The sequence below is a fragment of the Nelumbo nucifera genome, chromosome 1, assembly GCF_055504915.1.
Source record: "Nelumbo nucifera cultivar China Antique chromosome 1, China Antique-T2T, whole genome shotgun sequence".
Classification (NCBI taxonomy): Eukaryota; Viridiplantae; Streptophyta; class Magnoliopsida; order Proteales; family Nelumbonaceae; genus Nelumbo; species Nelumbo nucifera.
The window spans coordinates 85,253,241-85,324,033 of NC_142649.1; the positions used below are offsets into that span (position 1 = coordinate 85,253,241).

A 70,793-nucleotide genomic window follows, 5' to 3' on the forward strand; every position below is an offset into this window, starting at 1 on the left:
GAACTGGGTTAATTTTTTTTTTCTCTCTTTCCTGTTTTTTTGGGAAAAAGTACTTTCATTCATTCGAAGCAAGAAAATAACTATTTAGGGCCCTGTTTGGGTAGACTTTTATAAAGTAATTTCATTTTATATATATATTTTTTAAAGTATAAAAATATTATAAATGCCATATAAAATTTGTATTATATAAATTATACTTTTTGCTTTCATATTTTGAAAAAATTCAACATTTTTGTCTAAATGGGTGATTTCCATATAACTCTTAACTCTACCTCTACTCATTGTTGCTAGAGTTGGACCACCATCGTCAATCTCAAACTATGAAACCACCGGAAACCTTACAAATAGATGTATTTTTGTCAAACAGAAATTGATACTTTGTTTTGAAAATATTTTATATAATTAAATTTTAAAAGTACAAAAATAGAATTCTATCCAAAAAGGAACTGTTTGGAAGGGGTGCCGTGGACAAATATCAACCCCTTGCTGGTTTCTAGCCATGTTTGAAATCGTTGGGCTAGCTACTGTTCCATCAAGAAAGGTCAGCCCTTTATTATGCATGTGATCAAGAGAATAGTCAACTATTGTCTATTTTCAATTTTTAAATGCCATTCTTACAACCCATAGGAGTGATTTTCTCATTTTAATATTTTATATTGGAATAGAATATCTATCTAAAGAATGTTTGCATTAAAAAATTTAAGAATTTTCTACATATTATAATGAAATTATATACTAACTTTAAAATATTTACTAAAAATACAAAAAATAATTATAATAGATTTAATAATATTCATATTATTAATATTTTTTTTTACACAATTCATCACGAAATTATGTACAAGCAATATAAATTATAACTTTATGGATTAGTAAATTCAATAAATAATTATATTTAGAATTTTTAAATAATAATATTATTTAAATAACTAAATAATATTGTTAATAACTAATTCCACTTATATCAATTATAATTATAAAAATAACTTTCAAAATAAGTATTTATTGATAATAATTTTCAGTAATTATCTATTATATCTTTTTAATAAATATATTGTCAATAATTATGTATAAATCTACTTTTTTTATTCAATAGAAACTTTTCAATAATTATTGGAGATTAAACTACTATTATTTAACTTTTTAAGCTTAATTTGTTGTATTTATTATAATTTTGTTATAAATTTATTTTTAGTAATTATTTATTTTTGTTATAATTTATTGATTAATATTTATTAGAGATTAAACTATTATTTGAGATTAAACTATTATTTAAGATTACACTATTTATTGACTAATTTAATATATTTTCAATACTTATTGTACTTTTATTAGTTATTTATTGTATTTTTGTTATAAATTTATTTTCGATAATTGTGTATGTTTGCTATAAAATTTCAATAATTATTGAAGATTAAACTATTGCTATTTTTAGAAATTAGACTATTAATTTAGTTGAAATTAGTAGTGTTCACGGGTTGATTCAGTTCGATTGTAGGTTGTTTGCCCAACCAAACCAACCTAGTCAGGTTGGGGAGTTGGTCACCCAAAACCGACTAATTATTAATGAAAACCGGCACCTCGGGTTGTATCGGTTTAGCCGCTTGGTTCAAAAGATTTAAACTTAAAAAAATTCAATTCAAAATTTAAATTTAGGCTTAAAAAATTATAGTGGTATTATTAAAAAAATAAAATTAGAAAATTATATTTATAATATAAAATATTTTAAACTAAGAAATATGAGAATTTCCCCACTTTTCTTATTAAAAAGTTATATTTAAATAATATATATATATATGTATGTATATGTACCTAAAAATATTCCTATAATCTCTCCTAAGATATCTCCTCTAAGTCATTAGAAACGTTACTCCACTTCCCAATCAATCCCTAAAATCTCTTCCCCCAATCTTATCCACTCTCTCATTTAAAAGATTCATTCTAATTAATAAATGCAGTTAGTGTTATTACCAAAAGTTAATAAATGCAGTTAGTAAATTATCAAAAATTAAATATTCTTATTAGTACGATTAGTAAATTATCAAAAATTAATAAATACTGTTATTAATTAACTCATCATGACTTTTTAAAAATATTTTAGGTAAATACTGCTATATATATTCATGTTAATTAACAACATTTTATAGAAATTGAGGACTCTTTAACTAATTCCTATAAAATTGAGAATCATATTTAACAATTATTAAAAAGTATAAAATTTTAGTTATTGCTATTATTGAAGTTAATAACCGAATGCAGATGGGAGAATAAAATATTATAATGTTGGAAAATGAAATTATTAATTAATTTATATTGGAAAATAAAATATAAATTAGTATAATTTTGCTAGTAAACTACTTAATATAGGTACTCGAGTTGGTCAGTTTTCTAGTATTTCCAGCCGCCTTTGGTTTAGCATTTTTCCAATTTGACCAAGTTAGGTCACTTTCGATTTGGCGGTTTATAATCCGACCAAAATTGATATATATATATATATATATAATTTTTTTAATACAAGAAATTAAAATGGGAAAATTCTCATATTTCTTAGTATAAAATATTTTATATAATAAATTTATTTTTTAATAATAACACTGTAATTTATTAAATTTAAATTTAATTTTTGAGTTTAAATCATTTGAACAAACAAACCAAACCAAAAATAGACCCAAATTGATACAACCCGAGTTGGCAGGTTTAACTCGGGTTGGCAAAACAACGTGCAACCGGACTGAACCAATCCTTGAACACTCCTAATTTTAACTAAATTAATAGTCTAATCTTTAATAAATAATAATAGTTTAATCTCCAATAATTATTAAAAAATTATAGAAAAATACATAATTATTGAAAATAAATTTATAATGAAAATACAATAGATATCTAATAAAAATAAAATGATTAGAAAAATACAATAAATATTGAAAATATATTAAATTAATCAATAAATAATGTAATATCAAATAATAGTTTACTCTCTAATAAATATTAATCAATAAATTATAAAAGTACATAATTACTAAAAATAAATTTATAACAAAAATACAATAAATACGATAAATTAAATTTCAAAAGTTAAATAATAGTTGTTTAATCTCCAATAATTATTGGAGATTAAACTATTAATTTAGTTAAAATTAGGAGTGTTCATGCATTGGTTTAGTTCGGTTGCAGGTTGTTTTGCCTACCAAATCGACTTGGTCAGGTCGGGAGTTTGCCACCTAAAACTAATTGACCATAAGTGAAAACCCGCAAACTCGGTTTGTATCGGTATTGGTCTATTTTTGATTTGGTTTATTTGTTCAAAAGATTTAAGCTTAAATATTGAATTTAAATTTAATAAATTACAGTGGTATTATTAAAAAATAAATTAAAATGAATTAAATTTATTATATAAAATATTTAGACTATGAAATATGGAAACTTTTCCACTTTCCCGTATTAAGAAGATCATATTTAAAATAAAATATATTAATATATATCTATGATTGGGTCAGTTTGGTTTAGGCCGATTTACAAATGGCCAGACTGAAACTAACCTAACTTAATTGGATTGAAAAGTTATTGAACTAAAGAACAAAAAGTACTTAAAAATCGATTAACTCAGATTGAATTCCATCAAATTAATTATTAAAATTTAAAATATAAAACGATATATACTTTTATATATTTTTATTATTTAAGTTCCTATCGCAAGAATCCCTTACATCACCCGATAGCTTATCGTTATTTTGTAATGAGGGCCCAATAGCAGCTTTCTTGTATCACTTTTGCTGAAAGAAAATATAAGACGAAAGAGCAAGAGAAAGTGGATTAATTCTAGGAAATAATTAAAACTTGTAAAAGACGTCATTTATGCTGGTGTTTGGCTTACATATGCTGCATTAATCATCTAATTACTGTTTGCAATAAGCTCGCATTCAAAGTATGGATGTAACATTCCGTGTGTCCATGTACAGAGGAGATCAGGGCCACGTTGGATGGACTCCACATTGGATGATCTGAATCAGGGTGTGGTTGGGGAATTGGGTTCTGGCCCGGATATGACACAAATGATGGGAAGTGATCGGGTTTTGTCTCGGACTCAGTTCTGGGAATAGTGCATTCCTTCGCAAATATGGGCTTTCCTTTGATGTGTGATTTGGATTTGACTTTAGATGTGAATGGGAATTCAGATACCATTTATCAATCCATCTGTTTGGTTTAAATCGCAGGAATTGGGGTCTGGAATCCTAATTGATATCGGAATCAGAATTAAAATAGGCGTTTGGATTTTAACTGTTTGATTGGGTAGAATTAAAATTCCATTTGTGTAAGTAATTCTAAGATAAAATTATTTACAATTCATGAACAGTTTTTTGAACAGTTATAAATGGACAGTTTTTTAATCATTATAAGTTTGACAGTTTTTAAACGGTAATAAGTGGACAATTTTTGGAGTTAGAGTAAAGGACATATATGCTCTTTTTTGTGTCTGTTGTATGTTGTTTAGATAAGGAATAAAAATGTATGTTATTTAAACCATTCTGATTCCAAAGGATTTCAATTATAACCTCAACTGCAAACCAAACAGACTCAAATATTGTGTAATTAAGGTTTCATAATGGTATGCTACAGAATAGAAAGTTGGACACCTGGTTGTTGTATGGTCAAATACGTGGGAGATGAATTTATTGGCCAAGAAATATGCCATGTATTGAGGAATGCGCCAAGTTTGACACTTGGCAATGTGGTAACTTGAATAGGTCCTAGTTGGCTCAACTCATGATGTCTGATGTGTTCAGTTGTTCAAGTCATCATTCTCAAAAAAGAAAAAAACGAAAGAAGAAAATAGGAAACAAAAAGTGGCAAAATTTTAGGTCTGAGTCGTACTTCCATGATTCTAAGTTATTAGCAGTTGTTAATTGCACTCAGCTTCATGTTATAGTCACCATTTTGACATTTAGAATACCCATATGACTTTCTAGATTTTCACCAAACACAATTTCAGAGCAAGGGTTTCAAAACCGAATTTGACAATGAATCAGTCAGGGTCTGGTTCTCGGGTCAAATAGTCCGATCATTCAAACCAAACGAATGGCCCGTTTTGACAAAAAAGTAAAAAAAAAAAACATTAGAAAAGAAAACGGCCAGAACCGTTGGACGGTTCGAACAATTCGACCGCCCGGGTTAGCAGTTTACTGACCAAATCAACGGTTTTTGGCGAAATAATGATTATGGGATAAAACAAAACAAGTCACCTAGCCGATTCCTGATGACTATTCATATTTAATTAATAAATAGTTAAATACTATTAATATTTAATCCAACCCATATTCAATGACTATTAAATAGTGCTATTACTAAAAGTTAATAAATGTGGTTATTAAATTACCAAAAATTAAATATTCTTATTAGTACGGTTAGTAAATTATCAATAATTAATAAATACTGTTATTAATTAACTCATATGATTTTTTAAATATTTTGTGTAAATACTATTATATTCATCTTAATTAAAAACATTTTATAGAAATCGAAAACTCTTTAACTAATTTCTATAAAATTGAGAATTATATTTAACAATTCACAAAAAGTATAAAATTTTAGTTATTTCTATTATTATAGTTAATAACCGAATGCAGATGGGAGAAAAAAAATATTATAATGTTGGAATATGAAATTATTAATTAGTTTATATTGGAAAATAAAAGATAAATTATTGTAATTTTGTTAGTAAACTACTTAATAAAAATAAATATTTAAAATATTTTCAATAAATCTCCATAATCACATAAATGTAATTTTTTTTTTCAAAAAATTTCATAAAACTACATTTTCGTAAAATAACATTTTGGAAATTAAAAGATATAGTATTGTACTTTTGATAAAATTTTGAAAGTTTATTTAAAATGTATTAAATAATTATTGGAATGTTTTGGAAATTTTAGGAAAATTCATTACATATGACAGATTTGGAAAACTATTGAAAAATTATGTAATTTTCATTGTATATTATTGAAAATTATTAAAGATAAATGAGTATAGGAAATGAAAAATTGTAATTTGAACCAATAATTACACAAACTGTTAAGATAAATTAGTATAATATTGGAAAAAGAAAATTATTGATTAGTTAATATTAGAAAATATAAGATAAATTAGTGTAATTTTGTAAATAAACCATTTAAAAAATAAATTATTTAATAACAATTTAAAAATAAATTTTCAAAATTACACATATGTAATAAATTTTTCAAAATTTTTATAAAATTACATTTTTGAAAATTAAAGACAATTTAGTGTACTTTTAGAAATTTACAATGTAGCTGATACTAAGTATATCTTTTTGATCATTTTTGTCATCAAATTGAATATTGGGTTGACAGGGAGTGGGTGACTTGACTTGAACCCACCCAACACTGGGGACGGGGCATAGAAAATTCGAGAAATCCCCATTGCTGATGAGGAGTGGGTACCTTGCCCTAAACTCGCCTAACATTGAGGACGAAGTGAAGAAATTTGAGGATTCCCCGTTCCTAACGGGAAGTGAGAGCCTTGCCCTAAACCTGCCTGACATTGGGGACGGGGAAATGACAGGAATGGAGTGTCCAATCCCGTTGCCATTCCTATATAATTGTTAATTACTAGTAAAATTGATAAAAGTGTTAGCTTTTGTAATTATTTTTATTTATTTAAAGTCAATCAAAAATTTTTGTTTAAAAATAATGAAAATAATAATAGTTATTAAAATTATTACAAATGATTAATAAAATTAAATTTATTCATATTAAATTAACAATAATTATTTTATGTAAGTCAACATTAAATGAAAATTACAATTATTAAAATTTTAAATATTAACAATAAATTTGAATACTTTTAGTTAATTAACAGTAAATTTTAATTATTAATTTATTAATTAATTAAATAGTAAATAAAATTAATTAACTAACAGTAAATTTTATAATGAGGGCCCAATAGCAGCTTTCTTGTATCACTTTTGCTATAAGAAAACATATGACTGAAGAGCAAGAGAAAGTGGATTAAAGGCCTGTACATTTCCTCTTAACTCTTATATCTTAATAGGATTCTTTTAACTTTAAAAGAAAATTGGTTGTTCGTTTCCTCTTATCTCTTATCTCTTAAAGTGCAATCATACAATTTTTTATTTTCCAATGATACCCGCAAAAAGACAAACAAAAACTCTTATATATGGGGTAAAAATGAATATTTAAAAATTTTCAGAATTCAAAATTTAGAGTTCAGAGCAGCATTTTTATATTCAGAGTTCAGAGGAAAGAAAAATTCACTAATATCAATATACCTCTTAATGTAATTATTACACTTTTAGATGTCAGACTTCAAAACAAACGAAGAAACCCTAACTCTAAGAATTAATTAAAAGTTGTAAAAGACGTCATTTAGAAAAGAAATGAAGGTAAAGAAACCACGTGGCTCTATCACCGATTTTCCGCATGCCTCTCTTCTCATCCGATTACTGTATGCAATCAACATTCGAAGTATATATATAAAGAGGAGATCAGGGCCACGTTGGACGGACCCCACATTGGATGATCTGAATCAGGGTGTGGTTGGGGAGTTGGGTTCTGGCCCAGATATGACACAAATGGTGGGAAGTGATCGGGTTTGAAAACTGACAAAGACTTTTGATTATCACTAAATTCATACTCGTTGCCATTTGTAGGTGTTTATATTTTTGTCTCGGACTCATTTGTGGGAAACTGGGAATAGTGCCTTCGCAAATATAGGATTTCCTTTGATGTGTAATTTGGATTTGACTTTAGATGTGAATGGGAATTCAGATACCATTAATTCATCTATCGATCTGTTTGATTTAAATCGCAGGAATAAGAGTCTGGAATCTAATTGAAATCGGAATCAGAATTAAAATAGCCGTTCCGATTCCAACTGTTTGATTGGACAGAATTAAAATTCCATTTTCATTCTTAATAAAATGGCATTCCCCATTTAAAAGAAAGGTTATTCTTATGAAATCTCATTTCAACTGATTCTAATTCCCATTATAAAAATAGACCATCCTGATTTATAAGGATTTCAATTTCAAACCAAATAGACTCAAATTTTGTGTAATTAAGGTTTCATAGCAATGTGCAGAGAATAGAAAGTTGGACACTAATGGTTGTATGGTCAAATACGTGGGAGATGAATTTCTTGGCCAAGAAATATGCCATGTATTGAGGAATGCGCCAAGTTTGATACTTAGCAATGTGGTAACTTGAATAGGTCCTAGTTGGCTCAACTCATGATGTCTGATGTGTTCAGTTGTTCAAGTCATCATTCTCAAAAAAGAAAAAAACGAAAGAAGAAAATAGGAAACAAAAAGTGGCAAAATTTTAGGTCTGAGTCATACTTTCATGATTCTAAGTTATTAGCAGGTTGTCAATGAACGTTCTCTCTCTTCTCTCTTTCTCTCTCTCATATTATGGTTGGGTTTAAGTTGGCCTTAAACTCTGCCCAGCCCACCCGGCTGCGGCTAGCACCCCTTGAATTTTGACCGGCTTCACACATTCGTCGGCCAACCAACCATTAGTCGAACTATCCGAATTCTCTGTCTTCATTGAATGTCACACTTTTGAAAGCGAGTCGAGCTTGGAGAGGACAGCAAGTGAGGAAAGATTAAGGAAGTCGACCCTCCAGTTTTGAAGAGGCTTGAACAGTGTTTTAAATTTGCCTCCTAATTCTTGGATGATTCTGGGAATCCGTAGCTACGGGCCCAGTTTTATTGGGCCACATCTTTCCTATAAGTCAACATGAGACAGTGCAATGCATGGGCCATAAGCCCAATTATTAGACCACCGCAGTCGTTCGAACACCTGTATGGCTGTATCCAGCCGAGCTCCCATTCTGGAATCCGGGTCTACTGCATTTATTCTGATAAAGCTCGCCGTCTTCTCAGGTCTTGTATCCGAGTCAGACTCTTATTGGCGAGTCTGCTGCCCACAATAAACTCTGCCCAGTTCTACCCACGTAATATTGCTGTCACACATGAATAACATTTCATCCTCATATGCACAGGGAAATGTTCTCAGTTGAGATGTGGGCAGAGGTAGTATTGGCACATTAGGTGGCAAACTGGTTTACCAAAAACAGGAAACCCATTTGAAATCACTGGAAATGGAGGGAACAGATTGTGGGATTCTGTTCTGGGTGCCTGCTAATCATCATTTCTATTGGAAACAGATCTCCGTGAATAAGGGAAATCTGTTATGTTCCCAACTTTACTCTTTTCCCTATACAACTTCACATAAAATATTCCGGTATTAATTTCACTACAAACATCTTTAATCATCTCATGACTATGTGATTGTGCTTTCTGTTCCATCTAACTCAACACGATGCTCGACGGCCCTAACTACAGCGTTCAGTTCCTCACCTATCTTCTCCAACAGGCGGTGGCCATGACCATGAAGCTGCTTATACTGATGCAGTGGGTGAGAATTGCTGTCAACAATATGCAAGAGGATCACCAAAACCACCGACGAAGCAAACATTGGGATCGGACCAAAAATCCACAGCAACAAAGTAATGGCGAAGTAGAGCGCCCGAAGCCCGAGCGCCCAGTAATTGCTCCCCCTTATTACTGCCATCTGCACATACTTCACCGGCATATCGGTGTATGGCGTGCTTATCAGGAAGTTAGCATGGACGAAGTACCTCGCCGACTGCACAAACGATGCAAAGGCAACGAGGAAGAATGAAAGCAGACTGATGTACTTGATGGAGACTGTAGATTGGCTTGTGTCTCCATAGATCAGGTCGTTCAGGAAGACGTTATTATCTGAAGAGCTCCCAACCCAGGCTCCAATGAGGGAGCTCAGACTGATGGACACGGTACAAAGGAAGGTGGCTGCGGATGTATTGCTTGAGATCACTGTCAGAGCTAGCGCAAGGTTGCTTGATTCAACCTGCGGCGAATACCCAATAATCAAATAGCTGAGTCTAACAAGCCATTGAGCTAAATTAAGCAATCAAACCAAAGAAGAGAGAAGAATTCTTACCTTCATCATTCTCTCAACCCAGGCCATTCGGTTGTGGTTCTCGTAGCCGATCACAGTGGTCTCAGGACGTCTTATAATTCTGTAAAGGAGGTAGAGATGGTAACTAAACATGATCAGTAATCCGCTTGGGACCAGGATAACATCCAGCTCTTCTTTCTGAAAACCCATCTTCTTCTCTCTGCTACCTTAACAGGCTAAAGAGAAGATGCCTTACATATTATATACAGTATTTCCTATCTGGTTTTATTATTTATATATGTTTAAGTTGACAAGAAGATACCGATATCCCATTGTCATTCCAAGGATATCTCTGAGTCTGACTGGTCGCTAGTCATGTCTCATTAGAAATAAATTGGGATTACTTAGAAATGGCTTACCTTATTCATGGTGAATCAATATAGATTTATTAGTATAGATTTTCATCAGTATCCAACATTCAAACACAGGGGAAGACCCTAGAGAGGTGGGTGTGCGCACTAATTCTGTGAGGAGAATTCAAATCTTCTTCATGGTAAGAAAAGTCCTTCATGGGGCCCATGACATGGGCTGTAATACCATAGGGATATCCCATATGTGCAGCTATGATGATATTATAATCAAATGTGAAGGTGTCCATGGCATGAATAGGACATTTTCGTTGGTCAGGGTTGGTATGTGGGACCAACCGACTAATAGTTTATCGGCTGGATGGACCAATAATCTAGAATCGGGAAGATTGACGGGTTCAATTGCGGATGTCAATCCTAAATCCTTTGATATTTAACGAGTAGGTGTTTGGAAGTCATGAATGGGTCTTTGACCCGCTCCACCAATAAAGGTAAATAATGTGTAAATCTGCTCGTGGCCCTGCACGGCCCAATCCGATGGTTATGGGTCTTGTCACGACCCAACAAGATTGTATAGGCCTTGTTGGGTTTGGGGTTTTAGGTCCACGGGCTGGGGTAGTACAATTCACATTGTTGTGTCGTGCTGCCTGTGGCTCGTGGTCTAGTATGGCCCAGCCCGTAGGCCCACAACAAGCCGAGTGCGGTCCAAAGAATTAGTCGTTGGAGACCCCCCTTGACGGTTAGTTTTAACTTTTTGGGGTTTTTTTTACAGAAATACCCCCCAATAGCTATAAATAGATATATGGAGGGTATTTATGTATTTTGGCTTTGGGGGAGATAAAATAACAATAATACCCCCCAACAACTATATAATAACTAGTTTAAGTGGGTATTTAAAAAATGGATAGTTTTTAAGGTATTTGAGGAATTAAATTATTTTCAATTCCTATAAATAGCCTTATCCTCCACCATTCTCATCACACCAATTCTCATACTCTCTTATATTCTCTCAATCTCTCATACATCATACATAATCATACTCTCATACTCTCTCCACTCTCGAATTCTCAACTTAATTCAAGTTTCAACAAGAACGCTTACTCAGGTATCTCAAGTTAGTAATTTGGGAGACTTGGAGGCTTCAACCGTTGAAATTAAATTTAGATTCCAAAACAGCAACCCGAGTAAGTTCAATTAAATTAATTTTATAATTAAAAAAAATGGACGGCTCCCCCTCTTGCTCTTGACACCAATTCCCCAACATGGTTAATGTCGACGATGTTGGTGTTCAATCGCAATATGATAGTGTTAGCACCGATATGGATGCTATTGATATCGCCAACGTTTCCACCCTAGTACTACTACTATAGGTAGGGGAAAGAATAGGAGAACACTAGGTTGATTAGCCCGATTTAGACAATATTTAAAATAGAGGACATTAAGGGGAAGGGAAAGAGAGCCAGTTTTTAAAAATGTAAGAGTTACTTGAGCTACAGTAGTAGTGGTGGTACTGACCACTTGGGCAGACCATTGAGACACCATATGATGAAAAAAGAAAAAGAGAAAGAAACATCACAAGCACAAATAGGAGATAACATTTTTTGTACTTTTAAATATTCCTAAGAAAAAATGAAGTAAGAGTTAGCAAAACATATTATGCATGCCAAATATCCATTTTTATTAGCTGCAGATACTAAACTTGAAAAATTTTTACGTAGATCTGTAAATCCACAATTTAAAAAAAGTTTTTACAAATACTATTGGAACAGATGCTTTAAAAATTTTTTATTCATATAAATAAAATTTAATTTCTATGTTATCAAATTTTAATTCCAAAATTACAATTATTTCTAATTTTCGGACATCTAGACTTAATATAAGATATTTGTGTTACCATCCATTTTATTGATGAAAAATGGTTTTTACATAAAAGAATTTTAAGTTTTACTAGGCTTGAATGGCCACATACTGGTCCAATTATTGTTGCATGTATTTTAAATACTTTACATATTTATGGAATTGAAAATAATTTTTTTTATTAGTTTTGAACTTTTGATAATGCTAGTAATAATGATTCAACAGTAAATATTTTAGAATCTCAATTAAAACCATTTTTCGATGGTTAATTATTACATATTAGATGTGCATGTCACATCTTAAATTTATGTATTCGAGATGCTTTAAATATTATTTCTCATCATATTTCTAAAGTTAAAAATTGTATAATATATATTAAAAATTCTGGAGCAAGAAAACAAGAATTGAAATATTTATGTCATAATTATGGTTTAAAATATAAACATTTTGTATTAGATGCTCAACATAGATGGAATTTTACCTATTCTATCTTAGAAAATTGTATTGCTTATAAACAAATTCTTACTGATTTTTATAATGCAAAAGTGCAACATGATATGATACTTGAGGAAGATTGGGAAATGACAATTTGTATAAAAGATTTTTTACAAATTTTTTATAATGCAACTAATGAATTTTCGGGTGTTAATTACTCAACTAGTTGTATTTTAGTTAATCAATTATTTATAATTAATGAACATTTTGCAAAATATAGGAAAAATCCATAATTTGAAAGAATTATTAAAATAATAGAAAATAAATTTAAAAAATATTGGGAGAAAATTTATCCCCTTTATGCTTAGATACAATACTACATCCTAGGATTAGGAAGTTTGGTTTAGAAGTTTTAATTGAATCATATTGTGAAAATATGAATATTGAAATTAGAAATAAAAAAGAAGAAATTAATAGTTTATTGTTTGAAATGTATAGTTTATATGAATCTCAAGTGGTATGGCATAGGAAATATTGTACATGTGCAAATTCCACTTCTGAAACAGCTAGTTCCAATAGTGGAAAAAACAAAATTCAGTCTTTAATAAATAAGAGGTAGAAATCTACTACCTTTTCATCAACAAGTTCATATATTGAACTTAACTTTTATTTACAAGCAATTTTTTATACTTTAGCTGATTCATGCGACTTAGAGGAATGGGTTAGTTTTGACATTTTAGTCTAGTGGAGAAGATATGAAAAAAACTATCCAGTCTCGACGCAATGGCACGTGATTTACTAACCCCTCTGATGTCTACAATTCCATTAGAGTCTTGTTTTAATACATGTACTAGGGTACTGGACAACAAGAGGAGCTGCCTAAATGATGTCTGGAGATGTGCATCTACTTTAAAAATTGGTTGGATGCTGAGGATAGATTACAAGACAAAGGAGAGCATGACATTACACCTGATGTTTCACCTGAAGCAGATGATAAAGATGCTGGTGGAGGTGAAACTTGAAGAAAAATGAAGTCAATATTTTTTATTTTTTTGTATACTCAATAATTCAATTATTGTATTTTTTTAATTTTTAAATCTATTATAATTTTTTTTCAATTTTATTTAAATTAGTTGTTATTTTTTCAACAATGTAAGTTTTTATTTTCAATTTATAATTATATTATATATTTTATGTTTTATTCCATTTTCTATATTTCATTCATCCATTGACCATTGTATCGTTCAAATTCAAGAAATAAATTCCTTTTTTTTTTTCAATTTGTTGTTCATTTTGTATTTTTTACGCATTTAAATATTTTTTTCATTTCGTTGTTGGATTTTTTTATTTTTCCAATTTGTTCCCAAAGCTCAAAAGAATTAAGCAAAGTGAAATATTTTAGTTTTATTGTTTATTTAGCAAAAGAATAAAAAAAATCAAGATGTGAAAATAAACAAAAAAAAAAAACAATATGACCCAGTTCGGCCCAGGCCCAAGGCTCAGCTCATAGCCTAGCCTAACATGGGCCATGCCCACAACACGACTCGTACCCCACTCGGCCCAGGCCTGCATGGGCTCAGGCCATGGGCCATGCCAGGCTGTCCCCTCGAAATATCCTAGGTAAGGGAAACATGACATGGATCGGCCTACGGGCTGGCACGACACAGCCTGCACTTTGCATGGGCCACACGCAGGTCGTGCCATGCCGGCCCAGCAGGGCCCGATTTACACCCCTAGCTATCTGCATGTATGTGGCCATGAGGAAAGTGTTAGACAGTTGTATGCCCTTAGCTCCAATCAAAATGATGTACATTATGAATTTATTATAAATGAATAAAGTACATATTTGATTCATGTTCTTATGGTGTGTTTCTGTGTAATACCCTTAAACTGGACACTTATGAGACTCGTGTTAGTTTAGAATGTTCACAGCCGTTGGATAATTCTGTGGAGATTTATCATACCAAGGCTGACACTGGTGTGCTGCCAAATGTTGGGGTGGCCTGCCTCAGCCGCCAGGGTGAGACCCAAGGCACATGCAGTGTAAGATTAATTGAATCTTTGAACCGGACCAGATTTCCAGTATTGCCCTGGACCTTGGAGATTGATGGGCAAATCTGGAAAGTTACACCTGACCCCTAGACTCGATTATGATACTGCACTAGGTGTCGGATTGGGCTATTTTTGATATACCAATCAGTGAGATCCTTAGCGGGGGTCAAAACCTGGGTATGTTGGGACAATCCGAGAATTCATCTGAGTGGGTGATCATAGTGACAGGATCAGCCCCTTCATCGGACAAAGGTAATGATTGGGGATGCACTATCTCTGATGGAAACCAAGACTACCGGTAGCCGATTTCAATCGTTGAGATTTGTTTTGTAAAATATATTTTATATGAGATATAAAAGTATATATATTACGGTTTCTAAACGTTTGCAAAAGGTTTTAATTCCCGGGATCCATGTAAGCAGAGAGTGCAACACTGTTCCTTGTAGCCGAGGGAGAGGTCCTCTCTTGTCAGGTAGTGTTTGATCATTATGGGCTGAGAGGTTAAGTGTAAGACCATTGAGGGTAATACTTGATGGGATAATCTTGCATCTGCCGACAGTCCCTGAGTGTTACAAGGTGGCCTGGCCCAGGGACCTCTTAGGGTAAGTGTTGGGCCCATAGAGCCCATTTGATGGGTTTCAGAGGGTGCACTGTCCATAACAGTGTATTCGGCCAGGCCTTGTAACAAAGACTGGGCTGAACCCATGTGGCTGATGTGTAGATCAATGTTTGGGTCTCACGCCATACAAGGAAGCTTAATTGGGCAGCAGTTTGGAAGGCTAAGTGAGCACATATCCTTATTGGGCCTAAAGCCCATTTTGAACTGTACTGATTTGATCAGTTAAATAAGGGGTGAATTCTGATATTAGATTAGCAAATAGGATAGGGTCTTACCTTATCTACTCAGAGAGTCCAAATCTGAATACAGATTCAGATCTAGAAACCTTCTAATGGGATTAGGAAAGGGCTTATCTAATCTGCAGATAAGATAAGGGTTTACCCTTATCACTTAAAGGGAATTCTGATCCAAATATGATTTGGATCAACAACTCCTAATAGGATTAGGAGCTGGTCCCTTTAAGCTTATAAAAGGAGGAGGGGGCGACAACCTTTAGTAGATATTCATATTCATATTCTCTTCAGAGCTGAAATCACAGAAGAAAGAATTCAGCACCTCTACGAAAATTCTTTCTTACCGCCTCCTTCCTACCGCCGCCATATCTGCCAGTTCAATCTCCTATACTTAGTGGGAGTGATCAAGATTGGATCTTGATATCAGTCCTTTGTGAAAGGACTGATTGTAAGTAGTGTTCACGTGCCGTCCAACTGATTCTTGCAAAGGATCTAGTTCTTTTGAAGAACGTTGCAGATTCTGCTCCATCTTGCATTGTGCCATTTTCGGTGGGAGCAGTCTTTGGTTCCTTCCTTGGGCGTGAACACCTCCATTGGGAGATACTATTTCTCCGTATCAGGTATATCCCTCTCCTACCGTTTTTGTTAAGATCTTGTTCAGTTCTTGGTTCAAGATTAATCCTTGAAAAATATGATTTTTCTAAATTAGGGAATAGTTCTTGGTTTAAGATTAATCCTTAAAAAATATGATTTTTCTAAATTAGGGAATACGATTCCTAGTAGGATGGAGAGAAATTTTTTAAAATTTGCTCATCCTATTCCGCAAGATTCGGGCGTCCATACGATGGATCTCTCATCCCTTCAGAAAGTCCACAATGCAAACGCATAACACGACTTCTATTGCTCTAGTGTTGTTTTCTTTTTTTTTTTTTTTGGTAGACAAAAGAACATTGGCTACGAATCCTTTTGTTTGGGATTTAGATTATATTAATCTAAAAGAAGGGGAAAAGGGCAAATACCAGAGCTGTTAGTAGGCAACATTTATGATACATCTGCTGCACCGTTGAGGTAAAAGACGTGATTGGTTGAATGTGATGATAAGTACATCTTAGATGTGAAAGTATACTTTGTAAAAATATGAAACAATGAAAGTAAATAAACCTTAACAAGATTGGTTGAAATCTTGATTTAACATGTACCTAAACTCCTATCATTTGTGTTAAATAACAGTTTGGTTATCGATCATGACTGTGAGATCCAACCATTGTGTGTGAGAAGGGTAATCCCATGAAATTGTTCTTCCCAAGAAATTGTTCTTAGGACATCAAATTCAAAGCTCATTCCAATGTTTTCAAAATCAAAGAGGATCAGATGGTTGGACTAGAAAAACTGGGAACTAATCACTTGACCAGTTCTGTTTCACCCCAAAACCGCATTTGGCCAAAAACAATTGATTTGGTAAGTAAACCACTGACCCAAGTGGTTGAACCATTGATCCAAACAATTTTTGGCTATTTTTTTTTTTATTTTTTGTCAGAATGGGCCATTCATTCAGATAGGACGGTCAAACCATTTGCCAGGAACCAGTCCCCAAAACAGTTCCTGTCTAGTTCGGTTTTAAAAACCTTGATTTTATTGCATGAATCGACTTGCTTTCAATCTAATCAAATTCAGCTTCTTCTATAATCCTTCCACTATTCATGCAATTTGAGGTTGTGACAAGGATAACCCAACTCATTCAAATCACCCAATGAATGGCCTTTTACCCATTGCGTCGATTTAAAAGAGTTGGTTAATGCGGGATCGGATCTGCTACAACCAGCTAGGGCGAACAAGTTTCAATCTTTAAAACTTATCCTCTTTCCTCTTTTCACTACATATTAGCAATTAGAATAACAGTTGGATTAATCTCTTTGCCAAAGACCACTTTAACATTTATTTTAGTTGATAGATCAACTAACTTATTGTTGCAGCTTTTTTTTAAGGCAAAACATCATAAGAAACTTGTATGAAAATAGAGAAGTGGTAATAATACTAAGCAAGAATACAAGTCTCTAGAAATAATAAAATATTCACAGTGGATAAAGTAGAAAATGAAGAAACTTCTACAACGGACAAAAGGTGAGGCAAAATCACTAACATAAGAGATAAATGGACGCATCTCCAACCACCGAAAGAGAGGGATAAGTACAGTAGTGATTCATCATAACTTCAACTATCTGAAACCATAACTGTAGGAACTTTAACAAACATGAACTATCTAGAACTAACTAGAACTTTAAAAGTATAGAACCATAACCGCCAGTAGGGGTGGCCACGAGCCGAGCCTTTTACAAGCTATTCGACCTCGACCCATGAAAAGCTCAGCTCGACTTGGTTTAAACCGAGCTTCAAACCAAATTCGAGCCCAATATATACGTTTCTTTGCTTATCGAACCGAGCTCGAGCCCAGTGAAGCTTGACTTATGAGGCTCGAGAGCCTAGTATTAAATAAATAGTTTTTACTATATAATAAATTACTTTAATATATATATAATAATATTTGTGTTTTTTATGTATAATAGTAAATAATTTTTATATTTCTTAATTTTGTTTGAAAACTAAAAAAATAATTTTATACATAATTTTTATTTTTCAAAAAAACCTGGCTTATAGTCGAGTTCGAGCAAAGCCGAGCTCGAGCCTGATACTATTCTTGCGAGCCTAACTCGAATAGCCAAGTATTCGGCTCGAATCCACCCCTAACTATTGGAACTATTATCATCGAAACTGGAACCAATTGGAAGTTTAACCAACTGGTATAAGTAACTGTTGGAACTATTATCAGCGGAAGTGAAACCAACTGGAACTTTAATCTCCCAGAACTAAGACTACTAGAACTGTTATCTTCGGGAGTGGAATCAATTGGAACATTAACCACCCGAAACTGAAACTGTCGGAACTGTTGTCGCCTGAACTGAAACCAACTGGAGTGTTAACCACCCGGAATTGTAATCGCCGGATTTGTTATCATTGGAACTAGATCCACCCAAAATTTTAAGTGTTGGTGAAGTAAATAAGGAAACAATTACCAACGGTGAATCAAAGTAGTGATTAAGTCCACCGCCCAACTTTCTGCTTCCTGTACTAAAATCCTTGCAAAAAAGGACAAAGGAAAAAATAAAAAAGGAGAAGTAAAAGAGAGTGGAGGATTGGACCGAGTTAATCAAGAAGAAGAGAAAGGAGTGAGGGAAAGGGAGAAGGGAAGAAGAAAACGGAGAAGAAAAAGAGAGACAGAGAAGAAAAGAAACGATTGAAATGAAAAGAATATCAGAACCCGAGGACAACCCCAAGATGAAGACTCTAAAAAAAGAGAGGAAAACTCTAAAAACCCAAAGACCTTCGGGGAAGAGAATCTGTCCCATGTGTGACAGGGTTATTGTTGCATATAATGAAAATGCGAACCCAAGTTGAGGGCAGACGAATATACGTATTCTAAGGTTTGAAGATAAGCCCATTATCAATTCCAAATCCTAGTTTCTACATTCTCCTCTTTTGAACTAGTAATGGTAGCCTGAAATATCACCATTGTCAATTTCTATTCAAAGACCCACTCGTTTTAAAGAAACAAAAAGTCAGAATTATAAACCTATTCCTTTTAAAAATGACTAAGAACAAAAGTCCTACTTAGTAATTAACCCCTCCACCCGGCATTAATTGCATTAGTGAAATTCATGTCTAGTAGAGAAGAAAAGTTGTGCTGGGCTGGTTTCAGTTGAGGTCAGCCCAAACTCTAACTCAATCTTCAACTTGACCCAACCCTTTGTTTTCTCAAGTTGGGTTGGGTTTGGATTGACCCAACCCAAGTTGCAGTGCTACAGCATACGAGGATTGTTTGGATACGGAAGAAACGTTGGGCTAATTCTATCACACCAATAACAAACTAGCGAGAAACGGAAAACAAAGCTTTCAGGGTAGAAAGGTTAGAAGAGTATGGAAGAAAAACATTTAAATAGGCCTGACAAGAAGCTTTAATAGTTTTATTTACATTTCTTGCTACTTGTTTGGCTTGTATTTTATTCAGGAAGTGGAATTCCAGAGGAAACAGCCCTCCATTTTCAAACCCACAAACCACGCACTACGCCATACAGCCATGCCATGCCCTCTGTAGTTTGTCCCTTTTTCTGGAATTAGTTCGTTCCCTCGGACATCCTCATCCTAACCTGATGACTTGCATCAGGGACCAAAATAAAAGAAGTACGTTCTGATTTCTGAAACAGCCTCCTCTGCTGAGACGCAAGTTGGGTAGGAAACACGTGGGCAGCACAACCTCGGGCGCTGCAAATTAGAATTAATGTATGGGCTTTGGCCTGGACCCACGACCGTAGACGAACCCCGGCCTTGGCGGGCCAAAGTCTGGAGGATTTGTCAATGTCGAGCGCCAGGCGCCAGCGGAGCCAGACCCACTATCATTCCCTTTCCCTTTTGTTTTCTCCATCGTCATTCAACCCAAAAGCCTGTGCACAAACACAGACGCCCCGCATCCATATGTGATATGTTGATTGGGCCTTTGTCAACCTGTGATTGCAAGTTCTGTGTAATCATGGGCCGAAGCCGAACCATGGCTCCCACCCAAGCAACCAAAGGTTGTCGTCTGTCTCTGAAATTGATAATTCATCTCTATGAGAGTTGTTTAGAGGGAGAAAGGTGGCCCATAGGCCACCCAATAATTTCTTCCCTGCACATGGGTCATGTCAAATTCAACCCAAATAATGTGATATCTTCATTCAACTGCAGGACAATGCATACTAAAGGTGGGTGGGGGAGGAATAACCCATTCCCCCCCCCCCCCCCCCTAGTCCTTTCACTCTTCCTCCACTGGTACATCGTATGAAATGAAGGTTCAACAACCGAGAATGCAATACAGTAATCAAATTTCATTTTAAGAGTCCTCCGCTGTTTTAATCATCTGCCATTGATGAAACAACCTTCATTCCTTTTCTCTCAGTGGGACCGACCCGTCAGAAAGTTGCATTAATTAATTCTATGAGGATTAATCCATTCAGACAAACAACAGATGTCATTTCATAAAAAATATGCCATTTGCTTGCACTGTTGCTCACGAGCTTACTACAAACAAACTACGAGTCTACGAGCATAACCACCACAAAACACCCATTAATCCATGACGATCAGATGATGCGCATCTCTCTGATTCCCTTTATTAACTAACCTGATGGACGGCCAAGAAAACTCAATCGTCCGATTGCGTGCAGCTTTTGATTCAGTAACAGACTAATTGTGCAGACTCATAACCAACATGGACCGTCTAATCCCTGGGACCCATTTAAGACGGATCACTTTACACTTCTGACCTTCCCTCTCCAATATAGGCCAGGCCACTGCAGTGCAGTCTGATCCGTCCAGTAAGTGGGGCCACTTTTTCAGTTTGAGCAGAGAAGCCATCGAGAGACAAGTCACAACTCACAAGCACAACTGATTAATAATGGAATTATTTGTACCAAAAATTTAAAAATAAATAACATTAAGGGATTATATTATAATGTAATTAAATTAAAAATAAAAAAAAAAACAGGAAAGGACAGCCTGAAAGGATGTACACTGTGCACAAGAACACCAGGGAGGCGCCATTTCGCCGTACAGATGAGGTGAGACGTCAGACGGATCACATTAAAAGGTAGTAAATGGTCCGGGTTAACCCGGATCCGCCTACTTAGAAGCCGACACCCGCCGCGCCAACGCCGAGAGTAGTCGGGCGGTGAGGCTCCAGTTTTCGGTTCTTCCAGGAACAAGCCTCCTGCGCCAGCTGAGCTGCGGACTGCATTGGTTCGGACTTGCATCGCGTCAGCACGAAGGGTTCGTATGCCGTCGCGTTCACTAGTTTCTGCTCGATCATGCTGGCCATGGACGGTGCCGCCGGCGGACAGTTTGAACAAGATTTCCTCGCCGGCACAGTATCGGAACAAGATTTTCGGGACGGCACCGTATCGGAACAAGATTTCCGGGCTGGGACAATATTGGAACAGGATTTTCGTGCCGGCTGTGGTAGAAGCGGTGGCGGTGGCCGCTGCTTGTGCTGGTGCCTTTGTTGCTTCGGCTGCTGATGTTGCTCTTGCTGCTTCTCTCCAGGATTAGAGTCGGTGCTCACTCTCCTCTTGCACTCATCTACACCGTCCTTTGGGATGACTTGTTTTCCGGGGCGCCATCTGATGAAGTCCGTACTGCATACCCAGGTCTCCTTTGAGACCTCCATCGACAGCTTCGGCTCGCACATCATCAACAACAAGCAGTCAGGCAACACAGACTCTTCTCTCTCCTTTGACTTACCTTCTCCGCGTTCATCGATCTCTAGTTGTTGCTGCTGCTGCTGCTCCTCCATTGCAAATTTCTCGTGGGTCTCCATCTCATCTTCCTTTCCTTCTTCTGAATGTCTCTCCTCGGTCCCTTTCTCTTCCGGTGACCCTTCAACTCTCTGCTCCAAAGCAGCTACACCTTCTAATGCCAGCCCTGGTTCAGCTATGGATTCTTGTTCTTCTTCTGGCCGTACGGACACTAAAGAGGAAGAAGAGGATGAAGAAGAAGAAGAAACGCTTGTTCTCATCTCTTCTGCTTCTTCTACTGGATCTTTTGGGTTGGCTGCTTCCTTTTCTTCCTCTTCTTGGTTTTCTGGTAGTTGAAGAGCTTCAAGTGATGACCCATCATCCACCAAGATTTCTTCTTTCGTATATTCCATCTCTAGTTCTTGCTGCTGTGCTTGCTTTCTCGGGTCATCTTCTTGATCCTTCTCTGCATTTTCTTTCTCTTCTTCCCCTTCTCCTGGGGGGTCCTCTTCCATCTCTGAGCTCTCTTGCTTTGGCCGATGTTGGAGCTCTCCAATGTCTTCCGCTGAAACCCACTTATCAGGCGCTTCTTCTAGCTGGACAATTACTTCCTCGAATTCCTCCTCGTCTTCATCATCGTCTCCCTCGTCTCCTCCTTCACCTCCTTGCTGCTCATTAATACGATCATCTTCATTGTCTTCGTCTCCCTCTTCATCATCGTCTTCGTCGTCGTCGTCTTCGATTTCATTTGGGGCGGAGTCGTCCCAGAAGCGATTAGCAAGAGAAGCCATTCTCATAGGATCAGATCTGCACCTCATCAATAAAAGAGCATTTTTGGGTGGAACACAGATGCTTACCCTCCCCTCTTCCTCCTCATCAGCTTCCTCCTTCACTTCTCCTCTCTCCTCGATGTCGATCACACCCACCACCTCCCTTTCACTGCCTCTGTTCTCTTCATCTCCAATCACCAACTCCATATCTCTCCTCTTCTCCTCCTCGCCCTCCTGTAAAGCCAGCAACCATCGTGCGAAAACAGCGCCGCAGGAACTTGTAGGAGTCCTGCTTGGTGAAGTCCTCGCCTTTTCCGCCTTCTCTCTCTCGTTCGTTGAAGTACACGAAGACCGGCAAGGAAGGAAACAGTTAAACTCGGCCCCGAAGGCTCTCAGAGCTTCGCAGATCGTCAAAGGCAGATGAACCCATCTCTGATTCCTGTGCTGCAGGCAATCCTGATGCGGCTGCGGATGAATCCCGTCCTGTGTCGGGTCTGTTCTTCTGAAACTCCCGTTCCGACATCGCTTCGATCTAGTTCTCATCTTCTTCCCCTGTTTCTTCGTCTTGACACGAACCTGGCCAATGCAGGTGACTTTCGGGGACGAGGGCTCGGGAGTATCGAATGTAGAACCTCTCTTCTTGCTCCCTGTCGGGAACATGGGCGATGCTTGCCCACCCTTCATGCTGCCATTGCTTCTGAGCCTTCTGCTCAAAGACGACGAGAGAGACAAAGAGTGCTCCCGGAACTTATCCGTACGGCCCGGGCTGAGAATCGATTTCGAAGAGATCTTCATGGATGAGGAAGAAAGCCTGGAAGTGAAGCAGATGAAGAGCTCGCTACCCGCACTTCCGCTTCGATGGGGCCTCTCAGATTCCATCATTGTCTTCCCATTACCCACGAAATGAAAACCTGAGAAACAAAGGAAAATAAAAGAGAACTGTGAAGTATGAACTCGGCAATAAACAAAGCCCTCTGTCTTCCTTTCTGGGAAAGTATATTTACAGAGCTACAGTGAACAAGTGCAGATGCAGAGGCGGAGAAGAAAGACAGAGCGAGAGACAAGAACGATATAATAATTGGCGGGGTTGAGTGTTGAGACGACGAAAATGCCCTACTCTTGTTCTTTAGCCAGTCCAATTGTAACGAGAATGCTCAGCCTCCGAGTTCATAGCCGTTAAGGTGATCCAATTAAACTTAATATTACATAAATACCCTCATTATTTCCCAATATATTACTAGCACCCCCTTTCTCGTTGCCAGTTGCAATGACACGCAACACAGGTCCACGTGGCTGCCGTTTCCGGGTTCAACGAGGGAAATGATTGCATGTTATCGATGGAATCATCAAAAACGAAAAATGCCCACCCAACCCAAGAAGCCCTGCTCCACCACTATGAATAAATACAAGAATCTGGACCAGCAGCAGATTATGTTGGATACAAGTCTCCAGAGAATCTGTTGGATAGGATGCGATGCATGGTATCATTGCCAAGCTCATGCCTGAACTGAAGGTGGGCAGATTATGGAACCAAAAGAGACAGCCGGCCTTGGCTTGCTGTGCACTTCGCCTTGGAAATATCAACACCCGTGTGGGTTACTGCATGCCAAAGAAGAGTGGCATTCTCGATATTTTCGAGAAAAAGTAAGGGTGAGTTTGGGAGTAAGATCACATGGGTGGCCGTGGTAGTAGCCAAAGACTGAGAAGAGGGAGTGGCCGAGTGGGGGCAGAACAGAAGAATCCAAGAGGAAGAGATTAAAAATGAAAATGAAGGATTAGATCTGTGATTGGGAACACGCACATCGGCACATGGTGTGGAAATGGAATGGGTTCAAATGAGTGGGTCACTGGGATAGGGCTAGGCCCAAGGCCAAGCAGCCTCGACCTCGATGACGATGAGACTACTGTGCTAGTCTACTCCCACGTATACTGGCAGATGATCTTGACGTTTGTTCATGGGTCCCACATTTACTTTTCAATCGACGGTCTTCAAGTGATGGGCTCACGTGAGGCCCACAGGGGTGCTGACACTTTTGGGTTTTGGCCTATATAAATAGTTGCAAATTGGTTGATCACTATCAGCGCAGAAAAGAGACACTGTACCCCAACTTCGAAAAGTAGTAATTATAACATAAAAATTAAAAAGTGGGCCGTCAAAGCTTTTCGCAGGGAGAGTTTGACCGGCATTTATATCGCATGCGGACAAAACACGCCCAGCCCAATCCAACCAAAAAACACCCACTTAAAGCGAGACTTTTAAATAAGGGCGAGAGATTCGAGAGCAGAAGTTACCAAACGAAACCTACGAAAACCGCAACTAGTAGGGTTTGCGCTCGCTCGCAAGCTACAGTCACGACCACGTCACCCATCATCTAAAGCCCCAGCCGTAGGCCACGGCCCAGTGGGCTTAAGCCACGTGGGCTACTGTCCACCTTGACCAAACCCACCCAACCGGCCAAGCCCGAGTTAAGATTCCCAATTTATCAATTTTTTTAGGCTTTAATTGGTAAATGAAAAGTATGTCAAAATGTCAAATAATGAGTAAATCACATCAATTGTTACATTTCAATCGTATCATTCTTTTATATGCCGGCATTGAAAGTCCTCAATATAATGAATCTCTTCATTTAGATGCCGTGCCTTTGTGGTCTGAAATTTTTTAATCATTTTTAAATACAGAAAATAACAAAAGATTACGAAAATAATTGCTTCCAAAGTTTTGAATTTTGGTTGGAATTTCACGTCAGGTATGCTTATAATGTAAACAATATTTCTGAAATTTAAACTATAAAACATTCTTGATTGCTGTACAATAACAATTTTTTAAGTGGGCCCAGTAGTCCACTTAATACCGATCTTGTAACCTAATCTAATCTAAGACTTGATGTCAAAAGTTCAAATCCAGAAAGCTAGGAAATTTAGGATCGTACATGGTCTTGATCATTAATAAATGTAATTTTGTCTTGGTTTATCTTAATTATTTGATATAACAAAATAAAATGTTGAATTATTTAAATCAAACACGTAGATAAGCATTGTATATCGAAATAACAACTTTATTTAGAAGGCAATTAAGGCCCCGTTCCGTTCGCGGGAATAGGAGAGTCTGGAATCAGAATCGGAATGTAGTTTTTCGATTTTAATTGTTTGGTTGGACTGAATTGGAATCCTATTTCCATTTTTGCTAGAATGGCATTCCCCATTTGAGGGAATAGTCATTCCTTGCTTTTCTATTGGGAGTGAAATTTTATTTTTGGTAATTCTAATTATCATTTTGATTCCTGTTTGAACCAAACAGATTATGGGAATGGACTATTCCGATTCCGATTTCGGAGGATTTCGACTCTGATTCCAATTGCAAATCAAACGGACCCTAAATTTTATTTTTATTGTTATGGAATTTTAGTGTGTTTGGAGGATATGTGGAAATTTAGAGTCTGTTTGGTTTGCAGTCGGAATCGGAATTGGGATGACCCATTCCCATAGTCTGTTTGATTCATACATGAATGAAAATGGGAATTGAAATCAGTAAGAATGAGATTTCATTCCCAAGAGAGGGCCATTCCCTCAAATGGAAAAATGTCATTCCAATAAGAATGAGAATGGGGTTCCAATTCCATCCAACCAAACAATTGGAACCGGAATAGCCCATTCTGATTCCGATTCCCACAAACCAAACGGGGCCTTATTTTAATTATTAAAATCACAAGTATAATTTTGTAGAAGGTTAAAAATGTTGCAACCTATTATACAGTATCAAATAATATGTACTCAATTTTTGAACCCACTAAAATGGAGAGCGGATTTAATCAAAGAGATTTTTTCTATGCATGGCTGCAAAAGTATGTGAGGATAGTGTAAAGGTGATTCTATAAGGCTCAGTTTGGAAGGAGTAGAAATATAAATTTGTAGAGTGCAAAATCTTATATTTTGTATTATTTTTTATGTATTTGTATTTGTACTCCTTCCAAACTATGCCTAGGATCAAATCCAAATTCACTAAAATATTAAATAATGGGATTTGTGACATTTGATCACTTGGGAAGGTTAATACATTTCTGAAAGGTGTCATAATTCAAGAAACATGAAGCATTTTGTATCTAAGGCTGAGTTTGGAAGGAGTCCAAATGCAAATATGTAGAGTGCAAAACCTTTTATTTTGTATTATTTTGTATGTATTTACACTATACATATTTGCATTTGTACTGTTTCCAAACTAAGCCTAAGGCTCCATTTGGGAATGATACAAATGGAGTGTAAATTTGGTAAATATGTACTCTAGTTCAGTTTTGCCATTGTTTGGCAATAATACAATTATGCATTAACAAATGCAAGAAAATGCATATTTACATTCAAAATGAGATGTAAATGTACATCAATAAAAAAGAAGTAAAGTTGCATTCAATGTGGATTCCTGTTAAAAAATGTATATATTTTAATGGGATTCATGTTTGCATCCATTACAATTAAAAATCTGCTTGATAATAAGAAGATAAATTTGTCAATGCAAAACTAACCCAAATTTACATTTATATGAACCATTTTACACTCTGCATATTTGTATTCACACTTTATTTGCATCATTCCCAAGCGGAGCTTAAGAGTATCGCCTCTTTTGATCGCATGACTGTTTAGATATTTTGAACTTTTTTTTTATCCAAAATCTAAATAGTATGGATCACCGGAAAGAATGTTTTGACATTAAGGATTGAGGAATCAAATGATGAAAATTGGAACTAATGAATATAAGAAAAGAAATAAAATTTTACATTTTTTTTTTATTTTAAGGTAAATTACTGATTTAATCCGTTTTCCTATTTCCATTTTTATTTTTATACCTTCTTTTGTTTTTAACACTTATTTAATGGACATTTTTGTCCTATTAAATTTTAACATATAACTTACTCACTTGGGAGAGAGGAGTGAAACTTTTGATTAAGTTGTCAAAAAATTTACTGAGGGGAGAGCTATTTTATTCAACTTTCCCATTAATCAACCCCACCCTAGTAAATGGACATGCCTTATTATAACCTTATCGTCATTAGAAAGCATTTTTATATAATTACTTTCTTTCTTTCTTTTGATGAACACACAATCAGCTAGTAAGACTAGCTGATATATTTGCATTTGTAAAAGCGAAAATCCAGCACATCAAACCAAATTTTGGTCCCACATATCCAGAGGTTATCATCATGGGGGCTAGTAAGACTAGAAATTTCGGGTGTCTCCACTCTTCTGTCCTATTATTTTCATACTTTCCCATGAATTATTGAGAGGCTCATGGAATGTCGTCAACCACCTAAAATGGGACCTGATCTGATCATCAGATTTGGCGAATCAAAACAGCTACTTAGAATTCAATCAACATTCAAGAAATTAATAATGATATAAGAGTAGTAGTCAGCAGGTTCCCTTTTAATTCTTCAAAGGCACCCTTGGCAGTGGGGACAGTGGGGACCCTTTGATTCCAACGATCACGTGATTGGGCCCATTGATCCATCGCATATATAGCTTGATGGATCACTCCATAGTTGTCTGATGCTGATCGTCTAGCTACTTTGACAAGACCTTTGTTCCAATTCTCCATACCACCTTCCAACAGTTGAGTTCTGCTTATTCTCTCCTGAATCCTGAATCCCCTGATCAATGAATTGATTTTCACTTTCTCCATCCAATTTGCTCTAGCTATCTTTTTATGAGTAGATGATAGAAATGGTGGATCAGCTAGATTCGATAAGTAAACATTATCTTCACAACCACCGACCCACGTCCCATCAGACATAGCCATGACCACCTTGATCTTCACCACCACCACCAACTTCCCCCTTTTTTCCAGCATGCAAGGTTGCACCAATAATGCTAAGTTAGTGCAAGCAACATGCATGGAATGGAGTTGGCTTAAGGGCAAAACGTAACTTCAAATCCAAATTTGGGGTTGTTAATTTACTACTCAAACCTCTACGGAAGAAAATCCAACTTCTATCATTTAATTCTTGTTTCTTTCTCTTCCATTAACGGTAACTAAGCTTTTGTTATTTTGCACTCTACAAAATAATACAAAATATAAGGTTTTTCACTCTATGTATTTTTATTTGTATTCCTTCCAAATCAAGTCTTAAAATACAAATACAAAATACAAGATTATTGTTTTTCTTTGTCCTATGTACCAATCCAATTTTAATTGACAGAACAAGTAAAATATGTGAAGGAAAATTCCTAAATCTCCCTAGGGTTTTAAACAGAAGAAGTGAAATATGTTAAGGAATTTTAGGGCCCGTTTAATTGGTTCGCAGGAATTAATAGAGGTCTGGAATTAGAATTAGAATGGGCTATTTTGATTTCAATTGTTTGGTTGGGTGCAATTAGAATCCAATTCCCATTCATAGTGGAATCTCATATGAGGGACTGGCCATTCCCCTCCCCCTCCCTTGAAAATGAAATCCCATTCCAACTGATTTCAATTCCCATTTCAATTCTAATATGAACCAAACAGATCGACCATGAAAATAGACCATTCCGGTTCTGGTTCTGATAGATTTCGATTCCGATTTTGGCCGTAAACCAAAAGGAATACCTGTCTTGTGGGTGAGTCACTTGGTTTTTGAGTGAGCCATTTGGTTATGGGTATTTGAATTAATCTAATGCCAAATGTCTTACTTGTCGGTGAATCACCTGGCTTTTGACATTGCCAAGTTAATGGTTTTTGTCATTAAATCAGAATTATTCATGCAAAAGCTCATCTTCTAAATATATCACCTGTCAAATTTGGGCCTAGCTGAAAATTGACACCTAAACCAAATATTAATCTAGTGCATGCAAGTAACTTTCAAGGCACCTTACTTAACATTCATATAATAAAATTAACTCACAATGGGCATTAGGTGCTACTTGGGGTTGAGAGATGTTTCTAATGTACAGCGACATCTTCGTACTTTCACAATATATGAATAGAATTTTATTTGAATAGGCCTTTGGATTATGCAATGTATTTTTTTGTTTTTTTTCAAATGGGCTACCTGACTTGCACCCTTTAGCATTTTGATCCATTTAGTTTACTGACAAACTAATCAAATTTTGAAAGAAACCTGTTCGGGTGGTTGCCAAGTTGGCCAAGGGCACTACGTGGTGGATTCCGTGGCCGTCCTCTTGGGATTGTATTGGCATTGTTACCCAAAACCATGTGATGGAAGAGTGCGACTAAGAAGGAGTGTCCCAACAGATAAAGCAATGGACTCTGCTGAGGAAAAAGGAACGCCCCGAAAATCACGAAGGATGACTTCATCCCAACAACCTTGTAAGCCTAATCCAACTAGAACAAGGATGTTCAACTATAAATAGGTATTCCCCACTCGAGGTAAATGACTTTTGAGCTCTCTACTCACTTAGCACCCTTTCACACCATCTCTTTGGCCCGGAACTTGCATCATTCTAATATGCTCATCCTGGCCAACCATGCTTCCTTACTAACTTGAGCATCGGAGTGCCTACCTGGGGAATAACTCATCGGGCCTCTAATTCATCTTGTAGTTGCAAATCTTGGTGTGCGGCTTCATCCTTCCACCTCAGCCTCATCCAATTGATAGGACTATCTGATTGCATTCTCGATTCGAAAAAACTTCGGATCGGACAACCTCAAATTGGCGTTGTCTGTGAGAAACATACAAAAAGTCAGTTTCCTAACCTCTTACCGTACACTAAAAACAATCATGCCAAAGAACACATCTAACCACTCTAGAACTTGCTCCCTTTCTTGGGGATCCCGCTCATTTCGTAGTTCTCCGCCTCGGGAGCCCCAGCCTCATACAACAATCAACCCTACACAATTCCGTGCCATGCAACATAAGGTCGATCGCAACCTCGCCATGATGAAAACATTGGAACAGTCAACATAGGCTCCCTTAGCCACTCACCTTGTTGCGCAGGCGCCTACGATGGATGATCCTCACATCAAGGACCCCAAAAAGCACCACATAGACCGACAAAGGGCCCAATCAGATCGTCGACATCCCTAGCCATCCCGGAAGTTCGATTTTCCAACACGGCCCCACACACATGACGCCTATAGTAGATCCCACCACTCTAGCGTCAGAATTTCGGCAAGATAATCACTCGGCAAGCGTTTGTAGCAGCCCCTAGTCTCAATAGACGAATCCAGCTCAGTCCACAGCCGACAAGCAATTCTAAAAGCGGAGAATTCCATAAACGTGGTGCCAACAGATCGATACACCAGGATCAAAGATCTACGAGAAAGGTTGGTTGAACTAGAACACAACTAAGCAGACCACAATGTATCTCCTCCGATGGCCTGACCAATAGAACCACATCACCGCCAGCACCTCGCAAAAGAGCCTATCTTCGTGTTGGAGATCATCGATGAGCTCCCCCAACCAGATGGTGATCACCTCAATTCGAGAAGTATGATGGGGCCTCCGATCCTACAAACATCTCGAACGGTTCAAGGCGATAATGATCTTGCACGGCTCGTTTGAGGGTGTCATGTACAAGGCCTTTGTTGCAACACTTCACGGAGTCGCTAGAACCTGGTATGCCTCACTCCCATCATGATCCATTGCCTCCTAGGAGCAGTTGGAAAAGTAGTTCCTAGTGTAGTTCACCACCAACCAGAGGCACATGAAGACCTCAGCTAGCCTCTTGCAAGTGCGTTCAAGAAAAGGAGAGACCCTAAGAGACTATTTGGGGAGGTTCAAAGCCAAAGCCCTACAAGTCTGAGCTCTGGACCAGTTAGTGGTTGTAGCTGCCATCATGAACGGCTTGCGTTCGTCAATGTTCAATTTCTCACTCAAAGAAGCTCAAGCGTTGTGCAAGGAGGAAGAATTAACACGACTGGAAGCGGAGAGACCACGACGACTAAAAGCCAGACCGAGAAGGTAAGAGACAAGACAACTGAGCTGATCGCAGGCCAAGAATCCCATTGCCGACATATCGTAACTTCACTCCACTTAACGCACTACGGACTGAGATATTGATGTAAATCTGTGACTATAGCTTAATTGAGTGGCCTGAAAAGATGAAATCCCAAGGAAACAAGAGAAATTGAGACAAGTATTGCGACATTCACTGAGACTATGACCACGAAACTGAACGTTCCCACGACTTACGCCACTACCTGGAAGACCTCGTCCGGTGTGATACCTCCGCGGGTTCATTGACATCAAAGAGCATAAGTCCAAAGAAGAGCAACATCGCATCGATGCACCCTAGCACGAGATCCCCCCATAGACATCATCGCCATCGCCTCAGGCGGGATGACCTCTACGGGAAAGAACAACCAAGGACAGAGGACCTCTACCGAGGAGCTAGAATTCTAGGAACTTAGAAATGTAGTGACAACAATGGCACCGAGCTCTAACAACGACCGAACGACATTGTACAAACTCAATAAATAAAAGGTTTTCTTCAAGTGTAAACGAGAAAATGCCCACACACAATCCAATCGAATTTTAAATGGCCTGGGAACACTGATTCACTACACACATGCACCAGCCAGGCCAAACTTGCACGGTCAAGGCTGCCTATCCACCACTCACACAGTGCAATCACCCATGGTTGCAACACGCATTGACCAATTTCTGTGGCACAATGGCAACATCGTTAAAGACCTGGTCGACCTCAAACTGTCGATGCTTGATAGTCATCACACGAAAGACCCGACCGACCACAGACGGTTGAGGCCATGACAAGACCTCAATGGGCACCATGAGAATGACATCTCTACCACATAATGACAAATAAATGGCCATCAAACTCCGTGCTCTCACCCGACACGCAGTTGCAATAGAGCTAAAGACCACAACTAGCCTAGTCAAAGAGCATGAATCTCTCCAAGACCAAGTGCCATCGAGCTCCCTAGAAAAGTTGAAATCTTGGAAGCACCTCGACTACGACGCTTGAGACCTCAGCCATTTAGCATTAAGCCCAAGACCTTGGCCAATGTAAGACTAAGGCCATGAAGCCTGAGACCTCGACCAGCATAAGACTGAGGCCACGGAACCTAAGACCTCGACCATCTAGCATCAAGCCCGAGACCTTAGCTAGTGCAATACCAATTGCCACCAAACTCTGACGTGAGGTAACTCGAAAAAAATGGAGAAATAGTGCACGACAAAAAGTCTGCTTGGCAAAATAGATTTTCATTAACAAAAGTGTAGTACATTGATCATAAGCCCGGAATACCAAGCTATGTACAACAAAAAAAAAAGAAGAAGAAAGGACAATACATCACTCCAAACCGGCCATGCTATCTATGGGGTTCGCCTCCTCAGGGGTGGCCGCGCTATTGTTCAGAGTAGTTTGTACTGTTAGTGGCACCTCATCGTCGAAGGGAAAGTACTCCTCCACAGTTGCAACTATCTCAGGATGCTTACACATGACCCTTCTCTTGAAGCAAGCGAAGCTGGTCTGCTAGGAGTCCATAGCGTAGTCTTCGAGAGCATGCTAGAACTCCTTAAGACTCCTTGTACTTGGAAACCACCTCCTCCTTGTTATGTAGAAACTTTGCCTTGGCCTCCTTGGCCACCTTCCATGCCTTGTTGTGACCCTCCTTGAGTTCGCACACTTGGCTCTTTGACCTCCGCAACTCCCTGTCCTTGGCCGCTATTGTTTGCTTCAGCTCGACCATCTCTATCTCAAATGGGAGAATAGAACCTCTCGAGCCTTGGCCATCTAACAAAGGAAGTGTATCCTGTCTATCATCGTCGTCACTGCGTAGACAACCTACAAAACATGAAGTTAATGAGCACGACAAAACGAATAGAAGAATAGAAAAGGTAGTGCATATGCCTTACCATGACGGACTCTCGGATGGTCGTACTCCCAACACCGTGTTCATGTAATCGTTGGTCTCCCTATGATCCCGGGCAATAGAATGCCCCTTGCCTGCTGATCGAAGATACCATCAATTTCTAGAGTATCCTCCAGTCAAACAATCCAACTCAGCTTATACACCTTGGCCCCTTTTTTTGCCAAACTCAAAGAGGGTTGGACCTCAAGACCTCCTCAAGCACGGACCACATACGGACATGTTGCGTCGAAGACCCATCAAAGCCAATGTCAACCATGTCGCCCTTAGTGAGTCTTGACCTCTTATGCGGCCGAGGAATGGCGCTGATGCTGAGTCGCCCATGCCTAGGTTGCCGCCCTCCTCTACGTAGTGGGCTACACGCACCTCATTCTCTCCTCTTCGTCACCAACCATAACCCTATTTTCCAGAGAAAGAACAACGGTCAGTCAAAGCCAAAGAAAGGAAGCATGAAAAACTTACAAAGCAAGGTTGGACCAACCAGGGGCTACATCAACCCGACACGAATCATCATTGCAGATGAGGTGTACTCTTGTACATCTACCCTTACTATTCACCTGATGGCCGCCAACTCTTCCCTAAACAGCTCGGCTTCAGTTGACACCTTCACCTTGGTCTTCGGGATTGAAAACTCAACAGGGGAACGGCCAGCCCCCTGGCGACACATGAAGAAGAAACCCTCTTTCCAATGCTTCACTAAGGAGGGGGCTCCCACGAGCACCTTATTGTTCTACCAAGCCGAGAAGTAATAGTAGCCCTACTAGTGCTTCTTCAGGTGCAAGAAGTACGTGAACATCAACAGAGTAATGTTCATGTCGTGAATTGTACAATAGAAGAGGAGGCTGACTAGGTACCTAAAGGAGTTAGGCATAAGTTGGATTGGTTGGATGCGGTACCACCTTAGAACTGTTGTGATGCCCGAACTCAAAGGGAACCTCAGCCCATCTATCAAGCTGTGCTCATAAATACAAAGTTCACTCGACCAAGCCAAAGTGACCCTCTCACCTATTTGGGGACACCTCAACTCGTACTCCTTGGGAATATAGTAAAGAACTCTAATGCGAACTAGGTCTCAGGGTGTTAACCTACGGGGAGAAGAAGCTAAGCGACTACCAAACCGTGCAGAAGCATTGAGCCCCTCTTCAGACACCACCTCTGCGTCCACCTCAGCCTTGTCAGTTTCCATGACCTTTGTCTCCTGAGAGACCTCAGCCTCCTCTGCCATAATACCCTTGTCTTTGGGCCCATTGACTCGGCCCCATGGGCATTAGTCTCACGGACTACGAGCATAGTGGCCTCGGGGTGAGATCCCAGCTTGGACTCACTACCCAATGTATAAGAATTGAATGACGGAGTGGAAGAGCAAGAAGATGAGAAGGAAGATGAAAACATCTTACCAAAGTGTAACACCGTGGAACACCTGAAGCACGAGCCGATGACTAAACACCTGCCGAACTCCTATGATTGCTTTTACTCAAAAATAAGAAAATAAAATGGCTTGCCACCTCCCTTTATATAAAGGTAGCCAACGGCATAGGTTCGTTGCCGCACTTTGTACGCATGTGACCTCAAGAAGACAAAATGATGCGTTTACCAATCTATAACAAAAACGGTACGAATGTTGAACCACCCGATCCACCCATTAAGCTGGTTCAACCTTGGGCCAATCAGCTCAAACAAATTAGAAATTCATCAACTGAGGACCTTAGAACTCTTATGCCTAGCCGTGCCAAGCACTATACTCCTCAACTTTGGAAATTGGAATTGGGAGAGTGGTGTTTGGGTGGTTATCAAGCTGGCAAGGGTACCACGTGGCAAATTCCGTGGCTGCCCTCTTTCGACTATGTCATCATCGCTACCCAAAACCGCGTGATGAAAGAGCACAACCAAAAAGGAGTGTCCCACATAGATAAGGCAATGGACTTTGCCGGGGAAAAGGGAACTCCCCGAAGACCTCAATAGATGACCTCATCCCGGCAACCCTAGAAGCCTAATCCGACCAGAACATAGATGTTCAACTAAAATAGGTATTCCCCACTCGAGGTAAAGGACTTTTGAGATCTCTACTCACTTAGCACCCTTTTACACCATCTCTTTGGCCTGAAACTAGCATCACTCTAATCTGCTCACCTCGACCAACCCTGTTTCCTTATTGACTTGAGCGTCGAAGTGCCTGCCCGGGGAATAACTCCTCGGACCTCCAACTCTACCAGTGGTTGCAGATCTTAGTGTGTGACTTCAACCTTCCACCTTGGCCTCATCCAATTGACGGGTCTATTTGATTGCATCCTCAGTTTGGAACACCTCGAATTGAACAACATCGAAACCAACAATAGAATAAGTGAAGGGTTGTTTCTGTCTTTCCATGTCAATCAAGAACATGGATTCTCTCACAAGGGTGGTGAGAGGTCAGATTTGCTAATAACATGTTGGTACCAACAATGCTTCCAACAAAACCTATGGTAACCCATCTGCCATCGCCACAGCACGACTCCATCAATAACATACAAAAGTATGAAACATGTTTGAGATGTGCAACTAAGATCTTGTTGGAAGCATTGTTGGTAACATGTTGGTAGCAGTTCCAAACTGAGGTGGCAATTAAGTGAATTTTATTTTGTTGAATCATGAATATGGGGTTCAGCTAACACACCCACGTAACACTTATTCACATAGTATGGATAGGAACGATTACTTGGTGTAATGGTAAAACACATCCCATTTCCACAACTCACCAATTCATTTCATCACGAACATGGACTTTTTTGTTTTCATTTGTTGATGGAATCGCCACACCAGCAAAAAACAAAAACAAAATCATATTCTTGAATTCTATTTTGGTTTTTAAAGGACAAAACAAGCTGGTTTTGTTTTAAAAAACAATACATGTTTTTGAAACCAACAAGATATTGGTTGTTAAAACAAAAACAAGTTTTTCTCGTATAGAAATTATATGATTTATGGAACGTGATGTTAAATAATCTGATGAAAATATGTTTTTGAAACCGGATTCAAGAATATGTTTTTGGTTTCAATTTTGAAACATGTTAGGGATGACAATTTTTGGGGTTACACAGCCGACGGGGATGGAGATGGAGACTGCCTTAGCGGGGACAACTGGTTGGGGATGGGATTAGTAGTAATACTTGATCGGGGATGGGGACAAGGAGTGAAGTCCATGTCCCACTCGACCCCGGTTATATATTAAATATAAGTGTATATATGTTTTAATTTTTCCTTTATTTCAAATAAATACCTTTATGAAAACAAACTTTTAATTAAAAAATCGAGGATTCCGATCCTTGATGGGGAATCTTTCTCCGTTGGGGACTGGAGATGTAGGCTAAATTTTTCCCGACAGGGATCAAGGTCAAAGATGAGGATTAATTTAAAACTTAGGGTTGGGTTCAAGGAGCCTGGGGTCACCCTAAACTTGTCCATTGCCATTCCTACCTAGGCAGTCATCCCCCAAACCCATAAATATAGTTCCAATAATTATGGGAGTTTTATAATGTAAATTTCACTAAATTAAATTACCAAAATAAGTAATTTTTAGTAATTAAAATACCAAAATTATATTAAATATCAAAATTAATGGCAATATAAAAAATATGTTTATATTTATTGAAATTAATTTTCCTCTAAACAATTACTGAAAAAAATTATTATCTGATAATATCATTTAATTATTACAAAAAATATCGGTAACTAATTGATGGTGCACAATCCGACCGGTCCTAGCTGTCAACGACCTTGCCTCTGACTGGAGCTACAGTGAGCCTGAAACGGAGAAGATGAGGAATCTCCGGGGGGAACCCGGTGAGATTGCTCCGAAGCTCAAGTTAGTATTCTCTCAAAGGCAAGATAAAACCAGATGGCGCAAAGTTCACATACCTTATTCTTGGGGGGTAGGGAGCCTTTTATAACCACTTCGCGCACTCACTCCTAAGCTTCTGTCAGGTCAGGTATGATTATCTCTATGCTCCTGCCAGTTCGGGTGTCACTGCCTCTGCTGGGGCAGAACCGCCACTGCTCTCTTTGTCGGAGCCGTCTCTGTAACTGGAGATGGCGGTGGCAGGTGGCCGTTGAAGTGTGGCTGTCAAGCGTCAGATCCCGAGTCAGTCAGGTGTGCCGCCCCTGGATACGGACTCCCTCGGTGTCAGGCATGGTACGGTTGTTCATTTCGGCGTCCTAGAGGCGAAGTGCTGGAGTGGTGAGCGAGGTGAAGTCTTGAGTTTGGATAGAGGTGTCTCGAACTGCCATGGGGCAGGCCAGTTCGGGTTATTGCCCTTTGTGTTTGTAAGGCTTGGGGCCTAAGGGAGAGCTCGGGCTCCTTGCGGGGAGTTCGGGCTCCTTGTAGGGAGTTCGGACCGCTGATTCCTCTTTTCGGAGCTCGCACCTTGGGCGTGCTGTTGTGCCAAGTTGTTGCCTTTGCCACGTGTTGAGTGATTACGAGGTCGGGCCAAATCTTCCTTCGTCAATTGCCCCCCACTCCTCGCGCTATGGGACTTGCCCTGGTGCGGGGAGTTCGCGAGGTGGCGGGTGGATTTGTCCCGTACTTCGAACAGGTTTTGACTGATAGCACGAAGTGTGCGCTTGTCAGGATTTTTCCGGGTTTCTCGAGCGCCAAAAAGACGGGAAATGCGCCAATTTGTCTATGAATGCTGACAGACGTGACGATGCGCATTTATTTCAAAATTCAAAATTCAAAAAGCGCACTGCTGGGAGACGTGACAGTGGGCGTCTTTTCAAAATTTAAAAACGCGCCGCTGCAACCTTTAATGAGAGGAGACGTGCGCTGGCGCTTTCAATTTCAGAAAGACGTGTGGCCAATAACGTATCGGTCTCAGGAGACGTGCGGTCAGCGTGACTGCGGACCATTGGATTATCTTTTGATCTGAGCCGTTGATTCTCAGTTACTATGGGTATAAATAGTGGGGGACTCCTAGTCGCTGTCACTATTCTGCGTTTTGCTTCTTGAGCTCGCGTCTCAGTTTCAATTCGCGTCCCAGCTTCTATCTCGCGTTCACGTTTCCGTAATCTGTTTGCTTTTTTCTGGGTGAGTACTTTCCTGTAATCCTTATTCTCCTTCCAATGTCTAGCTCGGATAGCTCAGACAGTTCTTCAAGGGAGTCGGATGCAGATTCTACGAACCGAGTTGCATCCCCCGACAGTCCTAGTGAACCTGAAGTAGAACTCGAGGAAGAGTTTGAACCCGTAGGCCGAGTGGCCTTGGGTAGTTTGGCATCCTCCTCTCGTCGAGGTCCGGCGTTGGACAAGTTTGGGCCTTCGACCATGACGCTTGAGGGGCTTCATTCCCTTATCACCCAGTTCAACTTGCCTAGGGAGTACACCTACTTCATACCTTTGGGCAGTTTCCCTTGGGAACACGGTCCTGATGAGATCGTGATATTCCGGGAGTAGCTCATTGCTGGGTTGCGCCTTCCTTTCCACCCCCTCATTGTCGAGGTAATGAACCACTTCGGTGTTACAGTCGGCCAGCTTCACCCGAACTCTATTCGCAACTTGGTGGGGACAATCTCCCTATTTTGCGAACAGGTCTTGCCTTTAGACTTGGAGATCTTCTCATCCATTTTAATGCTTAAGAAGCAAGCGGGTCCCCTTCCCGAGCGTAGGCGGGCGTATTACCTATCTCCTCGCCCGGGTTTTAAGCTTCTACACGAACTTCCCAACAAGGTCCCAGCGTGGAAACGGGACTACTTCGGGGTGCGAAGTGCATTGGGGTAGCCGTCCCAAACCGGGTGGGGAATGGCTGCCCCTGACGCCGGTGTTACGCTTGATAAGGAGACGACGAAGTGCCTCCGACAATGGGCACGGCTTGGGCTAAAATGCCATCATTATATGACGGAGGCCAAGCTCATTGCGGCCGATCTGAGTTCGAGTAGGTTCCTTACTCAGAAGTTTTTTGTTTTGCACCGTTCTTTCGTTTTTTCTGATGCCGAGCTCTTTTTGCAAGTGTAATGGACTCAGAGAGGACTCGTGGTGGGCACCTGTTTCACGACATGAAGAGGAGGAAGCGAGTCGCCAAACGAACTCGTGCCGAGCTGCCCCGAGATGCGGAGCCCGAGGTATCAGACTACCCGTCAGGTAGTATCGTCTCAAGTTAACGACGTTCCAAGCTCGGGGTACTTGTTTGCCCTCTAAAGTTTCAAGCTCGTATGCCCCCCCGAGCGCTCTCTTTACTCGGTAGGGCCCTTCCCAATTCGGTCCAAGTTTACCCACATCAGGCTCGGGTGCCATGATCTTAGGGAGAACCAGGTCGCCGACGCAGAAGTTCCACTTTTTTACTCTGGCGTTGTAGTACCAAGCCACCTTTTGCTGGTAAGCTGCGGTATGGATGTACGCGAGGTCTCTTACCTCGTCCAGTAGGTCGAGGTTGGTGCATAACTCATCTCCGTTTGTTTGATCGTCGTATGCTTCTAGTCACAGTGTAGGTATTTCGATCTCCGCCGGGATTACCGCTTCAGTGCCGTATGTGAGGTTAAAGGGGGTTTCTCCTGTGGCGATTTTTTCCGTGGTTTGGTGAGCCCATAGAACACTTGGTAGCTCGTTCGCCCACAACCACTTAACTCGGTCCAGTCGTGCTTTCAGTCCACAGAGGATAGCTCTGTTCATTACTTCTGTCTGATAGTTTGCCTGCGGGTGTGCGACCGATGTCAAGTTCTGTTGGATTCCCATATCTTGGCACCATTCCTGAAACTTGATATCCTCGAACTGCTTGCCATTGTCGGAGATCAGTACCCAAGGTAACCCGAAGCGGCATACTATGTTTCGGGCTATAACTGTTGCCAGAGGTTCAGCTTCTATCCACTTTGTGAAATAATCTACCGCTACCACTAAGAACTTCCTCCCACCTGTTGCTGGCGGGAATGGCCCCAAGAGGTCGATGCCCCATTGCGCAAAGGGCCATGGACTGGTGAGGTACGTGAGGTCGGCGGCGGGCTGATGGTGGATATTGGCATGCTTTTGACATTTGTCACATTTTCTGACAAGCTCAACGGCCTCTGCCTTCATCGTTGGCCAGTAGTACCCTTGTCGAAGTTTTTTTTGGGTGAGGGCTCTGCCCCCCAAGTGTCCGCCGCACAGACCTTCATGAGTGTCGCGGAGTACGAGCTCGGCTTCGGCAGGTCGCAGGCAACACAGGTAGGGGAGCGTGTAGGACCGTCGGTACAGTTGTTCGTCTATTATGACGTATTTGGCTGCCTGGCGCTGCACCCTCCTGGCTGCATTGCGGTCCGCAGGGAGGGTTCCATCTAGCAAGAAGCTCGCGAGTGGGTCGATCCAGCTCGGCTCTACTTCAAGGATGAGAGCGACCACCTCTGCCCCACCGAGAATGCTAGACCGAGGTAAGTCCTCTATATACACGGTTCTCAAGGTGTTGTGACTCGTGTTGGCTAACCGGGACAGGGTGTCGGCCTCAGTGTTCTCTAACCTCGGGATTTGCCTAATGAAGTGTGACTGGAAGTTGAGTAGAGCCTCCTTTACTTTTGCCAAGTATGCGATCATAGTGAGCTCGCGTGGTTCATATTCGCCCGTAACCTGGTTGACCACGAGCTGGGAACCGCTGTTGATAACTATGTGTTTTGCTTTTACCTTTTGCGCTAGGTTCAGCCCGGCTATTAGTGCTTCGTACTCCGCCTCGCTGTTGGATGCCGTGAACTCAAAGCGTAGTGCGTATTCCAATTTCGTGCCACCCGGGCCGCGCAGCACTACTCTAGCCCCGCTGCCCTGCTGGTTCGAGGAGCCACCTACGTGGAGGATCTAGGGCTCCTCATCCCAGTTCGCGTTTGGTCTAACCAGGAGAGATGCCACACTGGCTGCTACTTCATGGGGTTCAGACTCTATTGCTTTGGGAGCTTCGGTCTCACCCAAACTGGGGATCTCGGGCTCAACCGGCATAGGGACTTCAAGGTTGAACGTGCACTCGACGATAAAATCTACTAAGGCTTGGACCTTAATAGCAGTTCGCGGTTTATACTGGGGTTCGTACTCGCTGAGCTAGATAGCCCACTTCGTTAGCCGACCGGAAACCTCGGGCTTAAGTAAGACTTGCCTCAGAGGTTTGTTAGTCAAGATGATGACAGTGTGGACCTGGAAATATGGGCGGAGTTTCCGAGCTGCAATTATCAGTGCGTATGCTAGCTTTTCTATCTACGGGTATCTCGTCTCTGCTCCCTGTAGAATTTTAATTAACATAATAGATGGGCCGCTGGACCCAATCTACTTCTTTCATTAGTACCGAACTGACCACCTTGTCGCTTGCCGAGAGGTACAGTTCTAAGACCTCGCCCTCCTCGGGCCTGGCTAAGATTGGCACACTAGCGAGGTAGCTTTTTAGCTCGTCGAACGCGAGCTGACAGTCTCGGGTCCATTCGAACTTTTTGCCTTTGATCGCCTTAAAGAAAGACAGACAGCGGTCTGCCGATTTGGACATAAAGTGGCTCAGAGCGGCTATGCGGCCGTTTAGCCTCTGAACCTCTTTTACTTTTCGGGGTGGTCTCATATCTAGGATGGCCTTTATCTTGTCTGGGTTGGCCTCAATACCGCGTCGGTTGACAATGTACCCTAGGAACTTACCCGAGGTGACACCGAAGACACATTTGTTTGGGTTCAGTTTCATGCTAAATTGACGCAGAATTTGAAAGACAGAATCTAAGTCTTGTATTAATTCCTGTGAAAACCGCATCTTGACGACCATGTCGTCTACATAACATTCTATTTTTGTGCCAATTAAGGGCCGAAAAAGCTTGTTCACAAGTCTTTGGAAGGTCGCCCCAGCATTCTTCAGTCCGAAGGGCATGACCTTGTAGTAGTATAGGCCGAACTCGGTAATGAAGCTGGTTTTTTCCTCATCGGACTGGTCCATCCTAATTTGGTTGTAACCTGAGTAGGCGTCCAAGAAGCTTAGCAGCTCATGTCCCGAGGTCGCATCCAGTAGGCGGTCAATTTTGGGGAGGGGGAAGCAGTCTTTTGGGCAAGCTCGGTTCAGGTCGGTGTAGTCAACGCACATGCGCCACTTGCCGTTTGCCTTTTTCACCAGCACTGGGTTGGCTACCCAGCTCGGGTAGTGAACTTCCCTTATGAAGTCCGCTGTGAGGAGCTTTTCGACCTCCTCGTCGACCGCTCTTCAGCGCTCCGGGGCTAAGTTGCGTTTCTTTTGTCTAATGGGTCTGACTACAGGGTCAGTATTGAGTTTGGGAGTTATAAGGCTGGGGTCAATACTGGGCATATCGGCCGCGAACCATGCAAAAATATCTAAATTTTGAAGCAAGAAACTCACCAGTTCGGTTCGTAGAGGCTCCTTGACGGAAGCACCGATCTGTAGCATTCGAGCCGGGTCCGTAGCCGAAGTCAGGATTGCGACCATTTCCTCTATGGGCGAAGCTCGTTCCTCGCCCTGCTCCGTAGGCCGCTCCAGCTCGAGGTCGTCGGCCACCTTGGTTTTTCCCTTCAGAGTGGCAACATAACACTTGCGGGACTCAAGCTGGTCGCCCCGCGCTACCCCCACACCGAAGTTTGTAGGGAACTTCATTGCCAAATAGTAGGTGGAGACCACTGCCCGTAGGACATGCATAATTGGCCGCCCTATTATGGCATTGTATGGGGAGGGGGTTGCGACCACCAGGAAATCGTGGTTGAGTCTCACCGCACAAGGCCATGTGCCGACTTCCACAGGCACTATTATTTCCCCAAGGGGTCTGACTTCCTCTCCGCTGAAGCCCACCAGAGGAGTGTTCGCGGGCTTCAACTCGCTTCTCTGCAACTGAAGCTGGTCAAATGCCGACTTGAAGAGGATATCCGCCGAGATACCTGAATCAACAAGTACGTGCCTGACTTCGAAGTCATTGATCCTTAGTTTTATGACAAGCGCGTCATCATGGGGGTAGTGGACACCTCGCGCGTCGTCTTCCGTGAAGAAGATTGGTTCTTCCGTCTTCGGCCTCTTTGGAGGGTTCTGCTCTTCTCGGGCTGCTTCGCGAACTGAAGTTTGGGCCGCCGCCGAAGTACAACCTGCTACCACTGAACCTCCCACTATTACGTGGATGGTTCCCCGAACTGGCCTCTCTTCCGGAGGCTGTCTTTGCGATGGTTCGGCTGGCCTGCTGTTGGATTTGGAAGCATCCTTGTTGTGCTCCCCTTGCCGACCTGTCTTATTATTATTATTATTACTATTATTATTATTATTATTATTATTATTATTATTATTATTATTATTATTATTATTATTATTATTATTATTATTATTATTATTATTATTATTATTATTATTATTATTATTATTATTATTATTATTATTATTATTATTATTATTATTATTATTATTATTATTATTATTATTATGTACAAAATTTCTCAAGTACCCGCGACGGATGAGTCCCTCTACCTCGTCCCGGAGATTATTACACTGTTCGGTACTATGACCGTGATCTCTATGGAAACTACAGTACAAATTTTTATTTCTCTCGTTTGGGTTCCCCTTTAGGCGAGGTGGCCATTTTACGTATGGGACGTCTTTGATCGTCATCAAGATCTCAGTCCGCCTTGTGTTTAAGGGTGTGTAGTTTGTCCGAGCTGCTAAGGGAGCTCAGGACGGCTGGCTTGGCTTCGCCTCCCGGGCCGGGTTTTTTCTATCACCTGGGTTGGAGGGCTCACCTTCTCTTTTCCTTTTCTCGACCCCGCCTTCGGTTCTTTGGTTGATCTCTTCCTCTATTCTCATGAACTTGTCCGCGAGCTTGTGGAATTTGGCCACTGTCGCGGGCTGGCTGGCTACCATGTGCCATTTGAACTCCTTGTGTGTTACTCCTCTCTTGGCCGCCGTGAGCTGTACCGCGGGGTCCAGTCACTATATCTGCAAACACGCGTCATTGAACCGCTTGATGTAGCCCCGGATGGACTCTCCTTCCCTCTAAACCACTCCGAAGATGCTTTCCTCGGTTCTGGGGCACCGCTTGCTGGTAATGAAGTGTGCAGTGAAGACCTGCACGAACTAGGTCCAGCTTCTTATTGACCCGGGGGCCAGGTTCCTGTACCAGGTGCGGGCCACCCCCCTGAAAGTGGTGGTGAAGGCCACTCACATGCACGACTCACTGGCCCTTGCCAGGTGCATTTGGGATTGGAAGGCATCGACATGGTCGCTGGAGTCGAAGGACCCATCATACTTGTCTAAAGGGGGGAGTTTGAAGTCTTTGAGCATGGGGACTGCAAGGACTTCTGATGAGAGGGGGGAAGGAACTGAGAGAATCAGGGCAGCTTTTACCTCGTTCGAGCTTGTCTCTTCTTTACCTCTGAGCTCGGGCAGGACACGGGTGGCTGTTCGGTGACTTCGTCGGCGCCTTCGTTGTTGAGTGGGCCTGGTACTGGCGCTGCTGGCCTCTGTGTTGCCGAGCTCGATGGGCTCGGAATGTTGGTAGTCTGCTACTAGGGCGCTGAATCGGTTCTCTGTGAGCGGGAACTCAGGCTTGGAGTGCCGAGGTGCTGACTTTGCGGGCGAGGTTCCCGACCCGCCTGCGAGCTACGAGGCGGGGGTGATTTTTCTTTCCCTTTGGCCCAGGGATGAGGCCTAGCTATTAGGGGGTTCTGAAGTTGGGAGTCTTCTCCTCAGTGATGGTGTCCACCCTGAGGGAAAGCCTTGACTGGCTTTGGAGCAAGGTGCCGCGGTGGAAGCTGCGGTTTGTTCATAGGCAGTTGCGAGAACTGCTATTGATAGTGATATTGAGAGAGGTGGTGCAGTACTTGGTGGTGCTGGAGCTGATGCTGCTAGAACTGCTGCATTTGGGCTTGCATTGCCCGCATGCACTGCATCAGGTCATCGAACTGGCTCTGGCTAGTCGTCAAGGGGATAGCAGTTGGTTCAGTAAAGGTTGTTTCGATAGGGAGTGAAAAGGGGACATTCACGGCGGGAAGGTTTACGGGCGCCACAGTTCATGGCACATTCAGGTTGGGGATCCCATCCACCGGAAGGAGGATGGTGAACTGTCCGATGCATACCACGGGGACTTGAAGTTGTTCCCCGATGGTGTTCACCTCTGTGCCACGCCCGGCGTTGCTGGAAGAAGCCATGAGTGTTGGGTTTTTTTTTTTTGGAAAAAAGGTGGTTATGAGAGTTTTAGAGGGAGGCTTTTAGAAGTGTTTCCCACAGATGACGCCAATTGATGGTGCGCAATCCGGCCGGTCCTAGCTGTCAACGACCTTGCCTCTGACTGGAGCTACAGGGAGCCTGAAACAGAGAAGATGAGGAATCTCCGGGGGGAACCCGGTGAGATTGCTCTGAAGCTCAAGTTAGTATTCTCTCAAAGGAAAGATAAAACCAGATGGCACAAAGTTCACATACCTTATTCTTGGGGGGTAGGGAGCCTTTTATAACCACTTTGCGCACTCACTCCTAGGCTTTTGTCAGGTCGGGTATGATTATCTCTGCACTCTTGCCAATTCGGGTGTCACTGCCTCTATTGGGGCAGAACCGCCACTGCTCTCTTTGTCGGAGTCGTCTCTGTAACTAGAGATGGCGGTGGCAAGTGGCCGTTGAAGTGCGGCTGTCAAGCGTCAGATCCCGAGTCAGTCAGGTGCCCCGCCCCTAGATACGGACTCCCTCGGTGTCAGGCATGGTACGGTTGTTCATTTCGGCGTCCTGGAGGCGAAGTGCTGGAGTGGTGAGCGAGGTGAAGTCTTGAGTTCGGATAGAAGTGTCCCGAACTGCCATGGGGCAGGCCAGTTCGGGTTATTGCCCATTGTGTTTGTAAGGCTCGGGGCCTAAGGGAGAGCTCGGGCTCCTTGCGGGGAGTTCGGGCTCCTTGTAGGGAGTTTTGGACCGTTGGTTCCTCTTTTCGGAGCTCGCGCCTTGGGCGTGCTGTTGTGCCGAGTTGTTGCCTTTGCCACGTGTTGAGTGATTACGAGATCGGGCCAAATCTTCCTTCATCACTAATTATTGCTAAAAAATTACTAATAATATCAAAATTTCTGAAAAATGTAAAAAATAAATTTATATTTATTGAAATAAATTGTCAAATGAAAAATTACTAATGATTTTTAATTATTAAATTTGTATTTATTAATATTTCAATTAATTATTCATTTTTCAGTAATTATTGATTTCAATAATTAATTTTCAAAGATTTCTGAAATTAAATTTCCGAAATCAGTAATTTTCAGTAATTAAATTTCCAATTTATCAAAATTTTGGAAAATTATAGTTTGGGTGTTGGTATTTAATGATTAATATTCAATAATATCAGTAATTATTGAAAATATCAAAAATATTTCACATGTTAATTTAACTAATTAATTTAATCATATTTTTTATTTTTAGATTGTTTATTAGGAATGTAAGATAGATTAAGAGGGGTTTTAGGAGGAATTTTAGGTGGGAGAGATACTTTAAGAGAAATTTTAGGAGGTAATTGACTAAGTGATTAGTAACATGAGAGAGAGATGGAGTGGGACTCTAGTGAGGAGGATAGAGCTGGGAAGGGGGGAATGGAGGAAAAAAAAAGAAGAGAGAGAGTTGAGGAGAAAGCAAAAAAAGGTATGTGAAGAAAAAAGGAGCACGCCGGTGTGGCCTATGTCGGTATATATATTAGGCCTGATTTATGAGACCCACAAATTTACGATATATATTGGGCCTGATTTGTGAGACCCACAAAAAAAAAAAACAAAAGTTCTGCGCTGATGTTTTGTACAGGTTCAAACTCAAATGGAGAGCCTTGTTTGATGTTCACTTTTGTTTCAGTGTAATACAGTTAACATTATGTAGCTAAGTGAAGGAAAACACCCAACCCACCATTTTATACTTTTTTGTGATAGGGGTGGAAATATGTATATGCGGTTCCTGGTGGATTTTTACATTAAACTCGAAAATCACTTTGATGGCCGAGATAAGCACTTGAATGACCAAGTTGTTTACTTTAAATCAAAACTTGTACCATCAAGATTAATTTTGACTTGATACCGAATGGACCATTGAAAAGGTCTGTGGATCCCGATCATAGATCATAGATCATAGTTCATACCTGAATACAAGTCGGGTGGACTTGGGTTGGGTTGGGTTTAATGTTAACCCAGGCCTAGCCCTAAGAATTGGGCCTAAGGCCCAAGCCCAAACTAAATGTAAGATCAAGCTCAGTTTATCTAACCTAGGACCGACCATAGTTCATACATGAATAGTTGAAAGTACAGGTCGGGCGGACTCAGTTGGGTTGGGTTTAATGTTAACCCAGGCCTAGCCCTAAGAACTGGGCCTAAGGCCCAAGCCCAAACTAAATGCAAGATCAAGCTCAGTTTATCTAACGTAGGACCTGCCTGCACTGAAATTTGGCATACTTGGATTGGTCTCAAGTAGGGGTGGATTCGAGTCGAGAGCCGAATAGTACCAGGCTCGAATTCGGCTCAAGACTATTCTACAAGGCTCGACCTTAAGCTCGAGCTCAGCTCAAGTCAAAAGTTCATAAGCTCGAGTTTGGCTCGGATCAGCTTGTTTTATATTTTATAAAACTATTTTGTTATATATTTTATAAATATTTAGAAAAAATATTTTATAAAAATAAAAATTGTATATAATTTTTTTATTTTATATTTAAAAAATTAATAGTTATAATATTTTTATTATATATATATATTATTTTCTATAATTATATATATATATATAGAGCCGACTTGTGAACCGAGGTCTAGTAGGCTCGAACTCGGCTCGTTTAATAATCCAGCCACTAAATTGGGCTCGAACAGCTCGTAAAAAGCTCGGTTCGTTGCCACCCCTAGTCTTAAGCCTAGGCCAAGCTCAGGTTGGTCAAGATCCATACATGTTTGTATGTATGTCAAGATCCATGGCCATAGCCCATTAGATAATTGTTTTAGTGCCAACTACCAACCTGACACAACCCTTCTCCTTTATTTGGGTTTGGGAGCAGTTGTTCCATTTCAGATAAAAGGAAATTTTTATAAAATAATTGTAAGGCCAGTTATTTTGTATGAAGGAAAACATTGAGTGGTTAAGAAACAATATGTTTAAAATATTAATGTGGCAAGAATGTGGATGTTTAGTGGGATGAGTGGTAAAATTAGAAAGGACAAGGTTAGAAACAAAGACATGCAAAGAAACTTAAGAATAGTTCCAGTATGTGATAAAATGAGAGAAAGTAGATTGAGATAGTTTGGTAGCATGCATAGAAAATTTATATAATTTGTTAAAGGGGTTAGAAGAGTTAATGGAAGACTGAAAAGGACTTTGATGAAAACAAATTGTTTAAGGGTCCATAATTTAATGATAGATATGGAACTGAACAAAATGGAATGGCAAAACAAGATTTATGTAATTGACCCCATATACTTGGGGAAAAATTAAAGTATGGGTGCTCATAGTTCCCTGATGTCTGAAAATTGGTGCCAACAAGTGGCAAGGCAGGGCTTGGATTGGGCTAGGGTTGGGATAAGGCTAGGTGAGGCTCGGGCCAGGTTCGGGCTACCTAAGGGATAGGCTTGAGACCAACCTGAATAAAAAAAAGCCCTAAATTTTGGATGTAGGCCCAACCTAAGAACTAATCTGTGAATACTTAAAAATAAGTGTTTATTTGAATAAGCACTTATTTTGGGCTGGGAACACACCAATAAGCACTTATTTGCATTTGGAAAATAAGCCCAAATAAGCCTATTCAATAAGTGTGTATTTACTTTCTTTCCTGTCTTGGCTTGCTGCATCATTTTGAAAATACCTATACTACCCCTGTTTGAAGGTGCTTTTTATCAAACATTCATGAGCGTTTTTTAAAATAAACACTTATTTTTAACCACTTATTTAATAAATACTTATTTCTCAATAACTACCCCCAAACTCCGCCTAAAACTCCAAACCTATCCTGTGTAAAATAGGGGGTTGGGTTGGCCTGTACTCAAATTGAGCCCACTCAAATTGCACCCCTATATCCTCTGTCATAGGCTGCATTTTAACGACAAAAGAAGAAAAGTCCTTAAAATAGGGGGTTGGGTTGGCCTGTACTCAAATTGAGCCCACTCAAATTGCACCCCTATATCCTCTGTCATAGGCTGCATTTTAACGACAAAAGAGGAAAAGTCCTTAAAATAAGGAATGCCAAATGCAACCTTAGTCTTTTCATCATACTGTAGGTTTGGTATATAGATTGGAGATTATCAACATTATACCATAAACCAGTCCCAAATATTATTAAGCATTTAAATTAATACATCAAGGATACATAATATAAGTAGATGCTTGCTAAACATGAAAAATAAAGTAGTAGATAGATAATTGTCATAGAACTAGCACATATTACTAGGGTTGTATTTGGTACTATTGCCACTTCTACTTGCAAAATTTTAGGTTGGGCAATACAAATTTTTGAAAAATTAGCTTGTCATCAGCAGATAACCATTTCCGCTAAAAAAATTGGGTGTTGTCATTTAGAGTAAAAACACCAAATTTGAAGTTTCTGAAGAAACATTAATGGTACCAAATGTTGTATTCTTAATTCAAATCATCTGTTTTAGAAAAAATATATTCTCATAGTATTTGTATTGACCAACCTAAAACGTTATAAGTAAATGTGGCAATGGTGCCAAACACAACCTATGTCAATAGGGAAAAACCTCAATGAGGGACCTTAAGCCCAGTATGGGAATTATCTTATAGTGAGTGAAACCAGCCTCCACCAAGAGCTTCCCCAATTCTTGTTTGCTTCTTTCTCTTCCAGTAACTAAACCCATCATCAACATTTCAAACAAAAGCTGCGTTTCAGTTAACTCATGCTCCATTTTATTGTTACCTACCACCATATCTAATCAATTAATGAATAAATTCCTTACCTTGAGCAAAACAACATCTGCATGGGGAATAAAATCAAACATGTCTCCTCCAACATAGTCTAGATTCTTGCTTCCAACCAAATCGAGCTTCGATCGTTAGCCATGGCCTGGTTGAATGAATTATTAAACTCAGATCTTGTTCCCCATAGTTCCAGAACGCCCTTCCATTTGTAGCCTCAAATGGCGTAGCCAATCCATTCCCTTGGAACCATCCACTCAAGAAGTGCCAGGGAGTTACAAGTACTAGATCAAGCACTGCTAATAAGAGTTGTGAAACATTCAAGGGATTATCCTTGAGGAGAAGCCTAGAAGAAGGAGTGAGCACATACCCTTCTTATTCTTCCTCCTTTGGATCCATGTAAACTCCGTGCATAACAAAGAAGCCAGAGTGCACCAACATGCGCATGAGGCAGTGAAGACAAGTAGTCCTTGATTGAGGGACACTAAGGGCCAAAGCTAACTCAGAGAGGAGCATGGGTTTTCCATGGATGTGGAGGACGTCTGGATGTGGTTTCATATATGAGCTTGAGCTTGAACCAGCATCTTTGCTTCTTCATTGTTAATGACAACCATTGCCATTGAAGAGCAACAAATCCTCTCAACGAGCCACCGGCTGACATGTCCAGTTCCTCTAACGAATAGCTTCAAAAATATTTCTGGAATTTTCTGAGGACAAAATTTATCCCTCTATATTTAAATTCATTCATAAAAAATAATGACAAATAGGGTATTTGATTATTGATATTAAATGAGTTGAAAAGAGGTAATTTTAAGATATTCAATTTTCTCTCATTAAATCCAACATTTAAGGTATTAATTTGCATTCACCTTCAATTTTCTCTCATTAAATCCATACATAATAAATTAATAATTTCAATAACATAAAAACTTATACTTTTAATATCTACCTAGAAAAAAATAGTGTTTTTATCTAGGTGGTGGTAATAAATTAAACCATTTGGGTCAAATAGGCTAATCCATGTTGCCATAATTAAATAATAAAATTCAAAAATATATAAAATGCAAAAAATATAGAAATTAAAAAAATGGGAACGTTTTTAACATCATACTAGCGGGGACCCATGCGAAGCACAGGATTTATTAAGCGAAAGCTAAATAATAGAAAGGGTTATTTACTAAAATACCCCTTATAGTTTTATGGATTTACTAAAATCTACCCTATAGTTAAAATTTTACTAAAACACCACTTATAATTTGCAATGGATTTAATCAGTCTTCCATTAGATGACAGTGGAAAATGATAGTGTTGACCTTAATGTTCATTTAAATAAATTTAATCAAAAGAAAATAAAAATAAAAATACCATTTTTGTCCTTTATAAGACACGGGCAACCTCTATTGGCTATATTTGGTTAATTTTGTTTTCTGTATAAAAAAGTGTTAAGGGTATTTTTTAGAATAAAAAAATCATGGGCCTAATGGCAAAACAAACACTCCTTAATGAAGGATTGATTAAGTAAATAAGTTGTAAAATATATGGGATGTTTTAATAAAATGAAAATTATAAGGTAGGTTTAAGTAAATATGCAAAACTATAAGATGTGTTCTAGTAAATGACCCTAATAGAATCACATGAGAGTATACAATTGTTTCATATTTTCAACTTTTTAAATAATTAATAATTATTTATATTTTATATACTACTTTTAATAATTTTTTATAATACAAAAATAACAATAATTAATTTCAGTTAGGTTTATTCAACAAATTGATGAAACCAACCAACCCGATCAACTCGACCCGAGTTGGTCGGTTTTCTAGTATTTTAGGTCGGCTTTGTTTCAAAAATTTCCCAAATCGATCAAGTTCGATCAATTTCACTTTGGCCATTTGTAAACCAACCAAAATCGAACGACCTAACCATTGATATATATTAATATTTTATATTTTAAATATAACTTTTAATATGGAAAAGTGGAAATTTCCCATATTTCTTAGTCTAAAATGTTTTATATCATAAATCTAATTTTTAAATTTATTTTTTAATAATTGTATTATAATTTTTAAAATTAAATTTAATTTTTAAGTTTAAATCTTTTGAACCAACTGACCAAATGAAAAAGTCGACCCAAACCGATACAACTTGAGTGGGTCGGTTTTCACAAAAAGTTCGTTGGTTTCAGCTGACCAACTTCCCAACCTAACCAGGTCAATTTGGTTGGCTAAATAGCCTATGACCGAACTGAACCAACTCATGAACACTCATAATTTCAGCTAAATTAATAGTCTCATCTCTGATAAATAACAATAGTTTAATCTCCAATAATTATTGAAAATTTATAGCAAAATTATACAATTATTGATAATGAAAAAATACAATAATTAAAAAAATACAAAAAGTACTAAAAATATATTAACTTAGTCAATAAATAGTTTAATCTCTAATAAACATTAATCAACAAGTTATAAAATAAATACGATAAGTACAATAAATTAAATTCAAAAATTTCACTAATATCAATTTAATCTCCAATAATTATTGAAAGTTTTCTATTAAATAACAAAACAAAATAAATTTATATATAATCATTGAAAATACATTTATCACAAAAACAATAAATAATAACTGAAATACAATAAATATTAATTTTAGTATATATAATTATATAATAAATACAGATTAAGAGTATAAAATCATTATTAATAAATAAGAATTTTTATGAAAGATTTTTTCTCTAATTTTTACTTGATATAAGTGAAATTAATTATTTACAATATTATGTAAAAATATTAAATTATTATTAATTTCAATATTTTGTTATAATTATTTTTCTACTTTTCAGAAAATTTTTAAATTTATTACATAATTTCTTTATTTTAACTATTTAAAATCTAGTTATGTTAAATATTTTGTTATTTAAAATCTAGTCATAATTCATATTATTACTACATAATTTCATTATTAATTTTTTAATATATTAAATTATTGTTAATTTCAATATTATGTTATAATTATGTTTCTGCTTTATAGAAATTTTTTAAATTTATTACATAATTTCGTTATTTTAACTATTTAAAATATTGTTATGATAAATGTCTAGTTATTTAAATATTTAAATAATCTATAAAATATTTAAAATTTTTATTTGAATTTTATTTATTTAAAGCTATTACATATTATTAAATGTTTGAAAAACATTTAAATCGAAGATCCGGAAAAACATAATTTAAATTGTTAGTACATAATTTTGTGATATGTTTTGTAAAAATATAAAATTATTTATTAGATAATTTTGTTATATGAACTATTCAAAATATAGTTATGATAAATATTTAGTTATTTAAATATTTAAATAATCTATAAAAGATTTAAATTTTTTTGTTATTTGAATTTTTTTATTTAAAGCTATTACATATTATTAAATATTTGGAAAGCATTTAAATTGATAACATTTTATACACTGGGTTGGGGAACCAATCATGAGTGAACACATCAATGTTCTAAATACATAAGTTGTGGGCTCCAGGTTTATGGAACATTGGTGTGTTCACTCCTCTTTGGTTGCCTAGCCCAATGCGTAAGATTTTGTCTCCAGCCAATCCAAATTCTTCTCAACTTCTCATTGTGATTCTGCTCTTTCCAACGGGTGGCTTACATCTTTGCCACCTACTGGTATAATTCTTTATTTATTTCTATTATTTTATTAAGTTATTTTTTTTAAGTGATACAAGTTATGTTTGGTGATTAAGTGGTTTGAGAAGTAAGTACATTGAGAAATAAGCACAAGTGCTTATTCTATGTACTTATTTGAACAAGTACTTAACATTGTTTGGTGACCCATATGCAACTTATAATTATTTTAAGTATTTATTGGGGTGGAGATGTTTGGTGAGTCACTTTTCCAATAAGTACTTATTTTAATGGAAATGATATTTTTAACCCCTATTTCACACATATATAAACAATGGTATTCATATATTATATTATATATTTAAAATAATCTTGCCACATCACATCGAGACACATGAGAATCCACATGTAACACACGTGGCATTAATAGAAAAATGAATAATAAGAACAACAACAACTTGCCTTTGGTTGCTGGCGACTCTATGGTGAGTTCTTAGTCCTCAAAACCATATCTAAGAAAAAAAAACGCCAACAACATTCCAAGCATTAAATCATTCCAAAAACCAAAAATAATCAAGTCTGACAATCGGAGATGTCACCACAGCCACCGTTGTCGTTGTCGCTGCTGCAACCCTGTTTCAAATCTGACAACCGCAGATGTCACCACATCCATCGTTGTCACTACCGCTGCTACAACCCCTGTTTCAAATCTGACAACCGGAGATGCCACCACAGCCATTGTTGTCACTGCAAGTCAGACCTCTCCGCATCCGACATCTCTCCCTCCCTCTCTTTCTCTCTTCATCCCCTTCGTTCTCTTTCTCTCCCCTCATTCCCTTCAATTTCACAATCAGGCTTCAAATTCACATGCGAGACCAAGTGCGCTAGTACCCTCATTGGCTTCGATCTCGCCTTCTTCTTTCAATTTTTCTATTCAAAAGAAGATGGTTAGTTTTTATTCTTTTTTTATTTGGTTTTCTTTTGTTGTTTCTGTGTCTGTGTCTGAAGATTCATCTATTGAAAGTTTGAACTTATGTTGCAGAAACCTATCAGAGCTAAGCACCGGCCTCCAAAGATTACTAAACCTCATCTTCTTCAATCGAGGTCGTAGAGGTTCTGTATGGATTGAAAAGGCAATCACAGTGCTTGTCAAACAAAGAAATTACAACAAATGCATCATAGAAGGTATATTCAAAAGAGACCAATGGATAAAGTAAAATTAGTTTTGGCAACGGGGAAAGTTGAACCTCCAGAAGTCAGGCTCTTTCCATGTCTGATTGTCCATTGATTGGGTTTTATTTTGAAATTTGAGGAATAGTGGAGGGTAAATTCGACATGTCGTTTCTTTTCGTTAGCAATTAACGATGATGTCAAATTTTAAAAACATTAAGGGTACAGTTTGTCGATTTTGTGAGTAGTAGGGGTAATTTAAGAGATTTACCCTAAAAACTATTCAAGGACTATACCATCTCACAAATTTCGAATAAGTACGTGTTCAACAAGTGATTAAAAAAAGCCACTCCCAAGTTACTTTTTTTTAAGTGCTTCTTTTTTAAATAAACACTTATTCCTGACTTATTTGCCAAACAGGAATAAGTGGTTATTTTCCACTTAATGTGTGGTCCTAGCACTTCTTTTACGTTAAAAGAAGTAAAATCAAATAGGGCCACAATCTTCTAACTACACCTTGCTTTGGCCACTTAAACTCCAAGAAATCCACTATCGATGTGAAACAGATCATTGACGAATGTGACAAGTCCCTATCACTCAAACAAGTCTGGATCACCTGCCAACAAAACACGCTCCAACCCTCTACCATCATGATCTCACACCGCACATCTCATACATGTTGGGTCCTTTTATGGTGAGTCCTAGTCTCATGTTGAGATGTGCGGTGTTAGATCAAGTTGGTTGAGGGTTGGAACTTATTGTGCCCTTTTGGAAAATATGCATGGGATGCGATGAAGAAGTCCAAATCTGAGGGTGATCCAAGCTCATGGCTTGAAACCCTAATTGGTATTCATGTGGTATGGACTGAAATGGTCCATCCATAGATGAAAATGGTACCAAACAGCACCTAAATGGGTATTGGATTTTGAACCTGGTTGGGAGCGGTCATTAGTGCCAATATGGATTAACCTCCCTTACTTGCCGATCAATTTCTACATAGAGGGTTCTCTTCGTTCTATTGCACAGGTAGTTGGACCTGTTTTGAAAATCGACCCTGCTACGTCAACCCTCTCCCACACATCAGCTGCTCGGGTGTGTGTTGGATTGGATTTTTTGAAGGAACACCCGAATCACATTTGGATTGGCACTAGAAAAGGTGGGTTCTAGCAGGAGGTAATCTATGAACAACTTCCTGCGTACTGCACTAATTGTTACAAAATTGGTCATTTGGCTGCATCATGCAAGTACAACAAAGTTAACAAGAGGTTTATAGATCCAAACCCATGTCAGGGTAAGGCCTATTATTTTTCTCTTAACTCTTATATCTTAAGAGGAATCTTTTAACTTTAAGAGAAAAATGGTTCTTCGTTTTCTCTTATTTCTTTTCTCTTAAAGTGTATTCATACAACTTTTTGTTTTTCAATAATACCCCAAAAAGACAAACAAAAACTCTCATATATGGGGTCAAAATGGATATTTGATCATTTTCAGAATTCAAATCAACATTTTCTGCATTTAGAGTTTAGAGGAAAAAAAAGTACACTAATATCAATATACCTCTTAATGTAATTATTACACTTTCAAATGTCAGACTTCAGAACAAACTAACAGGCCCTAAGGCCAATAATGTCCCTCGTGTTCCCAAAGAAAAAGAAGTCTAAAGAGAAAAACCTCAGCCTCATATTGATGCTCCTATTCCCCTCAACAGCCACAAGAGCCTCAATTTGATGCTCCTATTCCACCGGTGCCTCACAAGCCTGTCACAAGATCCCAAACGGGTCACGGTAAGAATGCTTCGGCCTCTATTTCATTATGAATGTCCTGTTTTGGAATTGGAGAGGACTGGGTAACAATCCGACTGTGCGCCGTATTTAGAAAATTATGAAATTAAATGGGATTGGCTTGTTGGGTTTTACGGAACCCATGATCTCCTGTAGTAGGATGAACTTGATGTATTGGAACCCTTTTTAATAACTCTTGTTATTGTCGTTTAGCTGTTATGTGGAAGACTGTTTTGTCGGTTTCTCTAATTTAGTAGGATTGAACTTGCACAACAACACCGTATGTAACCACATCTCTCTCTCACAGCTAAGACATTCAGAATTCCATTTGCATCAATATCGAATCACAAGTTGATTTATCGAATCACTATCATTTATGGAATTCCATTCAATATTCCACAAATTATGGAATCACCTGCATTCTGGACTGTTGAGGTTGAAATTTTTGAGTAATCACTGTAATCCTCCCACTCCCAGATGTCTCTTGAAAGCAGCACGGCATCTACTGTATCTCTCCTCTTTTTTGTCAGGTTGAAGTTGTTGATATTGGACAACTGTTGGAGAACTCATGGTATATTTTGAAAATTTGAAAGAAAATTAAGGACAAAAAAGAGTTACAAGTGCTTATTTAAGTGTGTATTGGAGAAAAAGATCACCAAATGCCAAATATGAAATAAGTGCTTATTTTAAAAAATAAGCACTTGAAAAAGATGGGTGCCAAATACAAATATAGATTATCTAAATAAGCACTTGTTTTTACTTATTTTTAACGTAAGCACTCCCAAACATAGTCTAATTAGGTTAACCAAAATGGGTCGCTGATCTAACTGGTTGGGTCAAGATGGCCGACAATACTTGAAAGTTGAAACCATTGCACATCATTTGGATTTTCTTTTCCAAATTCTTTTAGTCTAATATGTCACTTTAATTTTGAGGACTAGCTTTTTTTTTCTTTTGCTCCAAGGGCTACACAACAAGGGTATCAAGGTTTCAAATTTTGACATGATACGCCCAATATAGGGTGCATCGTATCATATCTTTGAAATTCCAACACAAGATACCGTGGAAAACCAATCATATCGTTTTTCTCCATTGTACCGGGCTGTGTCAAATCTGTATTAGGCCGTATCAGAGGTGTATCGAGGGATGTATCGGGGGATACCGATAGTGTATCAAAACATGTACACTACGAAAAATATATAGGCAAAAAATGGAAAAAATAAAAAATAAATGGGGAAAGAAAGCTTCTTTCCCTTGAAGCAAGCCTTCTTTCACCATAAAATGACTCTAAAACTCAAAATCTCATTCATAAAGTGCTAGATATGCAAAAAAACAAAACAAAAACAAAAAAAATCAAAAAACACGTGTGAATTGTCAATGTTTTTGAAAATTTTTGTTCAAAATCACTTTTTTATGTGTTATGAGTAGATTTATGAAGAGATTGGGAAAAAGTATAAAATAGCAAAAAGAAATTGAAAACATATTTTTTTATCTGCCTAGAAAGACTTATTATGTTTTAGATCTATTGATTATCTATCATATCCATAGAGCAATTGCAATTTCTTCTTCAATATTGTTTTTTTATTTTTTGTATTTTTAGAATTAAAAATAATTACTAATTAATTATATTTATGATCTAATCACATGGATTGATTATATTATAGATCTATGGATGATCTATCATATCCATAGAGAAATTGAAATTTCTTCTTCAATAATTATTATTTTGAATATATTATAGAATGTTTATTAATTTTTGGTTTTATAATTAAAAAAATAATTAATTATTATTTAATAAGAAATAATTAATAATTATATTTGCACTTAGAAATTGTGCAAATGCATGTTTTATGGTTGGATAAACAGGATAGTTGGGTTTTCCCATCCCTTAAAACTTAAGAATTATAATTTATAAATTATAGTTAAGCATAGGGTGTTTTAATGAAATTATAATTACTACGATGCATTTTTCATAAAACCATTAAAATATATTAATTTAATGTATGTAACCTCATTGAGGCCTTATATTTACTGTTATTAATGTATTTTTATGATTTATTGAAGTATTTATAGTGTTTCCATGCATATGTATGTGTATCTTAATTTTTCTTCGATAGACAAGCATATCCAAGACGTATCCCGATACGTCTCTTAAAATTGCCTTTCCGTCTGATACTTTGAACCTTGGGGATATATATATATAGAGAGAGAGAGAGAGAGATAGAGAGAGAGAGAGAAATTTCCCTTTTGTTAATATTAAATAGATAAAATGATCGATCACATAAAGCAAGCAAAGGCATTTTTAGCGTTTTTGAAATGTCCAACATTACATGACCACATATTGTACATTGGAGCTTATCAGCATTATACCATAAACCAGTCCCAAATATTATTAGGCATTTAAATTAATACATGAAAGAAACACGCTTGCAAAAAAACATGATAAATAAAGAAGTAGAAAAACAATTGTCATAAAACTAGCACATATTACTAGCTAGGTCACTAGGGATAAACCTCGATGAGAGACCTTAACCCCAATATGGGAATTATCTTATAGTGAGTAAAACCAGCCTCCAATAAGAGTTTCTCCAATTCTTGTTTGCTTCTTTCTCTTCCGGTAACTAAACCCATCATCAACATATCAAACAAGAGCTGTGTTTCAGTTAACTCGTTCTCCATTTTATTGTCACCTATCACCATATCTATTATGATCACTCTTCCTCCTTTGTCCGTGCAGGGAATTGCTTCTCTGCACCGCTTCAATATCTTCACACATTCCTCATCACTCCAGTCATGTAAAATCCACTGTCAAATTAACATAAGATATCAACAAATTAGAATTTATATTCTTGCTTTTAATTTTAAATCTAACAAATTAAAAGTGGTTCCTTGACCACCAGACAACACTTAATATTGATATTGATATTGACACCCCCGTTTTGATTTATTTGGAAGGCCTATATAATCAATTAATGGATAATTAAATTCCTTACCTTGAGTAAAACAGCATCTGCATGGGGAATAAAATCAAACATGTCTCCTCCAACATAGTCTAGATTCTTGCTTCCAACCAAATTCCCCACTACATGAGGGAGATCAAACACTATGCACTTCAACTGAGGGAACTTGTCAGCAATGGCCATGGCCGCCGCTCCTGTTCCACCCCCTACATCTACCAATGACCCCAATCCTTGGAAAGTAGCCTCACACTCTCTGAGAACAACACTCATCACCAGTCGAGCATCATTAGCCATGGCCACGTTGAATAGGTTATTATACTCGGGATCATGGGCCCCATAGTTCCAGAACGCCCTTCCATTTGTAGCCTCAAATGGCGTAGCCAATCCATTCCCTTGGAACCATGCACTCAAGAAGTGCCAAGGAGTTACAAGTACTGGGTCAAGCATTGCTATTAAGAATTGAGACACATTCAAGGGATTATCCTTGAGGAGAAGCCTCGAAGAAGGAGTGAGCACATACCCTTTTTCTTCTTCTTCTTCCTCCTCTGGATCCTTGTAAACTCTGTGCATAGAAAAGAAGCCAGAATGCACCAACATACGCATGAGGCGGTGAAGACAAGCAGTCCTCGATTGAGGGACCCCAAGAGCCAAAACCAACTCAGAGAGGAGCATGGGTTTGCCATGGCTGTGGAGGACGTCTGGTATGCCAAGTTGAACTGCACATTTAAGCGACATGGAATTTAGGAAGTTAAAGATGTGGTTCCATATATGAGCTTGAGCTTGAACCAGCATCTTTGCTTCTTCATTGTCAATGACGATAGCCATTGCCATTGAAGAGATACAAATCCTCTCAACAAACTTGCACCGGCCGACACGTCCACCACTAGTTCCTCTAATTATATATGTATATATAGTATACTCTTTATTTGACAATTCAACATCATTATCCTCCAGTCCTTGTCGCAACTGCTTCATTCTATTTAAAATAGGCTGTCGGTGCCAACAACATGGGTTGTTAGTACATGACATCCCAACTTTTTTCTTTTGAAAATATAAGCAATAATCATTGCTTATTTTGAATAGATTAATAAATCTGCACATTATTAGAGAGATATCTTTGAGTTTTTTAACGCCTCTTATTTTAATTCATGTTTGTTACATTTCAAAGAGAGAGAGAGATTAGTAATAATATAAATAGGTTGAGGTTAAACCATGGTTTTCAAAACCGGACCGGATGGTCGGACCAGAAAAACTGAGAACTGGTTCCGTTTTACCCCATAACCGCTATTTCCCCCAAAATTGTTGATTTGGCCAGCAAATCGCTGACCTAGGCGATCAAACCATTCAATGGTTTGGCCGGTTTTTTCTTATTTTTTATTTATTATCAGAACGGGTCGTCTATTCGGTTCAAGCGGTCAGAGCCGTGCGGTGCACAGGAACCGAACCCCTGACCTATTCATTGTCCGGGTCGGTTTTAAAAACCTTGGGGTAAACAATCAAGAAATTATTAATTTAAAAATCCACTAAACTTTCACTAAAAATAAATATTAACAAAACTTAGTAAATATTAAAAATGTGTTTCAATTCCTCTAAAAAATCAAACTTAATAAATGCTAATAAAAATAAGAAATTTAAATATAAAAATATTAATTGATAGTTTTAATAATACTATTAGATAACTTATGAGTTGAGACCATTAATGTGCATAATGGACTCATTTAAAATGATAAAAATTAATGAAAATTTAAAAAGCAGAACCTGTTTTATTAACAATATTTTATTACAGAAATTGCTCATATGCAAAAAATTACTGAATAATAATGAAAAATACAAACAATTAAATAAAAATCTGAAAAATTCTTAGAAACCTAAAAATAATTAAAATACTAAAAATAATTTTAAAATATTGAAAAATTAAGAATATTTTATATTAATAAGGATATTTACTAAAAATAATTAAAGTACAATTAATAGTACTTTATTATTAAGAAATACCAAAAATGTTAAAAAATACACAAGCCATAAAATATTGAAAAATATTGGAAATTAGATGTATCTTTTATTAACTATGGTATTTATTTAGTTATTTAATTTATTTTTACTGAAAGAAAATGAAAATTAATTTCATAGTAACTAATATGCAAAAATAAATGAGGAAAATAGTGAAACTTGTTGAAAAATACTCATATGCAAAAATTACAAAATAATATTGAAAAAACACCAAAAATTCTGGAAAACCTAAAGCTCAATTAAATTACTAAAAAATTAAACTAATTGTATTTTATTGCAAAAAATACTTAATAGTAATGAAAAATGTATTTTAATTATTAATAGTAATATATTTAACAATAATTATTTTAAACTGTAATTAACAGTAATTACAATTTAAGATATAAATAGTACAAAATTCCATTTAATTCCCAAAATGTTATATTTAATTGCTAGAAATTTACATTTAATTAGTTTTAGCCAAGAAGTTAGCCATATTTCTGAAAACATGATAATTCCCAGAAACTACTGTATTTTAAATAAATACAGTAATTTAATAATTACAATATTTCAGTAACTAACAATATTTTAATAATTAATAACAAAAATAACAAATCGTTTATAATTTAACATAACCCGTTTAGATCTATAAATTTGTAGGCTCAAGCAACTATTTTCTTTTAAGTTAGGTATAAAAATAACTTAATCTATTCCAATTAGATCTAAAAATAATTAACAATAATTATTTTTAAATTGTAATTAATAGTAATTATAATTTAAGCTATAAATAGTAGAAAATTACATTTATTTACCAAAAAGTTATATTTAATTACCAAAACATTACCTCTAATTAGTTTTAGCCAAGAAATTAGCAATTTAATTACATTTAGTTATTGTATTTTAATAGTTAATAATAAAAAGTAGCAAATTGTGTATAACTTAACCTAACTCGATTAGATTTATAAATTTACAGGCTCAAACAACTATTTTCTTCCAAGTTAGGTCTATCTGAGATATGCACCATGCCCACACATTATCAGGGATAATCATATTCGAAGTCTGATTGGGTATCAAACTTTTGGAGTTTAATGATGGCTTTAGCGGATAGGGCCAAAGCTAAACAACCCCTAATAAGCTCAACTTGGAAGTTATATGCATATATGGTAAATATTATTATATAATGTTTAAATAACAAATTTTATATTAATTTATATAGAAATGTTATATATTTAATGGACTAGAATTAAATAAAAATTTTAATTTGTAAAAAATCATAGTTTTATAATTAACACGAGCTTCTTTATCAATAGAAAATGTGCAAGCCCAAGCTTGAGCCCGCCTGACCATCGGGCCTAGATCTTGAGCCTAAGCCTAGCCCTTATATGAATCCTGAAGCTCGAGGCGGGGATGGGCCTATCACGACTCAATTTACACCTCTACCTGAACCCACCCAATATTGGGGACGGGCTGGGGAAATTCGAGGATTCCCCATCCTTGATGAGGAGTGGGGTGCCTTGCCCCTGAACTCGCTCAACATTGAGGTGTGCCTTGCCCTGAACCCGCTTGAAACTTGGGACGAGGCAGGGATGGGTAGAGTGTCTTGACTATGGAGTAGGGACAGAGATGGGGTGCCCCACCCTGAACCCACCCCGTTGTCATTCCTATATAATTGTTAATTATTAGTGAAACTAATAAAAATATTAGCTTTTGTAATTATTTTTATTTATTTAAAATTAATCAAAATTTCATTTAAAAATAATAAAAATTATTAAAATGACTACAAATTATATATATAACTAAATTTATTAAAAAAAATATTTGTTCATATTAAATTAACAAAAATTATTTTCTGTAAATCAACATTAAATTGAAAGTACAATTATTAAAATTTTAGATATTAAAAATAACTTTGAATACTTTTATTTAATTAACAAAAAAATTTGATTATTAATTTAATATTAATTAATAATAAATAAAACGGAGAAGTACGGACAAGCCTAATGCAGATTTCTGATTTCCACTGCAGAGCAATAAACATTCAAAAGGTCAAAAACCCGCAATCTATACACCCATACCCGCCCGTGAATTGGCATCAATTTCAAGCTGGCCCGTACCCCAAATGTACTTTGAGCCTACAAATTCTGACCCTGTGCTGAACCGTCATTCTCCCTAAATAAAATTATTAATTCTTTCAGATTTTCCCGTGCGATTCCTGCTAGTATATTCTTATCTTATATCAATGGACCAGATATTGGTTTAATCCAATCCAATCCAATATAAATTTGTTATGAATGGACCAGTTCCAATCCAATATAATAAATATTTTGGACCGGATTGGTCCAATCCAATATGTCTTATTGGTCCATCCAATCCGTATGTCCAAATTGATTTTGGACTGGACGGGTCCAATCCAAAATCGATCCATTCACACCCTTACATACATGGTAATTTATCATGCCCTAGAACGTTCCCCAACAGCCTGTGTAATGCCGACAAACGTTCTTCTTCTTAACAGTGAAACTGTGAAAGTTTTCTCTAATTTTCTTAGTGCTTTGAAAAGGTCATTGTGGGTGGTTTGCATGCGATAAGTGCAGAGTGGTAAATGCCCATTACACGACTGTTTGCAACTGCCCAACATCAAAAGTGGAGTGGCAATTGGGTAGGTTGGGTTTGGGTTGAGCTTCAACCCAACCCAACTGACCCGTCAATTTAATGGCCCGTTTATGAATAAATAATTGGGTTGCGTTTAACTCAAACCAACCTGCCCAATTCATTAAATTTTCACTTAGAAAAATGTAATTATAAAAAATGCAGAAAATGAAGAAAATAATATAAAATACAAAAAACAAAGAAATACACAAAAAATTATAAAAAGTCAATAAAAATTGAAGAAAAAATAACAAGATCTACAAAAAAAAACAAAGAAAACCAGAAATTACAGAAAAAAATAATAGAAATTGCATAATAATATAAAACTTTATAGAAAAAGCATAAAAACTGAAGAAATATAACAGAAATTACACAAAAATCAAGGATCTTTCTTGGGGGTTGCAAATGCTGCTATTTAGATGATTTGTAGGTTATTTGTCGGTTTCTTTGTTATAACGATAGAAGTGGTTAGTGAATGTTTGTCATTCAATCCCCATTAGACCTGTTCACGGGTTGTCATTTTGTAGAACACTTGGTGGCAAAATAGGAAGAGCCTATAGTGTTGGGATCTTGGAATCTAAGGTGGCACCCACTACATGCATTTTTTAGAAAGAATGATTTCCCACATTGAGTCATTGTCACTATCAATGAACCTTGCAATCCTTGGGCATTAGCATTAGATAAGAAAAAACACTGGAACAATACAGACAAGTGTTCGATACTACTTGTGGCAAAACTAAAGTGAAAGACACAGTTGTAGAATGAATTGTGGAAACTAAGAAAGTGAGATCGTTCTCTCAAACTATGAACGGAAAAAATACTATGAGATGATCCAAAAATGTTAACCTTATTAGTAGAAAATTGATGGAATATGAGTGAAGAACCCATTTACAGCCCTAACTATCTTCATCTGCGGTCTGTCTTTCACTATTGATCGTTTGGTACAGAGAGATAGCTTGTAGGTCTTGTTGTCTAGTACAGAGAGAAGGGGGGGGGGGGGTGTGGAGAATCCTAGAAAAGAAGAAGAAGAAATGGTCCAACAAGGTTGTCAGTTCGTCGCTGCTAATCAAAATTATTATGCTGAATGCAAATCCATGACGAATACAACTCAAAAAAGTATTGGATAAAAGATAAAAACCTCCCCTGAAGTTTTTGACAATCATAAAAACCTTCCCTATAGTTTTATTTTAATAAATACCTCCTCTGAACTTTTGAGAAACTCGACAAAAGCCTTCCTTCCATCACCTTCTCATATGGAAAACGTTAGAATGATGTGCAAGTTATCGGTGTTGAAGGTGAAAGAGATGTCAGTGAAGAAGGCGAGATGTGTTGGTGGGTGGAGTCGAAGGTGAGAGGTGTCAACGGCTGGCGACGATGAAGAAGAGTAGCAAAGAAAGTGGTTGCAGAAGGTGACTACCGGTGGAAATCGATGTTTTCCTTGCTGAAGACTGGTGAGCGTTGGGGATTGGAGAGTTGCTTATAGATGGAAAGGATTCAGTTTCGGAAAGGTGGGGAAAGAAGGTGAAGAACAGAGATGTGGTTAAACATAGGGAGAAGGGGTGTTGGTTTCAGGAGGTATTTTTTGTACAGGAAAGTGGCAATGGTGGGTATCTGGCCGAGCTTTGGAGAAACTATTCGAAGGTCAAACGGGGAAAGGGGGTGGTTTGAAACGGCAGAGGAGGGGGTAAAGGCAAGAAGGGTCTTCGTGCAAGGATGTCTAGTGGGCTATTTTGATAGGAAGTGTTCGATAGATGAAGTGGAGGCCTGGGCGACAGGTTGGTGGAGTAAAGTGGGTGGGGTGAGGGTGAAAAAACTTGTTGAAGATCTGTTTATGCTCATCTTCCTATCTAAAGAAGAGGAGGAATGGGTTATTCAGAACGGCCCTTGGGCATGGGGACAAAATAGGCTTGCATTGGAGTGGTGGGAGAAAACAATGTTAAACTATTGCCTGGACAAGTTGGGGTCTCTCAGTGAGCCGAAAGAACTTTGGATAAAGGTTTTCAGGCTACCGCTACCCCTATGGTGTCCTAGTGCTATAAAAGGTATTGGAAATATCTGTGGGATCTTCCTTGGGATGGACGATTATTCGAAAGAAATTAAGACCTATGAATGGGTTAGAATGAAGGTGAAGGCAGGGGGTGTGATCCCGAAGAAGGTGGAGATTGTGTCAGAAGATCTCTCTTTCCTAGTGTGGACTTAGACGGAGAGGGGTCCGAGGGTGACTAGAAGGGAGGGGGAAGAGAACCGAGGGAGATTGGGGAAGGTGAGAGGGGTCAGGGGATACGAGAAGAGAGGGAAGATTCGTCGGCAAGTAGAACTCTGGTTCTAGTGGACGATGAAGAGGAAAGCTGCGAAGGAAGGGTGTCATCGGAGAAGGAGAAGGTGGAAGGGGAGAGAGAAATGAATTTACAGCCAAAATCTCAAATGACTCAGATTCAGTCCGGTCAGGCTAAAAGGGTGGTTCTAGAATTTGATCCTGCTTGGGACAATCGTTGGATGGAGATCTCTTTGAAAATGAAAATAAAATTCAAAATTTAAAGGAAGAACAAAGCTGGGTGGGACTTTTAAAAAATTGGGTCAAAGAGACTCTGATGGAATGCCTTCTGGAGTTGAACTTGCTTCCAACCAGGGGCTCATTGCAATCAAAAAAGACAATAGTTGGAGAGGGGATGAGAATGGTTGGAGAGAATGAAGGGTAGTCAGGGAAGTTCCATCACCTCCAAGAACCCAAACTGGGACCAGTTCAGGGCATGCCCAACCCACCATAGCTTGGAGTAACCTAAATTTGGGCCTGGCCCAAAAAACCCAGATTGAGGATGGTGCACCGGCTCTGTCCGGCCGGAATTGGCTCCAAATGCATCTTCCTCCACCACTTGAAAGTAGTAGTAGACGTTCTCAACGCTTAGTGGGAAGAGATTCGCCAACACAGAGAAGATGAATGTAGATGCCACATCTAGATGGACAAGATAGGTCGATGATGACTCCTCCGGCATCATGTGGTATTAGAGAAGATGGGTGCTATAATCTTGGCAAATATCTAGGTGCCTATGCTGGAGTTGGCGGAAATAACACCACTAGTGATGATACGTGGTCAGGAAGCCCAATCTTCTCAAATGTTCGTTAGTCCTCAAGCTAGTGATTACTAAGTATGTTCCTTGGAAGTGGGGAGGGGGGAACTGTGGAAAGAGAGAGAGACGGGGGTGTGGAGGAAACAATTGAGGGCAGAAAGGGAGGGATTGGGAAAGAGGGAGATAAGGGTAAAGGGGTAGAAATTACTTTGGCATGGGTGAATTCCAAGATTCTGGGGCTGGGTAAATTCTTGGAGTGTCTATTGAGGGTATGGAGGAAGAAACAGTGAAGTATTTAGAAAAGACTAAAAGGCGATGGTTAGAGGAGAAGGGCAAGCCAAATGCAAAAAATGGTGGAAATGGAGTGAAAAAAAGTAGGGAAATGATGAGGGTGGCTTGGGGATTAAAAGATAAAGCGGGAAAGGGAGAGGTATCTATAAGAGGGGGAGGAGAGAAGAGATGTCATTGAAAGGGTGGGGGTTTCTCTAATTTGTTTTATGGATTTAAAAAGTCTTTCATGGAATGTGAGGGGGTTAGGGTCAGGTAGGAGAAGGATGGTGATCTACAATCTACTTAAAAGATGGAAATCGGATGTGGTGTTCTTCCAAGAAACCAAATCGGATGTAGTGGAAGCAAAAGTAATCATAAGTGTTTGGGAGGATGGTTAGTTAAGGTGGGTGAGTAAATTGGCAAGAGGAAGTGTGGAGGTATCCTAACGAGCTTATCTTTTCTCGTTTGGGGGCTTTTACGGTAATGGTAATCTTAGAGTTTGAGGGAGGCTTTCAAGGGCAATTCACTAATATTTATGGGCCCACAGTTAATACGGAGAGGGATAGGTTATGGGAAGACCTGGCTAAAGCAAGAGGGGTGCACTCTATTCCATGGGTAATCGGGGTATTTTAACGTGGTTAGATTCTTGGAGGAAAGAAATGGTGGAAATAGGCAGACAAGGGACATGAGAAGATTTGTTGACTTTGTGGATGGATTTGATCTGATTGATCTCCCTTTTTGGGGGGCTCAATATACTTGGACTAATAACCAATAAACCCTGGCATTGGTCAAGTTAGATAGATTTCTCATATCTCCAAATTGGGAAAACGCATTTATTCTTATAAAGAAAGTGGCCCTCCCAAGACCTATTTCAGATCATGCTCCTATCCAGTTAGTGTGTGGAATGCAAACTCCGAAAAAATACCCCTTCAAAATGGAAAAGATGTGGCTTGAAAATGAGGAGTCAGTTCCCTTGTTAAGCTCTAAATGGACTAGAATGTAGCTAGAAGGTACGAGTTCATTCAAATTTGCTAAGAAAATCAAAGTAGTTAAAGAAACCCTGAAGTCTTGAAGGCGAGAGTACCGTAGGACATCAGAATCAAAGAAAAATATATGCCTCCGAGTGATTAAGGAATGAGCTGGATACGACTAAGGAATCTGGTCCTCTAAATGGTGAAGATAAAAAGAGAAGAGTGGAAGTAAAGGTGTCCATTGACAGGCTATCTGTAAGAGATGAAATTAAGTGGAGGCAAAGGGCCAATGTCAAATGGCTTAAGGAGGGGGACAAGAACTCCTTTTTTTTTCATAAAATGGCAAATGCAACAATTAGATATAAGCAGGTTGAGAGGCTGGAGTTTGAGGAGTTAGTGGGAGATGATGGGGCTGAAATGAACTTCATTGCCACCAAATACTTTGCAGAATTATTCCAGGAATTTTGGACTAGAAGACCTTTTCCTATAGATCTGGAGTTTAGGAAGATTTCTAATGCTCTACAAAGAGAATTGGAAGCCCCTTTTACTGAGGCTGAAATATGGCATGTGATCAAGAATATGGAAGTAGATAAATCTCCAGGGATAGATGGTTTTACAAGTCTTTTCTATAAGAACTGTTGGGAGGGGGTGAAAGAGGATTTAATGAAAGTGTTTCAAGACTTCCATCAAAATGCAGCTCTAGAAAGAGGTCTAAATTCCACGTTCATCTCCTTAATACCAAAAGTGGAAGGGGCAACCAACATTAAAGACTTCAGGCCCATCGGTTTATTAGATAGCTTCTATAAAATTCTGGCTAAGGTCCTTGCAGAAAGAATGAAATCAGTGTTGAATTCTATGATTGCAAAGAATCAATTTGCATTTGTGTCGGGAAGACAGATGTTAGATAGTGTCCAGGTGGCAAATGAATTGATAGACTCAAGGAGAAGGGAAGGTAAATCAGGGCTGATTTGTAAGTTGGATCAAAAAAAGCATACGACCATGCTAATTGGAAGTGTTTGGATTTGGTACTGGAAAAGATGAATTTTGGTTAGAAATTGAGGAACTGGATTAAAGTCTATGTTTCTTCCCCCAAATTTGCGGTGCTAATCAATGGTGAGTCGGTTGACTTCTTTAAAAGCTCTAGAGGTTTCAGACAAGCGAACTCCCTTTCCCCTATGTTGTTCATTTGTATAATGGAGGTGTTGTCCCTCTTTGTTCACCGAGTTAGTGAAGAAGGCTTATGGAAAGGGTTTGAATTAGTTCTAGGAGGGGAAAATGTACAATTACTCCAGTTTGCAGATGACACAGTATGTTTTGTTGATGCTGATCTAAGTCAACTGGAAATCATGCTTGGGGTGTAGAGGAATCCTTGTGGGGAAGGTTGAGAATCCTGAAGTGCTAGCTGAGACTCTTGCTTGTTAGATCGGGTACCTTCCAGCAATGTATTTAAGACTCCCCTTGGGGACCAAATGCTCTTCCTCTCTAATTTGGGATCCAATGGTGGATAGATTGGAAAGGAAATTGGCATCCTAGAAAGCCAAATATCTCTCTTTGGGGGGGTAGAGTCACTCTTCTAAAGAGTTTTTTGTCTAACGTGCCCTCCTATTTCCTCTCTCTTCCCTATCCCTACCAAAGTGGCGAACAAAATAGAAAGGCTCCAAAGAAATTTTCTTTGGAATGGTTGGGAGGAGGAAAAGAAAATACACTTAGTTAGTTGGAAACAGGTATGTACTCCGAAACAAAGAGGTGGCTTAGGGGTGAGAAGTCTGAAGACTTTTTACAAAGCTCTAACGGGTAAATAGATATGGAGATTTGCTAGAGAAAGAACTAGCTGGTGGAGGTATTTAATGGCAAACAAGTTTAAAATAGATGGAAGGGATTGGACAACAACTTTGAACTTTCCTTCCTTGGGTTACTCTCTTTGGAAGAAAATTATGAAAATCTACCCTCTGGTTCAAAGTGGTTTGTCCCTTGAAGAGTTGTTCCCTCACTTGTTTCAACTTGCAAAGAATCAAGATGTTATGATCTCAGATTATTGTGAGCTGATGGGGAATAGT

At 38.4% G+C, this 70,793-nt stretch overlaps 3 protein-coding genes and 1 pseudogene across 3 annotated transcripts; all 4 read right to left on the bottom strand.

Moving 5' to 3' along the window:
* Positions 1-8,249: 8,249 nt before the first annotated feature.
* Positions 8,250-10,226, bottom strand: LOC104599499 (uncharacterized). Its single transcript, XM_010262063.3, has 2 exons — positions 10,023-10,226; positions 8,250-9,929 (listed from the first exon to the last, which is right to left on the bottom strand). The coding sequence occupies exons 1-2, from the start codon at positions 10,188-10,190 to the stop codon at positions 9,321-9,323; spliced, it is 777 nt and encodes a 258-aa protein (XP_010260365.1). The 5' UTR covers positions 10,191-10,226; the 3' UTR covers positions 8,250-9,320.
* A 10,794-nt stretch (positions 10,227-21,020) lies between these two features.
* Positions 21,021-23,916, bottom strand: LOC148803506 (uncharacterized). The gene has a single exon (XM_088887154.1). It carries the CDS (start codon positions 23,514-23,516, stop codon positions 21,258-21,260), a length of 2,259 nt encoding a protein of 752 aa, XP_088743280.1. The 5' UTR covers positions 23,517-23,916; the 3' UTR covers positions 21,021-21,257.
* A 26,139-nt stretch (positions 23,917-50,055) lies between these two features.
* LOC109114839 (putative O-methyltransferase 3 pseudogene) lies at positions 50,056-50,865 on the bottom strand (annotated as a pseudogene).
* An 8,246-nt stretch (positions 50,866-59,111) lies between these two features.
* Positions 59,112-60,666, bottom strand: LOC104599501 (trans-resveratrol di-O-methyltransferase-like). Its single transcript, XM_010262065.3, has 2 exons — positions 59,823-60,666; positions 59,112-59,634 (listed from the first exon to the last, which is right to left on the bottom strand). Exons 1-2 carry the CDS (start codon positions 60,618-60,620, stop codon positions 59,332-59,334), a joined length of 1,101 nt encoding a protein of 366 aa, XP_010260367.1. The 5' UTR covers positions 60,621-60,666; the 3' UTR covers positions 59,112-59,331.
* Between the last annotated feature and the right edge of the window lie 10,127 nt (positions 60,667-70,793).

Coding starts and splice junctions, on each gene's coding strand:
- LOC104599499 (XM_010262063.3), bottom strand. CDS start 10,190: ATGGGTTTTCAGAAAGAAGAGCTGGATGTTATCCTGGTCCCAAGCGGA. Junction 9,930..10,022: donor GGGTTGAGAGAATGATGAAG/GTAAGAATTCTT, acceptor TATTCGCCGCAG/GTTGAATCAAGCAACCTTGC.
- LOC148803506 (XM_088887154.1), bottom strand. CDS start 23,516: ATGATGGAATCTGAGAGGCCCCATCGAAGCGGAAGTGCGGGTAGCGAG.
- LOC104599501 (XM_010262065.3), bottom strand. CDS start 60,620: ATGGCAATGGCTATCGTCATTGACAATGAAGAAGCAAAGATGCTGGTT. Junction 59,635..59,822: donor CAGATGCTGTTTTACTCAAG/GTAAGGAATTTA, acceptor TTAATTTGACAG/TGGATTTTACATGACTGGAG.